Here is a 72,089-nt window from a genome sequence, read left to right as displayed (position 1 = left end):
TAACGTTGAAAAACTTCAGGAACAGTATGATTTATCACATTTTCAGAATAGCATAAAAATCACACTCAAAAACACAGAAAACATATGTTCGCATTCAATATAAATTTATAATAATCACATAAAACTATTCCACTAGGAATAATCTTAGTATGATAAATACCATCTGTAAGGGCCCCTACCTTATGCATGACGGTGAGCATCAGAAGCATTTCTTTTAAAAAATAAAGAGAAACCAATACCCCTGTCCTTTCTCGTCAGCACTGTAGTGGACATCTTAGAAAATGGAGGAAACAAGGAATAGAAAAGAAGAGACAAAGTCATCACCATCTCCTATGACATGTGCACACACACGCACACACAGAAATGTGCACACAGAGGCATATCTCACACAAGCAAATAAAATAAAATGAAAACGCAAATTTTAAAAAAGCTAATAAACCAGGAGCAGACCTTTCTTAGCTTGGCGTTATTGGCAACTGTGTAAGACAGTTAATCAAGGGTAGGATGTGGATGGATACAGTCTGAAGATGCTGTACAGTGTATCTCATGACAATAAGAGAGTTAATCAAGGGTAGGATGTGGATGGATACAGTCTGAAGATGCTGTACAATGTATCTCATGACATCTTCTTCACCCCATGAAGAAACGGGGAAACATACGGTCTGATTCTGTTACATAAAACTGGAAACTGGGCAGATTAAACGCATGTTCAGGGTGGATGCACAGGCTGTGAGACAAATTAAACAAGGAGTATCCACGAAATCAAGATGACGGTAGCTTGATGACGTCACCTTGATTTTCTTTGCTCCTGTTCTGCCCCCCCCCCCATGATTATATATTTAAAGCAGGATCCTGATAGCTGCCCATTTCCTTACCCATAGAAACACCTTGTTTTCTGAGACTGTCCAAAGCTGCTGCCCAGCCCACAGATTATGCTATTTCTGGCGCTCAGGTGCTACCTCTGCCCCTTGTATCCCATGATACTATTATTCCCACTGACATTAGAAAGAGCATCCATCAACCACACCTAAAGAGAGCTTGGTTAGTGAAGCATCTTCCCTCTAGAGAATGCTGAGTCATCAAAGCATTCCCTAACCCCAATTCCCTTTCATCTTTCTTTGCTGAGTTCAATGGACCACTCTGGGCCCTCTAATTCACTTACCATGGGGCATTCTTCTATTCTACTCCTCAAAGAGTTATGTCAACAGTGTACTGGAATTGTCACTGAGAGCCCTTGCCAGGGTAAGCCTCTCATTCAGACATTTGTTATGCCTCTTTTGATCCAGCAGCCCCAGGATTCCCTTCCAGGGATGTGGACCAGAGCTTGCATATTTCCTCTTTCCTTAGCAAGCCTCACACCCACCCCCCATCCCCAGTTGGATTCTCCTAGCATTGATCTCTACCTGGTATCCAGAGAGGAGCTAGGGGAAGCCCCCGAAGAGGGTAAGTGTATAAAGTTGTCAGAGCCAGAGAGATGGCTCAGCGGTTAAGAGCATTGCCTACTCTACCAAAGGTCCTGAGTTCAATTCCCAGCAACCACATGGTGGCTCACAACCATCTGAAATGAGGTCTGGTGCCCTCTTCTGGCCTTCAGGCATACACGCAGAAAGAATATTGTATACATAATAAATAAATAATAAATATTAAAAAAAATACAGTATACTAGGTCGAAGAGATGGCTCCATGGTTAAGAGCACTGACTACTCTTCCACAGTTTCCAGCACCCACATGGCAGCTCACAACTGTTGCAACTCCAGTTTGAGGGGATCTGACGCCCTCTCACAGACATACATGCAGGCAAAACACCTATGAACATAAAATAAAAATAAATAAATCATTAAAAAATACAGTATATAAAAGATGAGGGCACTAAAATTTATTCATTGTTTATTGTTTATCCAGAATTAAAATTTAACAGGATGTTCTACATCATATCTGGCAAATGTATTTGCAGAGCACTGGCTCACTTGACACCTTAGAGCCCTAAAACAATAGACTTGTCCTATTGTCAACAGGAAGTTTGCCTCCTCTGCGGAGCCAGAGGTTGGGGAAATTCAAGATTCTTATCAACGTCTCAGCCCCATCCTTGAGGATGCCTGCTCTCCTACTGCAGGGAACCAGTGTCCTTAGTGTTCATGTTCACACTTGAGTCTTCTGTGATCGTTTCCTCTCTACAGTCAGTGGTCATCACCAACAGTTCTCTAATTCCACGGTCCTACCTTCCAGTCATTTCCCCTCCAACACCTCAAATATACCTTGATTAGACCATGGCTTCTAAACCTATCAACATGGAGTAATCTCCTAGGAGCTGCCACAAGGCTGATACCCAGGTCCTCTTCCATGAAAGGAGATGTATTTAGCCTCAGGTGTGGTTGGGCTTAGGCAGTACCCTGGGCCAGTTGTTCAGAGACTCTCTTTAAAGGGTACTGCACCCATTACAGCATCCCATTACACTTCATTGCAGGTCAATGTCTTAGAGATCCCCTACCGTGGTGTCTTAGTCTGTCACTGCCACTATAACAAAACACCTCAGAACCGGTAACTCGTAAACGGCAGTGACCCATTGCTTGCTGTTCAAGAGACTGGCACATTGCAGGTCTGCTGAAAGCTTGCTCTTTGTCCTAACAAGAATCTTTCTTGCTATGTCCCGACATGGGAGAAGGCAGAAAGACAAGGATCTATGGCACTGCCTTCAACCTCCTTCATAGAGCACCAGGCCTGTCCACCAGGGCATAACACTCATGCTCTGATCACATCTTCCAAACCCCCACCTTTAACAAGAGTTACTATGGATGGTAGGTTTCAACATATGTGTTTTGGGAAAACACATACATTCAAACCAAGACACATTGCATCCAGGTAGCACCAACATCCATCTCAAAAGTAATGACAAAGTCCCACGCATAGCATCTCTTTAGTAGGACTCCACCTGACGTCAGCTTTCTTAGGTAAGCTCTCCTAGAAGCAGAGCTCAAGAGGATGCTATCCGTGTGATGCCTGTGGACTGAGCTAAGGGCAAGGGAGTAAGGGAGGCAGCCATAAGGCAGGGATAAAACTCATCAAGAATGTGATCCTAGCTGGAGACTGGCAGGGGCACCTGACTGTGGGTGGAGCTACAGCACGGCAGTTCTACCAGAGTTAGCCCTACCTTAAGGCAGAAGGGGTGACCTTGTGTACCCCTCCGTTAGTTAATCATTGGCTGAAGTCTGCTCTTAGAGGGGTAATGGAAGCCTGGAGCACAGCTCCTTAACCAGGTCCAGGCTCAGGGAGAGGAGAACACGATAACATTTGAGTGAGCTCCCCACACCCCAGTAATCAAGAGGATGTTATTTTAATGTAATATTTTGAATAAATCAAATCAGTTAAAAAAAACTCATAATGAACACAATCAAATTTTAAAGCTAGACTAAAAGCCTAAGGGAGAAGCTCCCTGTTTGACCAAGGCCAGTTCTCAGAGGGGAAGGAGCTGTGGGTTATCCATGAACACTCAGCCTCTGGGGGACGGCTGCATTGGCCAAGTGAAGTGGACCTGGGCGAGAACCAGTAGCGTTCATTTTAGTACTTTCCCTCAATCCCATCTATCTAAGTTTGGCTTGGTCCCATCTCCCTGGGACTCTTTGGAGACAGCAGGGGAGAACAGCACCCCATCTCATATAATAATATTGAAAATCTCTGCTTCTGGAGACAACAGCTTCTCTTAAGGTGAGCTGCATTGGAGCAAATACAAAAAATGCTCAGAGAAACAGAAGCAGGGGCTCTGGGATCATCTTCCCCAGTTGAGTGACAGGTACCAGTTTCCTAAAAATCTACTCTCCCCTTGAAAACAGTTCCTGATTCCTAAGTCAAACGGCTATCCATAACTCTGTCTTCCTTGAAGAGCAATTCTTTCCAAGCCCCCACCATCACTCAACAGTTACCTGACATTATCTCTATTGTAATCTGCTGGCCTAGCCTGTCACCTGGGTACCCTGTTCCTTTAAGAGACAAGTCAAGTAACATATAAAGGCAGATCTATCAGAATTTCACCTGACATCGCAATAGAAAGAAAAAAAGCCAGAAGGTGCTGGCCAGGTGTTATGCAGACACTAAGAGACCACGGATGCCAGCCGAGACTACCACATCCAGTGAATCTTTCAATCATGATAGATGGAGAAAACAAGATTATTGCACAACAAAACCAGATTTAACCAATACCTATTCATAAATCCAGACCTTCAAAAAGCTCTAGAAGGAAAACTCCAACCCAAGGAAGTTAGCTACACCCACAAAAACATAGGCAATAGATAATCCAGCACCAACAAATCCCAAAGAAGAGAAACCCATACACAATACCACCAACAACAACAAAAACAAAAATAACAGGAACTAGCAATTAATAGTCACTAATATCCATTAACGCCAATGGACTCAATTTGCCTTTAAAAAGATATAGGCTAACAGACTGGATACAAAAACAGAATCCATTCTTCTGCTGCATACAAGAAATGCATCTCAACTACAAAGACAGACATTAACCTCAGAGTAAGGGGATGGGAAAAGATTTGCCAATCTGCTGTAGCTATCCTAATACCTAACAAAATAGACTTCAAACTAAAATTAGTCAAAGGAGATGAAGAAGGACATTTCATATTCATCCCAGGAAAAAGCCATCAAGATGAAGTCTCAATTCTAAACATTTATGCACCAAACAAAAGGGTACCCTCATTTGTAAAAGAAACATTACTAAAGCTTAAATCACACGTCAAGCCTCACATACTGTTCATTCGTGGGAGACTTCAACACACTACTCTCACCACTGGACAGGACTGCCAGACAGAAACCAAACAGAGAAATAAAAGAACTAACAGAAGTTATGACTCAAATGGGATTAATGGACATCTATAGAACATTTCACCCAAACAGAAAAGACTTCTCAGCACCTCATGGATCCTTCTCCAAAATCAACCACATACTTGGTAACAAAACAAACGTCAACAGATACAAAATTGGAATAACCCCCCTGTGTCTTATTGGACTGTCACAGCTTAAAGTTAGAATTCAACAACAACACTAATTGCAGAAAGCCCACAAACTCATGGAAACTGAACAATGCTTATCTGAATCACCATTGGGTCAAGGAAGAAATGAAGAAATTAAAGACTTCCTAAAATTCCATTAAGATGACTATACAGCACACCCAAACTTATAGGACAGAATGAAAGCAGCGCTAAATGCCTGCATAAAGAAGCTGGAAAAAATCTCACAGCAACGAATTAACAGAACACCTGAAAGCCCTAGAACAAAAAAGAAGCAAACTTACCCTAAAGTACTAGAAGACAGAAAATAATCAAATGGAGAGCTGAAATCAACAAAATAGGAACAACAAAAACAATACAAAGAATCAATGAGACAAAAAGTTGGTTCAAGAAAATCAACAAAATAAACAAACCTTTATCCAAACTAACCAAAAGGCAGAGAGTGGATATCCAAATTAACAAAATCAGAAATGAAAAGGGGGACATAACAAGAGACATGGAGGAAATACAGAGAATCATCAGATTATACTTCAAAAACCTGTACTAAAGAAAATTGGAAAACTTAAAAGAATTGGAAAATTTTCTGAATAAGTATCATATACCAAAATTAAATCAAGACCAGATAAGCAAATTAAATAGACCTATAACCACTAAGGAAATAGAAACAGTTCTCAAAAGTCTCCCAACCAAAAAAGCCCAGGGCCAGATGGTTTCATGGCAGAATTCTACCAGATTTTCAAAGAAGAGCTAATACCAATACTCCTCAAATTGTTCCAAACAATTGAAACAGAAGGAACATTGCAAACTCTTTTTACGAGGCTACAATTACCCTGATACCCAAACCACACAAAGGCACAACTAAGAAAGAGAATTATAGATCATTCTCCATCATGAACATTGAGGCAAAAATACCCAATAAAATACTGGCAAACCAAATACAAGACCACATCAGAAAAATTATCCACCACAAACAAGTAGGCTTCATCCCAGAGATGCAGGGATGGTTCAACATATGAAAATCTGTCAACATAATCCACCATATAAACAAACTGAAAGAAAAAAGAACATGATCATATATCTCATTAGATACTGGAAAAACCTTTGACAAAATATAACATCCCTTCATGATAAAGGTCTCGGAAAGAGTAGAAATACAAGAAACATACCTAGGTGCTCTACTGGACCCCGCTCTGCCTGCCACGTTCTTCCTTTTGTCCCCGGCTCATTGGGCTACCAGGCGTCCCTGTTTAGGTGCTGAGGAGCTCCATCTGGACGGGTGACTGTGTGCTATCCAGGGGTGGATTGTCCCGGAAGAGAACACAACCCCCCCCTCCCCCAGCTCCTTCTGCAGGGCTGTCTTTCTTACACACGACCCCCCACCCCCAAGCCTGCGTGATCTGCAAGGTCCTTTGCTCAGGAACAGTTTTCTGCTCCTACACTAAGGCTACCCACCCAGAGAGGGGAGTGCCTGCCTACTGGGCAGGCCTCAAGGACCCCCAAAGGGAGCGCGGGCACCTTCAGCTTGCCCTGCAGGGTCTCCTGTGTTCTAATCGACCCTGCCCTGTCCCCTAAGTTCGCCCATTTGTCCGTGGGTCATTGGATTACCAGGCGTCCATGTTTTGGTGCTGAGGAGTTTCATCTGGACAGGAACGGTTCCTGCTTCTACACTGAGGAGATACACCCAGAGAGTCAGTCACAGCAAAGTCTGGACCAAGACACCAGGCCTCTTCTGACTCCATTTGAAGGAAGAGATGGGAAGGCGCCAATGCAAGAATTCCTCCAACAACCTGAAAGGCAACACAACATCACCAGAATCCAGGGATCCCGAAAGAAAAAGAATTGTACACCCTAATCCAGAAGAATTAGAAGAAATTAACTCAAAAGTGAATTATATGAAAATAATAGAGGACCTTAAACAGGAGGTGAAAAACTGCCATAAACAATTAGAGATTACAAACAAAAAGGTAGAGGAAATGAATAAATCTCTCAAAGATACCCAAGAAAACCAAGAGAAACAAGAAAAAGCAATCAAACAGGTAAGGGAAGCTGTTCAAGACTTGAAGCATGAAATGGAAGTAATAAAGAAAACACAAACCGAGGGAAGGATGGAGATGGAAAATCTGGGTAAACAAACAAGAACTACAGAGACAAGTACTACCAACAGATTACAAGAGATAGAAGAAAGAATGTCAGACACTGAAGATACCATAGAGAAAATAAACACACTGATCAAAGAAAACAGCAAAACCAACAAATTCTCATCACAAAACATTTAGGAAATCTGGGACACAATAAAAAGACCAAACCTAAGAATTATAGAAGTAAGAAGAAGGGGAAGAAGTACAGCTCAATGATCCAGAAAATATATTTAATAAAGTTATAGAAGAAAACTTTCCCAACCTAAAGAAAGTGATTCCTTTGAAGGTTCAAGAAGCATACAGAACACCGAATAGACTGGACCAAAAAAAAAAAAATCTCCTCGCCATATAATAATCAAAACACAAAACATACAGAATAAAGAAAGAATATTAAGAGCTGCAAAGGAAAAAGGCCAAGTTACTTATAAAGGAAAAGCTATTAGACTTAGACCTGACTTCTCTATAGAAACCATGAAAGCCATGGATAGATGTACTGCAGAAACTAAGAGACCATGGATGCAAGCCCAGACTACTATACCCAGCCAAGCTTTCGTTCACTATAAATGGAGAAAACAAAATTTTCCAGGATAAAAACAAATTTAAACAATCTGTAGCCACAAATCCAGCCTTACAGAAAGAAATAGAAGGAAAATCACAACCCAAGGAGTCCAACAATGCCCACAATAACTCAGACATCTAATGACCCTTCACCAGCACAACTCAAAGAAGGGAAACACACAAACTCTACTACCAAAAAAAAAAAAAGAAAGAAAGAAAGAAAGAAAGAAAAGAAAAAATGACCGGAGTTAACAACCACTGGTCATTAATATCACTTAATATCAATGGACTCAACTCACCGATAAAGAGGCACAGGCTAAGAGACTGGATATGAAAACAGGATCCAACATTCTGCTGTTTACAAGAAACACACCTCAACCACAAAGACAGACATCTACTCAGAGTAAAGGGCTGGGAAAAGGTTTATCAAGCAAATGGACCTAAGAAACAAGCAGGTGTGGCCATACTAATTTCTAACAAAGTTGACAGTTGTAGGGAACAGCGGGCTGCGTCCCACCACCCGGCTAGCTTTATACCCGAAATAATTACACGGAAACTGTATTCTTTTAAGCACTGCTTGGCCCATTAGTTCCAGCCTCTTATTGGCTAGCTCTTACATATTGATCTAACCCATTTCTAATAATCTATGTAGCCCATGAGGTGGCTTACCAGGGAAGATCTTAACCTGCGGCTGTGTTGGGTGGGAGAATCATGGCAATTACCTTGACTCAGCTTCTTTCTCCCAGCATTCTGTTCTGTTTACTCCACCCACATAAGGGTTGGCCTATCAAATGGGCCAAGGCAGTTTCTTTATTAATTAATCAATGAAAGCAACAGATTAGAAAGAAATCACTCCCACTTCAAACTAAAATCAATCAGAAGCAATGGAGAGGGACATTTTTTACTCATAACAGGAACAATTCATCAGGACAAAGTCTCAATCCTGAATATCTATGCCCCTAATATAAAAGCACCCACTTACGTAAAAGAAACATTACTAAAACTCAAGGCAGTCATCAAACCACACACATTAATAGTAGGAGATTTCAACACTCATCTCTCACCAATGGACAGCTCAATCAGACAGAAACCTAACAGAGAAATAAGAGGATTAAGGGAGGTAATGAATCAAATGGACTTAACAGACATCTATAGATCATTCCACCCAAATAGGAAAGAATATACCTTCTTCTCTGCAGCTCATGGAACCTTCTCGAAAATTGACCACATACTCAGTAACAAAGCAAACTTACACAGTTACAAAAAAATGTTAGTAACCACCTGTGTCTTATCAGATCACCATAGATTAAAGTTAGAATTCAACAACAATGCTACCCCTAGAAAGCCTAAAAAATCATGGAAACTGGACAGTCAACTACTGGACCACACCTGAATCAAGGAAGAAATAAAGAAAGAAATTAAAGTCTTTCTTGAATTCAATGAAAATAAAGACTCAACATACTCAAACCTATGGGACACTCTGAAAGCAGTCCTAAGAGGAAAGTTCATAGCACTAAGTGCCCACTTAAAGAAAACAGAGAAAGCACACATTGGAGACTTGACTGCCCCCATGAAAGCTCTAGAAAAAAAGAAGCAGACTCACCTAGGAGGAGTAGAAGACTGGAAATAATCAAACTAAGGGCTGAAGTCAACAAAATAGAAACACAGAAAACAATCCAAAGAAACAATGAAACAAAAACCTGGTTCTTGGAGAAAATCAACAAGATTGATAAACCCCTATCCAAACTAATCAAACGGCGGAGAAAGAATACACAGATTAACAAGATCAGAAATGAAAAGGGGGACATAAAGACAGACACAGAGGAAATTCAGAAAATCATTAGATCTTACTACAAAAGCCTATATGCCACAAAATTGGAAAATGTTAAAGAAATGGACACTTTTTTAGATAAGTACCATATACCAAAGTTAGACAGGACCAGGTGAGCAATCTAAATAGAACTGTTAGTCGCGAAGAATTTGAAGTTGTTATAAAAAACCTCCCTACCAAAAAAAGCCCAGGTCCAGACGGTTTCAATGCAGAATTCTACCAGAACTTCCAAGAAGACCTAATACCTATACTCCTTAATGTATTTCACAATATAGAAACAGAAAATTCATTGCCAAATTCCTTTTATGAAGCAACAGTTACCCTGATACCAAAACCACACAAAGATTCAACCAAGAAAGAGAATTACAGGCCAGTCTCACTCATGAACATCGATGCGAAAATCCTCAATTAAATACTGGCAAACCGAATCCAAGAACACATTAGAAAAATTATACATTATGATCAAGTAGGCCTCATCCCAGGGATGCAGGGCTGGTTCAACATACGAAAATCTATCAATGTAATCCATCATATAAATAAACTGAAAGAAAAAACCATATGATCATTTCATTAGATGCTGAAAAAGCATTTGACAAAATTTAACATCACTTTATGATAAAGGTCTTAGAGAGATTAGGGATACAAGGGTCATACCTAAATATAATAAAAGCTATTTATAGCAAGCCGACAGCTAACATCAAATTAAATGGAGAGAAACTCAAAGCCATCCCACTAAAATCAGGAATACGACAAGGATGTCCACTCTCTCCATACCTTTTCAATATAGTGCTTGAAGTTCTAGCAATAGCAATAAGACAACATAAGGGGATCAAAGGGATTCTAATTGGAAAGGAAAAAGTTAAACTTTCATTATTTGCAGATGATATGATAATGTACATGAGCGACTCCAAAAACTCCAGCAAAGAACTCCTCCAGCTGATAAACACCTTTAGTAATGTGGCAGGATACAAGATGAATTCCAAAAAATCAGTTGCCCTCCTATACACAAAGGATAAGGAAGCAGAGAGGGAAATCAGAGAAGCATCATCTTTCATGATAGCCACAAATAGCATAAAATATCTTGGGGTAACTCTAACCAAGGAAGTGAAGGATCTATTTGAGAAGAACTTTAAGTCCTTGAAGAAAGAAATTGAGGAGGATACCAGAAAATGGAAGGATCTCCCTTGCTCTTGGATTGGGAGGATCAACATAGTAAAAATGGCAATTCTACCAAAGGCAATTTATAGATTCAATGCAATCCCCATTGAAATTCTTCACAGAACTTGAGAGGACATTAATCAACTTTCTATGGAAAAACAAAAAACCCAGGATAGCTAAAACAATCTTATACAATAAAGGAACTTCTGGAGGCATTACCATCCCTGACTTCAAACTCTATTACAGAGCTTCAGTATTGAAAACAGCTTGGTATTGGCATAAAAACAGAGATGTCAATCAATGGAATAGAGTAGAAGACCCGGATTTTATCCCACAAACCTATGAACACCTGATTTTTGATAAAGGAGCTAAAAGTATTCAATGGAAGAAAGAAAGCATCTTCAACAAATGGTGCTGGCAGAACTGGTTGTCAACCTGTAGAAGAATGAAAATAGATCCATATCTATCACCATGCACAAAAATCAAGTCCAAATGGATTAAAGACCTCAATATCAGGCTGAACACACTGAACTTGATAGAAAAGAAAGTGGGAACATACTCTACAACATATGGGCACAGGAGATCACTTCCTACGCATATCCCCAGGAGCACAGACATTAAGGACAACATTGAATAAATGGGACCTCCTGAAACTGAGAAGCTTCTGTAAAGCAAAGGACACTGTCACTAAGATAAAAAGGCAACCCACTGACTGGGAGAAGATCTTCACCAACCCTGCAACAGACAAAGGTCTGATCTCCAAAATATATAAAGAACTCAAGAAACTAGACTTTAAAATGCTAATTAACCCAATCAAAAAATGGGGCACTGAACTGAACAGAGAATTCTCAACAGAAGAAATTCAAATGGCCAAAAGACACTTAAGGTCATGCTCATCCTCCTTGGTGATCAACGAAATGCAAATTAAAATAACTTTGAGATACCATGTTACACCTGTCAGAATGGCTAAAATCAAAAACACCAATGATAGCCTTTGCTGGAGAGGTTGTGGAGTAAGGGGCACACTCATCCATTGCTGGTGGGAATGCAAACTTGTGCAACCACTTTGGAAATCAGTGTGGTGATTTCTTAGGAAATTCGGAATCAACCTACCCCAAGATCCAGTAATACCACTCTTGGGAATATACCCAAGAGATGCCCTATCATCTGACAAAACATTTGTTCAACTATGTTCATAGCAGCATTATTTGTAATAGCCAGAACCTGGAAACACCCTAGATGCCCTTCAATGGAAGAATGGATGAAGAAAGTGTGGAATATATACATATTAGAGTACTACTCAGCTGTAAAAAACAATGACTTCGCGAATTTCGCATGCAAATGGATGGAAATAGAAAACACTATCCTGAGTGAGGTATCTCAGACCCAAAAAGATGAACATGGGATGTACTCACTCATAATTGGTTTCTAGCCATAAATAAAGGACATTGAGCATATAATTTGTGACCCTAGAGAAGCTAAATAAGAAGGTGAACCCAAAGAAAAACATATAGTCATCAGCCTGGATATGGGAAGTAGACAAGGTTGCAGGGCAAAACCTGGGAACTTGGGGGTGAAGTGGCATGGGGTTAAGGGAAAATGGGGTGATAAACGTGAGAAGGGGAGAATGGGGGAGCTTGGGGGGATGAGATGGTCGGGATAAAGGAAGGGTGGACACGGGAGCAGAGAAATATATATCCTAATTAAGGGAGCCATCTTAGGGTTGGCAAGAGACTTGACTCTAGAGGGACTCGCAGGTGTCCAGGGAAATGTCCCCAGCTAGTACCTTGAGCAACTGAGAAGAGGGAACCTGAAATGACCCTATCCTTTAGCCATACTGATGAATATCTTGCATATCACCTTAGAACCTTCATTTGGCGACAGATTGAGATAGAGACAGAGACCCAAACTGGAGCACCGGACTGAGCTCTTAAGATCCAAATGAGGAGCAAAAGGAGGGAGAACATGAGCAAGGAAGTCAGGACCACGAGGGGTGCACCCACCTACTGAGACAGTGGGGCTGATCTATTGGGAGCTCACCAAGGCCAGCTTGACTGTGACTGAAAAAGCATGGGATAAAACCGGACTCTCTGAACATGGCGAACAATGAGGGCTGATGAGAAGTCAAGGACAATGGCGCGGGGTTTTGATCCTACTTCATGTTCTGGCTTTGTGGGAGCCTAGCCTGTTTGGATGCTCACCTTCCTGGTCCTGGATAGAAGTGGGAGGACCTTGGACTTCCCACAGGGCAGGGAATCTGGACTGCTCTTCATTCTCTAGAGGGAGGGGGAATGTAGTGGGGGGAGGCGGAGAGGGGTAGGGGAGTGGAGGAGGGGGCGATGTGTGCAAGGAGGGGGAGGGAAATGGGAAATGGCGAGGAGGTGGAAATTTTTTTTGCAACAACTAAAAAAAAAATAAAAAATAAAATAAACAAAAAAAAGAAACATACCTAAACATAATAAAAGCATTATACAGCAAGCCAACAGCCAACATCAAACTAAATGAAGAGAAACTCAAAGTGATTTTACTGAAATGAGAAACAAAACAAGGCTGTCCACTCTCTCCTTATCTATTCAATGTAGTACTTGAAGTTCTAGATAGAGGAGAGAGAGAGAGAGAGAGAGAGAGAGAGAGAGAGAGATATCAAGGGGATACAAATTGGAAAAGAATTAGTCAAACTTTCACTATTTGCTGATGATATGATAGTATACTTAAGTGACTCCTAAAATTCCATCAAGGAACTCCTATTACTGATAAACACTTTCAGTAATGTATCAGGATACAAGGTTAATTAAAAAAAAATCAGTATCCCTCTTATATACAGATGATAAATAGGCTGACAAAAGAATCAGAGAAACATCAATCTTTACAACAGCCACAAATAACATAAAACATCTTGGGGTAACACTAACCAAAAAAGTGAAAGATCTGTATGACAAGATCTTTAGATCTTTGAAAAAAGAAATCAAAGAAGACATCAGAAAATGGAAAGATCTCCCATGCTCATGGATACACAGGATTAACATAGTAAAAACGGCAATTTTACCAAAAGCAATCTACAGATTCAATGCAATCCCCATCAAAATTCCAGCAAAATTATTCACAGACCTCGAAAGAACAATACTCAACTTCATATGGAAAAATAAAAAACCTAGAATAGCCAAAACAATCCTGTACAATAAAGAAACTTCTGGAGGCATCACAATACCTGACTTCAAACTCTACTACAGAGCTACAGTAATGAAAACAGCTTGGTAGTAGTATAAAAACAGACAAGAGGACCAATGGAATTGAATTGAAAACCCAGATATCAACCCACATACTATGAACACCTGATTTTTGACAAAGAAGCTGAAATTATACAATAGAAACACGAAAGCATGTTTAACAAAAGGTACTGGCATAACTGGATATCAACATGTAGAAGAATGCAAATAGACCCATATCTATCACCATCCACAAAACTCAAGTCCAAATGGATCAAAGATCCCAACATAAAACCAACCACACTGAACCTCATAGAAGAGAAAGTGGAAAGTAGCCTTGAATGCACTGGCAAAGAAGATCACTTCCTATATATAACTTCAGTAGCACAGACACTGAGAGCAACAATTAATAAATGGGACTTTCTGAAACTGAGAAGCTTCTGTAAAGCAAAGGACACATTCAGATAGGTAAAATGGCAGCCTATAGAATGGGAAAAGACCTTCACCAACCCCAAATCTGACAGAGGACTCATACAAAGAACTCAAGAAACTAGACATCAAAAGAACAAATGATCCAATAAAAGAAAATGGGTACAGACCTAAACAGAGAACTTTCAACAGAGAAATTCTAGCTAGAATCTCAAATGTTCAAAAACACTTAAGGAAATGCTCAGCATCCTTAGTCATCAGAGAAATGCAAACCAAAACAACTCTGAGATTCCATCTTACACCTGGCACAATGACCAAGATCAAAACAACTGGTGACAACTTATGCTGGAGAGGATGTGGAGTAAGGGGAACACTCCTGCATTGCTGGTGGGAGTGCAAACTTGTACAACCACTCTGGAAATCAGTATGGCAATTTCTCAGACAATTAGGAATCAATCTACCTCAAGACTTAGCAATACCTCTCTTAGGCATATACCCAAAGGATACTTTATCATACCACAAGGACATTTAATCAACTATGTTCATAGCAGCATTATTTGTAGTAGCCAGAATCTAGAAATGACCTAGATGCCCCTTAACCAAAAATGGATAAGGAAAATATGGGACATTTACACAGTGGAGTACTACTCAATGGTAAAAAATAAATAATGACATCTTGAAATTTGCAGGCAAATGAACAGAACTAGAAAAAAAAAGCAATAATAACCAGCCTACAGTCCACAACCCTAGAGAACTTAGACAATAAAGAAAGCCATAAGAAAGAAATACATGGATCTGCCTAGGAAGGAGAAAAGTACAAAATCTCCTGAGTAAATTGGGAGCATGGGGAGCAGGTGTGGAAGTGAAAAGGGGAGGAAGGAAGGGGAGTGGGGAAAATGAGGGAAAACTCCTCATTCTGGGCTGCTTTGCCCATGGGGAGGTGCTTAACCCTACGGCAGCTTGGTATGCCTTGCTTTATAAATATACACTGGAGAGGGCTGGAGAGATGGCTCAGAGGTTAAGAGTACTGCCTGCTCTTCCAGAGGTCAGAGGTCCTGAGTTCAATTCCCAGCAATCACATGGTCTTACAACCATTTGTAATGAGATCTGGTATGCAGGTATGCAGGCAGAACACTGTATTCATAATAAAAAAAAGTCTTTATTATTATTTTATTTTATTACTTCAAAAAATACCAATCCAAATTCCCACTCCCTCCCCTCCTCCCACTCCCCTTCCACTCCCTCCACACACCCTTCCATCCCCCTCCAATCCTAAGAGAGGGCAAGGCACCCTGCCCTGTGGAAAGTTCAAGGCCTTCCCTACTATATCTAGGTTGAACAAGGTATACATCCAAAGAGAATAGGATCCCAAGAAGCCAGTACATGCAGTAGAGACAAATCCCAGTGCCACTATCAGTGGCCCCTCAGTCTGCCCCAACTGTCAACCACATTCAGAAGGACTAGTCTTAAAAATACATATGTACACTGAAGAGCTGCCCTTTTTTAAACAGAAAGGGAAGAAGAGTGGATTGTGTGGGTGGGAACAGAGGAGGTGTTGAGGGAGGGACTTGGAGGAGAGAAGGGAGAAGAAACTGTGGCAGGGATTAAAAAACATAAAGATCTGGCTGTAGGATATTTTCTTAATTAATGATTTAAGAGGGAGGCTCCAGCCCATTGTGAGGCTTCACCCCTGGGCTGATGATCCTGGGTTCTATAAGCAGCCTGAGCAAGTCACGGAGAGCAAGCCAGTAAGCAGTATTTCTCCATGGCTTCTGTTTCTGCCTCCAGGTTCCTGCCCTGCTTAAGTTCCTGTCCTCGCTGCTTTTAATGATGAACTATGAGCTAAATAAACCCTTTCTTCCCCACGTTGCTTGTGGTCATGGTGTTTTATAACAGCAATAGTAACCCTAACTTAGACATCCCCTTACCTCATAACCACTTACAACTCTCTCACTGTGGAACAAGTTGGTACTTCCTCATCTGACTCCAGACAAAAAACACTGCTCCCATGTTCTGCTGCACCCTTAGGTTCCCTTCTGTTCTTAGTTAAAATAAAAATGAAAAGGAAAAATTTTTCTGTATAGCATCAGATTTAGGACGTGGTACTAGCCAGAAAAATGCAGTATCATTGAGCCACACCACAGTCTTCCTTATGTTTTTCTACTGAGATCCTTTATTTCCTTTTGCTTCCCTTACTTGTACAAGCTAGCTTTATGTCAACTTGACACAAGCTTGAATCATTTGGGGAGACCTAATTAGACCTTTCCCCACCAAATTAGCCTGCAGGCAAGTCTGGGGTACAATTTTCTGATTGATGATTGAGGGTCCAGGTCATTGTGGGTGGTGCCTCCCAGAGGCTGGTGGTCCTGGATGCTAGAAGAAAGCAGGCTGAACAAGCCGTGAGGAGCAAGCCAGAAAGCAGCAATCTTCTGTGGCCTCTGCGTCAGTTCCTGTCCTGAGGTTCCTCAGGTGTGGAATGTGTCCTGACAGTTATGAAGTGAAACAAGCCCTTTCCTCCCTAATGCTCTTGGTCGCAGCAAGAGAACCCTCACTAGGACACCTGTTCTTCTTAAATGACTCTAGAAGATTCTAAAGGTCAGTGAAAGCTTTCTTCTTTTTTCACCAAGATGATGCCTATAGAGCTAAGATTTATGTAATATGGCTCAGCGGTTAAGAGCACTGCCTGCTCTTCCAAAGGTCCTGAGTTCAATTCCCAGCAGCCAGCTGGTAGTTCACAACTGTCTTTAATGAGACCTGGTGTCTTCTTAAGGAAGAGACCTCATCAGCTTAGACCATAAAAGCCAATATGGACAAGTTCAGCAGAACTACCATATACTGGCTGCCCATGCATGCTTCACATTGCCAGGGCATAAATTTCATTTCATTTCAATCGTATGAGTCTATGAGCACCACGTGCATGCAGGAGCCCATGGAGGCCAGACGAGGGTATTGGATCCCCAGGAACTGGAGTTAGAGGTGGTTCTGGCTATGTGGGTTCTGGGGACAAATCCAGGTCCACTGCCAGAGCTGTAAGTGTGGTTAATGGCAAGGACACTGCCATTTCTCTAGCTTCCTGCAGAGCTGTTTAGGCATGTAGCATCCAGCTCTGTGCTCAGCACTGCTGCTCATGGCAATGATGGTGATGGTGACAATGATACTCTGCCGTCTCTTAGATTCAAAACAATGTGACTACCATTTCCAATGCTTCCCCCTAAAGATTAAGATTTTCATCTGGCGATGGATGGAGATAGAGACAGAGACCCACACTGGAGCACTGGACTGAGCTCCCAAGGCCCCAATGAGGAGCAGAAGGAGGGAGAACATGAGCAAGGAAGTCAGGACCACGAGGGGTGCACCCACCTACTGAGACAGTGGGGCTGATCTATTGGGAGCTCACCAAGACCAGCTGGACTGTGACTGAAAAAGCATGGGATAAAACCGGACTCTTTGAACATGGCGAACAATGAGGGCTGATGAGAAGCCAAGGACAATGGCACAGGGTTTTGATCCTACTTCATGTTCTGGCTTTGTGGGAGCCTAGCCAGTTTGGATGTTCACCTTCCTAGATATGGATGGAGAAGGGAGGACCTTGGACTTTTCACAGGGCAGGGAACCCTGACTGCCCTTTGGACTGGAGAGGGAGGGGGAGAGGAGTGGCGGGGGAGAAGGGCGGGAGGAGGGGGAGGGAAATGGGAGGCTGGGAGGAGGCAGAAACTTTTTTTTTCTCAATAAAAAATTTAAAAAAAAAGATTAAGATTTTCCTTGTATCTTACGCATATATTTCCTGTTTCATACAAACCATTTTATTATCGGGAAGAGCGAAATTCTCAAGACTCACTGATCTGCCCACTGTTTAATAATGCTTACAACACCCTTTCCCCCTTTTTCCCCCACCAGAGCTCTTTAAGCCCTGGGGACATTCATGCATCTTACTATGCATGGCTGGTTTGGACGAGGGTTATTTTAAACACTAAAGGTGGCATTGCTCCCCTCCCCTTTTCTTGCTAATTTGCTAGCAAGAGTAAGTATAGCCCTTAGACTTAAGAGTCTTGGAGTCCAACAATTACGATGAAAATTGGAGAAAAACATGAGTAGATCCGGACAAAGAGGAGACGTGAAAGAACTCATTTGTTGGAGTTGACTCTCTCCACTTCTTTTGGTAGGATAGATCCGATGTTTTCCCGTCAAAAGGACAGAGCCTGAGTATTCTTGATGAGGTTGGAGGTCCGGAGCCTGGGGCAAGTATTTGAAGTGTGTGCTTAAAGAGTGGCAGGTGGACTGGTTGGAACAGCACGGAACTGGTTTGTGTTCTAGTCAGCCCAGGGCCAGTACCCCGATGTGTTCTAATAATAATGTGTGGGTGTATGTGTAGTTGGCAGGGATCTGAAGAAGCTGGGCCCTATGCCCTGCCCTGCCGTGTGTGTCTGAGGGTCCATTAACTCCTGACGGGTTATCTGATGGCCTGATATTAACACCTGCCCTAGTTCTGGGCTGCATCTGTGATAGACCAAACATTATTTTTCACCTTAGTGACCAAACCAAAGAGCATGGTTTTTTACTCTATGTCCCATTTGCCAGATCCACCTGGGTTATCCGGTTTCTGCTGACACCTCTTCATATCTGTTTTGGTCATGACATCCATCTGGCCCCTTCTCAGGTGGACAAGCTTAAGTACTCAGATCCCTATGGAAGTGCCATGGGGCTTTTCTTAGCTCATTAACAGGAATTCTGTTCCTTTTTAGGCTAATTCTGCCAGCTGCCTAACTGACTCCCCCGGCCCTAAATATGGCTTCCCTCTAGATAATGGTCTGCTAAAATCTTCCCCAACAGTTTCTGCCCTCGGGATACTTCTCCTTTTCCTTCAGCCACGTAGTTACTAAATATAAATTTATGTTCCGTTTAGTAAGAACAGAGCTTCCTGTCACTTTAACAGAAAAGTAGATCCTCTTAGAGGTCAGAGGAAAAAAAATCGACAAATGGAAGATTAAGAGATCCTGGGAAGATGGCCTCCGTCAGTGGGGGCGGGAAAGTGCAGAGTGTGTGGTAAGTTCGTGAGTCATTCCTGGTTGAGGGGCTGAGAGACGGACTTCATGTGAGGCTGATGTGAGAGGGATTATGGGCGTAGTTCTGGCTTTCAGAAGTAAGGCCTGGAGCGTCTGGGCTTTGAGTAACATGAATGAATCCTCACTATGTATGGGCTTCTTCTCGCTTTCACTCTGCTGATGTTCATCCACCACCCTCAACCTCACCCTGCAGAAACAAGGATCTAACTGCTCTTTGGATGAGGCTCTTTCTCTTTTTCTTTTCCTACACACCTCTCCCCTTACTTTCTTTTCTCCCTATTTAAACTATAGTCCTGGCTTTTGTTGTTGGTCCCCAGCAGTCCTGGGGACCAAACCCAGGGTCTTGCACATGCCAGGAAAACACTCTACCACTTAACTACTTGACCACATCAACAGGATTACCTCTGTCTTCATGAGGTAAGCAGGTGTTATTAACTATTTCACAAACAAGAAAGCAGAGCCGGAGAGACCAAGTTCACAGTCAGGTCCACGGCACTGTTGCGTCTGAGGCACACTTCTCGATGCCCGTTTTCCCCGCTCTCCTTGCTAATAGGAAGAGCAGAGCGACAGACATCGTGAGGGTGACAAGGACTTAGTCCTGCTTGTGTCTTTCTCTGCTGTCTGGTGATCACTTTTCTGTTCTAGTCTTGCCTGTTTTGTATATTAGCGGGGCTGTTTGGACACTCTGCACATTGCTTCCATTTCAGACAGAGTGTAGGAACAACTTTTTCTCTCTCTCCATTCGGGTCATTTAGGGACCTCATAAATTCACAGTGTGGAATTGTGGAATCAAAGGCGTATACACAATCAAATCATGAGGAAAGAATCCACAGCTACAAGCAAAAAGTAGAGTCGAGCTGGCAACATGGCTAGGGTAGAGGGGCACTTTCTAAACCAAGATCATGTCTATTTTCAAAGGAGTGTTTTCATAATCGTAGCATAATGCTTTCATCACGAAACACTTGTTTATAAAAACAATCCATTGTGTTTGTGTATATATCTAAATAGGGAAGACATATTCTAGAGTAAGGAATTCAGGGGCTTCCCTTGGAAACCTGAAGCTCTTTTAAATGTTGGCTGATGGAGAGAGTCAAGGATCTAAGCGGAAAAGGATAACATTGAGATAGAGACTAAAACCTCTTAGCACAGATGTTCTGTGGTCCAAGGACATGATGTCAACTATAAGCACTCTTGCCGGTAGTGTGACGTGTAGTAGGGTAGAATTTATTGTGTTTAAACTTTCCCTTAAAAAGGAGAAAAGCAGAGGGATGAGGCAATAACTTGGTTGGTAAGTGAAATGCTTACCATATAAACTGAGGACCTGAGTTTGGATCCCTAGAACCTGCATAGAAAAATGCTAAAATGGTCCTAGCAGCTATGTGCTTATAATCTAAGTGCTGATAAGGTGGTGACGGAAAGTTCCCCGAGGCTCTCTGGACAGACGACTCAGTCAAATGAGTGAACTCCCAGTCCTAGTGAGAGACCCTGTCTACACACACATACACACACACACACACACACCACAAATAAGACTGCAACAAACAGACAAATGGTGAGAAGTATTTCAAAACTAAGAAATAACATAAGTGGTTGGCAACTCAGATAGTATAAGCCAATTAAATCTAGTAGCATCATGGTTTCCTAATAAAATGAGAGGGGAAAATAAGATTGGTAAAACATTAGCTTTAAAGTCATATTGTTGACGACATTAGCTATAAGACCGAAAGCCTAAGAATGTGTCGAGGGACAGCATGGCACTCTGCTCTTACATCTCCTGGAGTGAACAGGTGGACACTGAGGAAACCCACGGAGCCGGAGCCTCTCTTTAAGATCCCTCGCTGTTCTAGCTTTATTTCTGTCATTGTGATAAAATAACCTGAGAGAAAGGAAATTAGGGGAGGAGGGCTACTTTGGCTTACAGTGCTAGGCTGCAGTTCATCGGGGCAGGAAAGAGGCAGAGGCTCCAGTCACCTCACATCACCGTCAAGAACGGAGAGAAACGGATCCATGCACACTTGCTCACTCACTTGTGCTCTGCTCAGTTTCTCCACAGCCCAGGAGCCCCTGCCTAGGGGTCAGTGCTGCCCACAGTGCGCTGGGTCTTCACATATAACTAACTTAAGACAGTCTGCACAGGCTACCCAACGTGGGCAATCTCTTACTCAGACTCTTCCCAAGAGATTCTAGACCACATTAAGGTGATAACTGAAGCTAGCCATTGCACCAACAGTGTGAGAGACTGAAGCTAGCCATTGCACCAACAGTGTGAGAGACTGAAGCTAGCCATTGCACCAACAGTGTGAGAGACTGAAGCTAGCCATTGCACCAACAGTGTGAGAGACTGAAGCTAGCCATTGCACCAACAGTGGGACAGAACTGACAATTGACACAATAGAGATGTAAAACGTTTTGCCATTACTCCATTTTATAGATGAACAAGTTGAGTAATTTATCCAAAGTGATTTAGATTTGAACACAGATCTGTTTGAATAAAGAAATTATATTAACACAGCCATTTCTTTTTTTGTTGTCATGTGCCTTTTTTATTTTATTTATTTATACATTTATTTTAATACACGGAGTCTAATTAATGCTTTCTATATACACATGAGTGGAAATCATCCACTGGAACCTGGAAAATCTACCAATGGCCACCCCCACAAAGAAAAACCCCTTTCTCTCCTCCGGGAACCAGCAATTGCCCATAGCTCTTCAACGAGGGGTGGGGCCTCAGCCCACCCTACTCATACATGCTGGAATGTTGTGCAGGTAACCACACCACAGCTGCTATAAGGTCACATGTGAGGTTGAGTTTTTTCTTAGCCATCTTAGCAAGAACTTCTGTCTTCTTTTGAGTGTCGTATAAAGCCAAATCTGCCCGAATGAAGGGTGTATATGTGCATGCACACACACACACACGAACCCATGCACACACGCACACACAAATTAGGAGGTTGAGTGTGTCAGTGGGAAGGCTTGTAAGAACAGAGTGGCCGGGCTAGTGAGAAAGGAACGAGAGGATGATGTCATTCCTTTGGGCATTTCGGTTAGAGTCCAGTGAGAGAGACAGACCGATTAGTTGTATGGCTCTTGGACCGAGTAGACAAAGGGCCCCTGCTGGAGAAATCCCTTTCTGACCTGGTGGTGAGCAGGAGGGTAGGTTTGGAAGAGGCTTCTGAGGGAGAAGTCAGAGGGTTGGTGTCAAAGATGACTGTTGGCTTTCAAGCTAAGGTTAGGAAACAGGAGGACGCTGCATGGTGAAAGTGACCTCAGCATGGCAGGGGGTGTGGGGAGAGGAAGGGCAGATTTCAACAGACTCACAAGTGCGGGGGTAGCGGGAGTGGTGGGGGACAGCAAAGATATTTCACTTTCCCTGTGACCAAAGCTCCTTTTACTCATCGCCTCGTGCGCCTCTGTAGCCGCAGCTTCTGATTTCTGGAGTGGCCACCTCCAGGAGCTGAGGTTGTGTCGCACAGGATGTGGGATATGCTGTCAACCCAGACAAGCAAAATGCCACCTCGTCTAGAGCTGGAGTAAAGAGAACATGGGAGTGTGTGTACATGGGGTGGGGGACTAAGAAGGAGAGGGTTAACAACAGATACTAAATTACCCTGACATCTCTGGGCTTAGATGTATTCATGAGCAAAATGGGTACACTATCTCAAGACCTGGATCTCAGAGTTGTCTTGAGGACTGGGTACAACCATAATTTAGAAGGTTTGGAAGAACCGAGCACATGACAAACAGGCAATGTTAGCTAGTAGGGTTTCCTGATGGCCTCCTCCAACTCTTCTTTTACTCCCTGCTCCCTCCCATCCTGCCCAGACTTGGAGCACAACAGGTCTAAAGAATTTAATATACAAAGAGAGATGTTTTCACTGAAAGGTGTATTTCAATGAGACTTCAGATAACTGTGTTTGGGGACTGTCTACAGTACCCGTGTCCCCCTGATGAGAAAACCAGACATAGCCCTGCCTCCCCTCCCCCTACCCCACATAATCCAGACACTTTTTCCTGTTACGGAATATTGTTGGCTTTTTTTCACATTATTTTTGTGTGGCATACATTTTTTTATATTATTATTTTAAAATCAGGGTGTTTTCAGGAAACCTTTTTTCGCATGAAGTTTTTGCTGAACATGCACATAGGGTCATCGTTTAAAAATTTCTCAGTATGAAAAGTTACAAGGCAAAAACTAAGTGTTGTTTCCTTATTCTGAGGTTCCCTACTGAGACTCAGAAGTCAATCTTACTCAGTTTTTAAAGATGTCTCATTATGGAGAGATACGTTTAAGCAAACACAGGCCTCATCTCTTGTACAATGTGTAGAGAAGAAAGGAAAAGAGGATTGGGGAGGAGTCTGAGCACGAGAAGCAGATGTTAACTAGTGTTCAGACGTCAACCCAGCAGACACATGGCTATCTGATGGAGGATTAATCCTGTCCAGACGAGGTCTGCAGGACCAGCGACTCTAAAAGCTGTTGCTCGCTTTTGCTGAAGCGGCTTGGTGTCTCCCCAATACCTGCACTGTAGTGTGTAATCTCATGTGATGTGCATGTGTAATCCCTTGTTTGCTTCTCAATCTTATGGGCACAGATATCTGTGGGTGGTCAGGCAGATGACTCTTCATTCAGCTATATAGTTCTGGTATATAGAATGTATACTGGGACTTGCTTCATAACTGGATCTATTTGTCCCACAAGGACTGGGGACATTTAAAAGCCCGCCTTCTCCTTTGGTGCTTACTGGATGGCTCTCCCTACCCCATGAGACCCCCAATGAGAGAATTTAGCCATGTAGCCATAAACCTTGGTTCCCGCAGCCATATCTCCATTATGTTCCCTGAGAAACATTAGAAGCCACCTTCCTGCAACTATCTTCCATTTGGCAGGACATGCAGTCAGGAAAGGAGTCTTTCATATAGATCACATTGGGACCTTCAGAGATAAAGGGATGTTCAAGCTCGGGGAACTGCCTTTGTTTTGTGTGTGTATATAAACAGAAAACTTTACAGAACAGGAGGAGACCAGCAGAAGAATAAAGAAACTGATGCAGAAAAGTACATAGTGGAGAGATCATTTTCGCCCTCAAGATCCTTCTAAGTTCTGTGCTTGCTGTGAGTCTTTTTCTGAACCCTGATGGGACATTGAGGCTGGTACTCAGAGGTCCCTGATACAGGGCTTTTAGTCACAGAGAGGTGAACGGTAAGTAGGAACATTAGCCCATAATGCTACTACTGATGTGAAAGTTTTTAAAAAAAAGTAAACATGAATAAAAGCCAGAAAACTTTATTGGAATCTACTCTGTGCAGAACATGTTAGTAACCAGTCAGTCCTAAGAGCCTGCACAGGCAGGGGCAAGACGTATGGATGGAAGCATTACGAGCATGAGTCTCTCACCAGCAGAACAGTCTACAGCCCTCCACGGCCCTTTATGGAAAACATGAAGAACAGATTGTGTTGCTTGGACTCCCCAAAGTTCTCCTTAAATTTGGATGGTGATTACTCCGTGGCTTATCAACACACCAAGTCCTACCACTTTTCTACGAGGCTATTTCTCTCCCGTACACAGTTTTCCTGTCATTGTCTTCAGCATCAGTTGCTCTTAGTCCTTATTTGAAAGGCCCACACATGCTTACTGAGACATCTGCAGACTAGGGTACCCTCGGGGTGTTGTGCTTTCTGCTTTTCCTAATTCCATTCAAACCGTGACTTGAAAGAGTCCTAGTCTTCCTCCCTCATCTCATCACAGTGATTGCTCTTCTCCCGAACTCTGTCTCCAGTTGGATGAAGCATGGGGATCATCAAAAGACTGTTCACCACCAAGGCAATTTCTGTCCACACCCATTGCGACATACCATCCATCTCTGGCTTCTGGACTTGTCCAAGGGCTGGAGAGATCATCAATCCTTCTATGAGCATTGTCGGTTGGACTCTACTGATTTCCTCTTGTTTTGGGTGTTTTGCTGTCTCGGCCTTGCACAGCTGTCCCCAGACCATCACCGCCAGCATCCCATCTTTCTCAAGAGGGACTCGGGGCATACAGTACATCTTGCTTTCTTCAGTGCTGCCTGCAGAAGCTTGTTAATTGCTGGCTGATTGGGTGGATTCTCCCAATATCAGCAGCAACCCCGACAGGAGAGGTCCCTGGATCCATGGATGGTTCCATTGCTGGTTTTCTCGATCTCCCAGCATTGTGAATTCTGTGCTGTTACCTGTGCGCTGCTTTGGTCATCGTATTTATTACTGATCTGGACAGAGGGATGAGTGTTCTTTATAAGTGGCTGGTCTTTTTCTAAAGCAAAGTAATTATGCTACTATTGTAGACACGCTTTTCTATTTTAACATACTAACATGAACACATCAAACAACGTCATCAAATACACCATTCCTATTCTTACTGAAGAGGTAGTTTTGTTCTCATCCAAGGATACAGGATGAAGTGGGCTATCACTTTAGAATTCAAGACAGAGAAAAGCCAGTATTCCGACAAGAGGTTCCATATAGAAAGGCACTATGCAAAGTTAGGAGAGGAATCTGATCTGCAGTGGGAGACATTGATCCAAAAAGTCATTCCCCAGCACGGAGCCATTTCAGTGCACTGGGCCTGAGTGTGAACCAAGTCAAACAAAGCAAGACATAATTAGTGTCTGCTCCTGGCACAGGAAACAGAGCTGGAATGACGGGGAACTTTTTCACCCAGAGGGAGTCTCAAATCTCCGCCTTCCCTAATAACCATAGTCTCTCGTTTTCTGGAAAATCAAAGAGGTTGTCCAAAAACTTGGAAAGGAAAAGGGATAAAGTATGGACACTATGATGAATTGTGTTCTTTAATCAAGTGTAGTTCTCAGGTCATCAGAGGATCGTTTTGGATTTTGAACAATGCTGGGCTTCTACTTCAGGTACACAGATCTCTATTCTGGAAAAACAAAACAGAAAGACAAGGGACTGAGTGAGATTTCACAGTAGGACCATTTTCTTTTGGTAGATTTCAAACATAAGATGTATGAAGGCAACCATTGTAACGTCAACCAATAGAAACAAAGCATTGAAACGGAGGACGAGAAAGCAGAAGGAAAGAAAGCCAGGCTACATTGTCACCCAAGTACCCATCTTTCACCCAGCCTGGGTCCTCACCCTGCTGTGGTGCTGACCCTTGATCCCTTCCTTCTGCATGCCCTTCCAGAACATTTCAGAACCAAGTCTTAGAGGGTCAGTAGCATCTCAGTGACCTTGGCTCTCCATCCAGAAGTCCTGGAGTGAGTCTTGCTGCTAATACCTGATAAGTTCTGAGCTCCATGTGGCCTCTGCATCCTGAGTTTACTATAATTGTCTCTTCAACCAGGCTCTTTCATAGGGAGCTTCGATCCCGTGGCCAGGCAATCAAGGCCTTGGCATTCTTGAGCTCCCAGCTTCTCGCTGGGGATGAAGGATAGACAACCCAACTGTGTCACCAGAGGACTGGTCATCAGAAACTTCAGGTATGCCTGACACTGTGCTGGATGCTAGGGTCAGAAATAAAACAGTCCCATCAGCCACTGTGACATCTACCTTCTAGAGTTCAGTTAATAGTGTTTCCTAAGGTAATCTCAGATAAATAAGCAAGGAGCCACATGCTACTATAGCAGGTGGACACGATTAAGTTTAGGGAAAGGTTTTGAAGAAAGTGCTAATGGGGGGAAAGAGCTGAAGGATGAGGGAGAAGAAGTGGTAGAAGAAGCCAAGTGATGGGTACAGCAGGTATAAAGGCACTGAAACTAAAGGGAACATGCTACCACTGCCTGCTTCATTAATTCATTCATTCTGTATAGGCAAGGGGCTCACTAGTTTGGTCACTGTTAGATGCTGAAGCTGCCAAGGTGAATGAGATATGTATGGGCTATCTGCCACATCACAGCCATGGGCTTTGCTTAGTCCTTGACCTTGACTGTCTCAGCATGACCTTGACTGACTCAGGAGGGCGTGACCTTGACTGACTCTACACGTCCTCAGGGCACTGGGCATTAGAGGCTACCTTTCACTCTCCATTCTGATTTCTGAAAGAGATCAAAAAACAGTTTCAGAAGCTGTATCCTCACAGACGTGGAAAGAGGAGACAGGAAGAGGCTTCAAAATCCTGGCTCTCAGAGAGAAATTATGACTGGGGGCTGGAAAGGCCTTCCTGGCATCTCCAAGATAAAAGCCTTTTTTAGATGACTGTGTCTTAGGTTCTAATGTTGGACACAATCCCACCCCCATCTAGCGTTATCCTCACTGAAATGGAGGGGCATGGGGGTAACACATTCGTTTTTGCCAGTCTTTTAATGACCAGAAAAGAGTTTCCAAAATTTGAAATCTAAGTAGGTTTAGAAGTTAGGTGACGTATTCAGAGCCGACAATGCTGATACCTACATGGGTTAGCCAGATGGTGCTGCCAAATCATACAGATGTATGGTTGCATGGACAGGCTAAAGTAGGAAACCTCCAGACAGCCAGGTCTCCAAAGGCCCGGTTGCTCCCTGAATGGACTTACTGCTGATGAAATTTGGTGTTCAAATTCCTTCAGATTCATGGATGGTTTGTTGGTACTACTGTCCCACTAAGAGACTCTTGTCTTCTGGGCATCCACGGAAAACACAGGGACCATTCACCAGTACCCTGATGGTTTTGTGACTCAGTCTGTACTAGAGTCTTCCTGAACACTTCCCGAAACTTCTCCTTTACGTATGTGCATATTTAAAAATGGCCATCTCTGCATGGAAGTATATCCATGGACAAGATTTAAACGTTTTTAGCAGAAAGATTGATAAGTGTCTTTTTTTTTTTGAGATAGGGCTCTTATTATGTAGCCCAGGTTGTCTCAAGCTCAATCCTCCTGCTTCCCCTTCCTGAGTGCTAGTATAAGGCTTTATCACCATGCCTACATCCACTAATCTACCTTTTCAAAACCGTTTTGCCCGCTGTGGATTATCTGCATTCTTACATATTTCTATGGAGCCAGCCTGTGAATTTTACTGATGAATCTTCCCAGGCATTTGATTGAGATTGCTTTGATCCATTGCTCAATTTGGAGAAAATAGCATGAACAACATTTTGTCTTCAAATCCTTGGACACAGTGCATGTTTCCATTTATTTACGTCTACAGTTTCTGTTCATAGTAAATTAGAGTTTTAGGACTTGCATTTGTCTTGTTGAATATATTGTCAACAACGCCTTATTATTATGTGATGATCCTAGAAACTGTACTTAAACATTTATTCAGTATTTGTTTATTGTTGTATATAGAATATAATTGACCTCAATTGTTTTTGACCTCCCACTGCAAGACTTTGTTACTCTTACTTATTAGTTCTAATAGCCTTTTAATAGTTTTAAAGGCTTTCTACAGACACAATCATGTTATCTGCCTCAAAGATGGAGTTTTTTGTCCTTCCTTTCCAATCTGTAAGCCTTTCTCTTCTCACACTGGCTAGGACTCCTGGCAAAATGCTGAACAAAACCCGTAACCATGGGCATCTTTGCCTTCCTCCCAGTCTTAGGGGAAAAGCAATTTGCCCTTTATCACTATGATGTGATCAAAACGATTTGGTAGATTTCCTTTGTGGTTTTCAGATATTCCCCTTGAATTCCTAGTTCATAAAAAATTTTCTTTCTCTTTTAAAATTATGAATGGGTGTTAATTAATTTTGTCAAACGCTTTTTTCATATCCATTGCTGTGACCACATGGGTTTTCTTTTAGTCTGTTTGTTAATGACTATCACTTCTGGGGCTTTGAATGTTCAACTCTCCTCTTTCCTAGACTATGTTCTACTCTATCACAGTGTAATATATTCGTAATATATTACTAGACTTTAATTTCTTATTTTGTTAAGATTTTTGTAATCAGTGTTCATATGAGATTCTTTTAGGATTCCTTTCTTGATCTGTTTTCCTAGTTTGGGGTAACAGGAATCTCCCTGCCTTCTCAGAGCTTGCTCACTGACTACAGATAGTGAACTGTGAATAATCACATGCTGTTCTAAGTAACAGTTGTATCTTTCTGTTGCTGATGCCCAAGGTCTTGAAACAATTGTTTCGCTCTCATTTTGTCTGGTTTCCAGTTGTCTGTGGCAGGAAGCAATTCATGAAGCAGTTGGGAGGAAGCAGAAGTCATTTTTTTTTTTTTCTGTACAATCTGAAGAGAGCTTAGACAGGCTCCTCTTATTTCCTCACATCTGTAATCTTCGCTTGCTGAGATGCATGTCGGGTACAATGTTGAGTCTGGTCTTTGCAGGTAGAGACAGCTCCTCCTTTGGGTATTTGAGAACAAGCCTATTCTCAGGTTAAGCATTCTTGGTTTATTTGATGCCCTGGTTTCAACGTGGCATCACCCCTAAAGGTCATTCGCTTGGAAGCACAATCTGGGGATAAGGGCAAGTAGGTAACCTTGTTGGAGGGAATTGGGAGAATTAGAAAGTACCTTGGGAGTGAGTTGGGTCTCAGCGATTGGCACTGGATACATAGGCTGTTATGAAGCCTGTTCCTTTCTCTGGTCTTTCTTTTGCACACAAGTGCACCCACACACGCTGCTCTTACGTTGTTCCCACCACACTACGCAATCTGCAGGTCATGGTGCCGCATGATGTGGCTGCCTGATCTTGGGCTTTTCCTCTCCAAACCATAAACCATGACAACAGTTTCCTCTGAGGCATCAGCCTTTGGTATCTTGTTAGAGCAATGCAAAGGAACCGAAGCATTTGACCTGTTTCTTATTAGGGCTTCCAGATACTCTCTAAATCTAATTAGATTTTATTATTGCTCAAAGTTTTCAAAAAAAAAAACCATAGTGTTTTATAGCTGGGTATAGTAACCCAGATAAATATAGAACATGAAATAATCAAATGATCTTTTTATACCCATGACAAAGTCAGCACAATTACAAGAAAGCCCCTGCTTTAAAAGCGAAAGCCGACGATCAGGAGACACAATGTGTGACCCGTACTTTTGGAATGGATGGTAACTTCAGTATTTTGAAATGGAAACAGGATGAGATCACAAACTTTCAGTTTTTAAATGCTGTGGAGGTTCCTGTTTAAGTGCTGATGAAAAACGAATCACTTGGGAAAAGGCACTTGTCCTTTGAGAAATTATAACTCCTTAGGTTTGGTCACACTCGCCTTTAGTCTCAGACTCAAGAGAAATTATAACTCCTTAGGTTTGGTCACACATGCCTTTAGTCTCAGACTCAAGAGGTAGATCTCTAAGTCCAGCGTAGTAAGGCCTGAATTAAAGAGAACTTGTCTAAAAAAAAAATTGTGGCTATGTGAACCAAGATACTTCTCCCTTAGTTGTAGACACTTCTCACTTAGCTGTAGGGAGGCATACTGTAAAAGCTGTTGGCATTGTGAGCACTATTATGAACATTCTTTAAGTCAAACAAATCCTCAAATAGACAAACTGAGATGGTAACTTCAGAAAGGATGAAAACAATAATACAGAATTATACATTCTCCTGCCTTTTCTTTCTTATTAATCCGGGAGACAAGCAGGGTAGAAATCACTGTAGTAGACTTGGTAATTCCTTTCTATTAATTTAAGCGACCTAAATAGGATAAATATACATATATAACTGAGACACAATTAGCAAACACTGGACAGGACTTTCAATGTCCAGTTAGTTACTTTGAAGGCTGTCTCCTCTGAGAAGTAGATCAGTGTCATATGTAAAGGAAATCCATTTGGGGATCTATTCTTATTGCCAATGAGGATGGTCATGACTGCTCCAGCATCTGTTGGCAGAATTCTGTCCTTTGAGACTGTAAACGGAACTCCTCAGTTCTTAGCTGACTGGCTATCAAGTAAGGACCATTTCTAGCCTCTGGAAGTGATCCAAATTCCTTGGTTCATGCCCTTCTTTTCCCAAGTTCAAAGCCAATAATGATGGACTGAGATTTTCCCAAACCTCCTATGCCTCCTCCTTCTCCTAGCATAGCTCTCTAAGCTACGTGAGTAAATTTCTGCAGCTCATGTGACTTTTTGCCACATAAGATAACATATGGAGGTTCTCGATTGGTGACTCAGCAGTTAAGAGCACTTGATGCTTTTGCAGAGGTCCCTGATTCAGTTCCCAAAACTCACATGGCACCTTTCAGCTACCTGTAACCCTAGTTCCAGGGGATCTCTTCTGGCTTTTAAGAGAATGAGGCAGATATGCAGAACGCATATATACATGCAAGCAAAAATGTTCATACTTATAAAATAAAAATAAATATTTTGTAAGATAATATAAAATTTTAAGTATAAAAAGTAAGTTTGGAAAAGGGTAGCAATTTCCTTATCATAATCAAGAGCAGAAGAATTCATAAAGCCAGGTCAGTTACTACAGAACTCAAGTTCATGAGCATCACATATCCGCATGGTTTGATTTTCCACGGTATGTCTCCCTTCTGGAGATGTCAAGGAGCCTTTCTTTGACCAAACTCATTGTCCTGTATAACAGACGACACAACTTTTTGCTATCAATACTTTTGTCACATTCTTTTGGTGCTACCCTCTCCTGTCCTCTGCCTTTGATGACATAGTTCAGTGTGATCATCTTACACACACATTTAGCTTCTTTACATCCTCTTCCAACTCCTGTCTTACATGTACATATAACATCCTTGACTTCCTTATCTAGTCGCAAATATTTCTGGTTGCCTTATGGAGAAAACATGTTTTTTTTTTCTTTTTACTTTTTTACTCCATACGTCCTTTGTTTTGACTGCAAGTTGGTTATTCCACTGTGAAAATAGACTTAGGAAACAGATCATTCCACTCTAGAGATTGTTTCTATGTCTATGACTAACTCTCTCTAAGTGCTATTAGAGATTGAGCCTTTGAGGAAAGGCTGTTTGATGGAGGAAGGTCATTGGCTAATAAAGGAACTGCCTTGGCCCATTTTATTGGTTAGAAGGTAGGTGGGAGGAGTAGACAGAACAGAACCCTGGGAGGAAGAGGAAGTGAGCTCAGACTCAACAGCTCTCCTCTCGGGAGCAGACGCCTGAGAGAGACACCATGCCCCGCTCCCGGGCAGACACACGACCCAGGATGGACTAGGCTAGAATCTTCCCCGTAAGACCGGTTCTCACAGATTATTAGAGATGGGTTAATCGGGATATCAGAATTAGCCAGTAAGGGCTAGAGCTTAAAGGGCCAAGCAGTGTTTAAATGAATACAGTTTGTGTGTGATTATTTCGGGCATAAGCTAGCCGAGCAGGCGGCCGGGGTGCTGGGAACGCAGCCCCGCTGCCCCTATTACTACAGCTGCTCACGAAGCAAACACCTAAATAAAATCAGAAGTGATACAGATCCAAACAGATGTTACACCATAGCAAGGAAGCAAGGGGAAAAACAAGGTAACATGACTCTTCTAAAAGACCATGACTTCTTAACTTGTGAACACAAAGACATCCAATGGCTGGGCATATAATTGAAAAGTCTCCTTCTGAAATGATTAGTGAGCTCAAAGAAAGCATAAACAAATAAACAATGATGCAATGGAATCAACCCAGGTTGTGAAGGAGAAAGTCAACAGCATATATGAGAAATTCAGCAAGCAAACAGATTTTGAAGAAAAAATGAATACAAATGCTGGAAATGAAAATCCAATAAATTAAATAAAAAAAATCCTAGAATATAAAAAGCCATATAATAAACAAGGTAGATAAGTCATAAGGAATGGCACCAGAGCTGGGGAGACAGCTCGGTGTGCAAAGTGTTTGCTGTGCAAGCACCAGGGCCTGAGTTCAAATTTCTACAAGCCGTGTAAAGCACAGATGTGCAGCAGGAGCATCTGAAGCCCTGATGCTTCTGTGGGGTGATGTGAGCTGGAGACAGGAGCATCCCCAGAGGCTCATGGACCAGCTAACCTAGAGTGCATGGTGGCAAAGCAACAAAGAGTCACTGTCTTGCAGGGTTGTGGTGGTGCACATCCTTAATCTCAGTACTTGGGAGGCAGAGGCAAGGAGATCTCTGTGAGTTTGAGGTCATCCTAGTCTACATATTGAGTTCAATTGGCAATAGCAAAAAACAAACCAAACAACAATAAGCCTAGGAATAAGTCTAACTCAGAGGGTGAAACAAGGAGTTTAAAGAATTGAAGACAAATAGATATATTTTATTATACTTAAGATATTAAAAGGAGGAAAGATTTTCTATGCTTAGAGGTGACCAAAAAATTGTGATGAAAAATTGATATATTACCAAAAGCACTATACAGATTCAATTCAGTCTCACTAAAATTCCAATGATATTCTACATACAAATAGAAAAAAAATCATCAAATTGATATAGAAGCAAAAAAGACCCCCAATAGCTGAACCATACTACAATGTCTGATCTCAAATTATACTATCTAAGCCACAGTTACAGAAACAGCATGATGCAGGCACGACCTGCATATATAGGCATATAGACCAATGGGATAGAAAAGAGGACCGAGAAATTAGCCCTGGAGATGCAGCTATAGGCATCTAAAATTTTTACAAAGGTGCCAAAAACATATATTAGAGAAAAAGAGAATAAATGGTGCCCGGAGAGCTAGATATCCACAGAGAGATGACCACGACTAGATCTCTGCTTTTCACCTTGTAAAGAAAATCTACTGACAATGGGTGAAGGCCTTAATTAAGACAGATACTTTGGAGGAAAATGTAGGGCAAATACTCAAGATAAGGGCCAGACAAGGACTTTTTAAAAAGGACCCTTTAGCTCAGGAAATGATAGTCTAGCTTGAGAAGTGGAAACCCACAGAACGAAAAGACTGCTGGACAGCGAAGCAGACAGCAGAGTGAGGAGACAGCCTACTTAATGGGAGAAAATTGTGCCAACTGCACATGTAACAGAAAATTCATACCTAAAATACACAAAGAACCCCGTTATTTTCCTCCAGGAACACAGGCTTCACAGCCACATGAACCAGGGAGGGAGCCCTGGCTTCCGCTGAACATTGCAAACACCTCCACTGAAAGAGAAAGATGACCAGAACAACAACAACAACAAAAAAAAAAGCCAACAAACAAAAAAGAAAAAGGGGGTGAGGGGAGAAAAGGAAGGAGGTGTAAACCAATAAATGACTTCAAATTTGTTAAGTCCTGGTGCAGAATAAAAAGCAACCCCAAAAAACAAGGGAATACATCTCATGCACGAATGGCTAATCCCCCACATAAATATGCCTTTAATGAAAACAGCCTGAAAGAACTTCCAATAATTCTAGCCATGTTCAGACACCTCACAGAGGAGAAACAAGCCCCCAAAGCTGAATGAAATAAAGAAATTAGGAGCACCCTAAACAGTCCAGGCTCTTGCTGTTGCGCATAGCTGCTCATCAGCACTGCATGAGTGAAGACTCTGTTGCTGACAACACCACATACTTGGGTTGCAAGACACTGAGACAACAATCTTGAACTGCCCAGGAAACTTTCTCCCTGACAAATAGCCTTCATAGTGGCTACTGGAAGGTGCTGGGGGAGAAACGTCATCAATGGTCTTGTCTAGTGCTGCTTCCTACACGCTTTCCAGACCAAATATGCCCACTAGTAAACACTGTGGCAAGACTCTTTTGGTCTTGATTGGATTTGAGGTCTGCTCTGCAGGGGGAAATGCATACTTAGGGCTGTAAACAGGGTGAAGGGGGTCACGGGGCCTAGGGGAAAGTCTACTGATGTTGTTCTTTTAAACGGTTCCATTATCAAACTGCCTTCTAAATAGTTATATTTCTATCCACAGATTTATGCTGCTCCCAACTTTGGCTAGGGAAGTTTCTTATTGCAGTGGGTGGTGGTTAAGGCAGAGGCACATTGTTGTTTAAAGTGCTGAGAATAGGTGACTTTGAATGTCAAGCAATCAATGAGACATCTACATTTAACCCCCCAAGCTCAGGGGACTTCACAGAAGATGGGACAGAAAGAATGTAAGAGCCAGAGGATGGGAAGCAGGGCTGTGAGATGCTGTCCTCTGGACACAACATGGCTTTCCAGTATGAGCTCACAGCAGCTGTGGTGATCAAACCAGTCAAAATTTCCATCATCAACGGGGAAGGGGCTTGTGAGGCTCCACCCCGACTTGGAAGTTATTGGCAGCTGATGGCTTGAAGGGAGAGTTACTTACTTTTAGGAGTGTGGCAGTGGACATTGTCTGTGCACCAGTGGATGACCCCATGCCTATGTGTATGTGGGCACCTCTAATTGGACTCAGTGGGTTAATAAGTGAATAAATTATATAAGGACAGACTTTGAAGGAGAAGAATGGGAAGAGTTCTAGGAAAACTGAGTTAGGAAGTAAGGAATGGATAAGATCAAGAAATATTGTCTTTTGTGCACATAGGAGATTTTCAAAAAAAAATAAAAATTTAAAAATATAATATAAAAGAAACCCTCAACGAACTCTATTAATAAAGCACACACACACACACACACACACACACACACACAATACAACATCCTTAGTCATTAAGGAAATATAATTCAAAATGACAATGAGATTCCATGGCACCTCAGTTAAGAATGGTTGTCATCAGGAAAACAAATGACAGAAAGAATGCAAGGGAAAAGGTTTATACACTGAAAACGCAAATTAGCGTGGCCACTGCCATGGAAGTTCTCAAAAGACTGAAAATAGAACTCCCATGTGACACATTTGTACTGTTCTGGTGTGTATAACCAAATAATTCTAAGTCTGCACACCACAAAGATATTGGCACACAAACCACATTTATTATGCCACTATTCACAGTAGTCAAAATATAGAACCATCAACAGAAAAAAGAGCAAAAAAGCATTAGTTATATACATGCATAAATATATATGTACTATAAAGTTTTATTAAACCATTGTTAAGAACAAAATGATGTCATTTTAAAGGAAATGACACCATCATGTTAAACAAAACAAGCCAGACTCAGAAAAAGCAACTATAATATGTTTTCTCTCATGTGTAATCTACCAGTCATCTATCTCCTGAAAAGAGGAAGATTGTCAGAAAGAAAGAGGGTCATTGGTGTGAGGTGGGGGCAAGAAATGACAATGGGGAGTTGAATGTATGCAAAGTACAGGTTATACACGTGCGAGCATCACAATGAAACCCACTGTTTCATAGTCTCATTTTAAAACACTTTTTTCAGTATTGGAGACTGGCTTGGCTTATATATGCTATGTAACAGTGCACGGCCGAGCTACCACCTCATCTTGTATGTTCATTACAAACAAACTGTAACTGGTTATCTTCAGACAGGACAGAGACACTCGTCACCTTTCTAAGAGATGCCAGGCCGTTCCTGCTTCCTCTTGTATCTATTTCTCAGACAGACTAGCACAAGTATGAAGATGATCAGACCAGTGATGACAGCTGCAATCCAGGATTTCCTTTCGTCTTGATTGGATTCTGACCTTGGAAGAACTAGAAATGACCACAAGTTTTCAGTCAGTAAGAAACTCCTTCCTTCCTTCCTTCCTTCCTTCCTTCCTTCCTTCCTTTCCACCATTTCTTTGAGTTTTAGGGTCTTAGGAAACTGAAATTAACAACAGGAGGCTTAGAAAGTCCCTTGGTAGTGGTCCCTCCATCCACCATCATCTTGAAGTCAGTCTCTAGATCACCTCTCATTTGGGCAAATTGAACAACCTTCTCATGGGCAGCTACTTCAAAGTGTTTGATTATTATTTCCACTGAGGTGGCCCGGGGATTCATCAGCCTGCCTTTTGGCATGCCTCCTGAGTTAGAAAGTCTTTGAAATTTCCTCATTCTCTGGAAAATCAGATCCCTGAAGGCCAGGAATTACTTCCTAGAATAGGAAGGCCTAACTTCAGTCCGGGAAGTTGATGGAAGGTTGAGTGGGTCACGTTATAGACATTTACAGAAACAGTTCTTTTGTTTAATCCTAAATTCTAGGAAAACTGAGGAAGATCTCCCATAGTTTAGCTGCAATTTGTAGGCACTCATTCTGTTCCTAGAATAATGAAATGAAGAATTATTGGCACCATGGATCATATTTAATACCTTCTGAGTGTGTCCCCGTTTGTCTCACTCAAACCTGTATGGAATTTCCAAAAAAGGAGGATTATGCTTCTTATTGGAAGACTTCCACCTTTTGATACTCAGATTCAGCGGCTAACCTATCTCTGAGTAAAGCATAGGTTGAGGACCCTTTTGCTGAGGTAGCCCAAGCAGAAGCGTTTCTGAAGGTGGTACCTGGGGAAGTTCTATACAGTTGCCAAGTAGAGGTGAGCCATGATGAGTGCATGGTGCTGATCCATCCCTGCTCATTTGTGGACAAGTGGGGTGGGGGGGTATGATGTTAGTGTCCACACAAAAGTGCTGAGCTTCAGGCACTACTTAGGTCATCTATACTGCAGTAGAAGCAAATGGGACAACTAGGTGGCCCTTTCAGTGACTGAGACATCTGAGTAAAAGGAAATCAGTTACCAGGAAAGGCAGTGTGGGTTTAGTTGTAAACCTGGCTGTGGGCACTAGTCACGGGGATGCTTCTAGGAGTATGTCCATAGGCCAAGCTACTGAGGGAGGCACAAGGAGAAAGGAGGAGGCAAAGCCAGGGAATGCAGAAAGAGATGGATGGAGGGATGGCGCCACAAGGGGCAAATCAGAGGGCTGGAGAAGGGACTGTAGAAACAAAAGGCAGATCACTGAGGGATGGGATCAGGCTCAAAATAAACAATGATGGGGGTCAAGTGGGTACAAGGTGCCTTCATTCCAGAAGGAATGGTTGCTTCTCATAAGTGGGGTACAGGCATAGATTAGTTCTCAACAGGACAAAGCTGGGACTGAGTTTCTACCTTTTTTTTTTTGTTGTTGTTATTGTTCCATCAGCATGGAAGCCAGAAACATACCAAGAAGATGCTACAAACTCTCCTTCACTAAATCTGTCTTAAAAATACTTCCTGCTTCTTATTGGATACAACTGATTCACTGTGGTCCTCTCATCACTGTGGTCCTCTCATCAGCGGAGAACACTTGCTGCCTCATGATATTTCTGTGCAGAAACTCACTGCAAATCGGAGCGTCTTTTATTTAGAACCCCGTCCCCTTTTCCATCGATTTACAGAGCCCAGTAATCCATTTTGCAGTGTGGTAAGGCTCTAGTGCCTTCAGAAGGCTTATCTGACTTCCAGAGATCTTGCCTGCCTCCGAAGGCTCTCCGAGCTGATCATCAGCTTGTTTTAAATTTAGGCAATTGTTTTTACAAACTATAATTTAGACTTGAATTTCATCTTTAAAAATTCAGTTTATCATGTATGTATGCCATTGAGTTCTTATTTTCTTGGAAGAATCTTAAGAACTAGAAGGTATCTTCCATCTTTGTATTTCCAGTCTTATACTGGACAACACCTAGAATGATTCCATATGCACAGTAAGTACTGTTGGGAAGCAGGTTTAACATAGTATGTATGTGTGTGTGTGCGTGCGCGCATGTGTGTGTGCATGTGTGTGTGCACATGTGTGCGCATGTGTGTGTGCGCGCATGTGTGTATATGTGTGTGCGTATGTGTGTGTGCGCATGCGTGTATGCGCATGTGTGTGTGCGCATGTGTGTGTGCATTTTATTCAATCGAAGGCTTCTTGTTAGGGGATATCTTCTATTTTCTGACTACAATATCTCATTCAAGAATAACTTCAAAGTCTGGGTCATTTTCAGGGCTAAGCCCAGATTCATAGACTCTTGGGCCGAGGATCATGCAGGGGTAGCAGAAGCCTTCTATTTGAGTCCTTTCTAGTGGCCTGCCGGAAGGTTTTCCTGCAAGCGGTGAACATTGAGAGGTTGGGCTAAAATGTTTTCCACCTAACTCCCCATGAAATAAGACGTCTTGGGAAGCAGCTTTACCTATATCTTGGGGTGTGGAGGAAGTCGTCATTGACTCGGTTTCCAGAACACACACGGCGGTCACACTCCACACATCGTCAGGGAATGGGATGGAGAGGTTAATGGAAACGCTGAACAGTTCTGTGACGTTGTCTTGTGATATCAGCATCTCATCACTGTACTCGTTAGTTGAATTAGTCGAATTAATGATCCAAACATACATCTTTGTAGGTTTTGGAAAACCTTGTTTAGATGAACAGGTCAAATTTATGCCAGAATTCCTGTCTTTATACTGAACCTCGATTTTAGGTTCACTGAAGTTAGCTGGAGGCAGAATAGAGATGGAAACAGTCAGTCTAAATGCAGATGTATTTACAAAGGAACGGCAAATAACTAACAGCAAATTCCTTAATTGGGGCTCACCTGGTGCTCTCAAGGCGTGGGCTTCAGCCTACAGTGATGGCTACCTGATAAGCCTACATTTGTCTTTCAAGAAACCCACTTAACTCCTTATCCCAGTCAAGAGAGTACTCTCTGAGAGACAGGCTAGCTAAAATGATCTCGCCAAGGTCTCTAGTGAAGCCCTATTAAAGGAAGTGGAGTCTGAGTGGCAGTCCGCTCAGACTACGGGGCCTCTATTGCCATGGGGAAGCATCTCAACTTTCCAACCAGGGAAGGAACTGAGATTCCACCAGGAACTCACAGAGTTTACGGTCCTTGCATGCCTTGGGTCCCATCTTTAAGAACCTAAGAATAAGAAGTGGGGCCTTTGTGTTTACAAACTCAGACTATTGGTTTTTGACGTGATTGCTGTGGTATCATCATCATGAGTTATAACAGCGGTTCTCAACCTGTAGGATGTGAACCCCCTTTGGGGACTGCATATCTGAAATCCTGCACATCAGACACTTATATTATGATTTACAACAGTAGAAAAACCACAGTTATCAAGCAGCAAATAATTTTATGGTTGGAGGTCACCACATCATGAGGAACTGTATTAAAAGGTCACAGCATTAGGAAGATTGAGAACTACTGTTCTATAAGAATTCATCCATCTGGGGCAAATTCAATCCACTCTCACCTTTGCTTTCTCTTGTGTACTTTGGGCTGAAGTGAAATGGGACATAGATCTTGGACCTGAAAACTGTGCCTTTAGCCAGCCAAATCCTTGTTGTTCTCATTTAGGGTGTTTGCAGATTCTACACACTAATTGGATAATTCAGTATGGGACTGGAGAGATGGCTCAGCTGTTAGAGGCTAGACTCATAACCAAAAAGTTAATGCACTGTATTGGTTCTAAAATGGAAGTCATTAGCATGCCATCTTCTTTGCATTTTGCAATATTGATAAGCTCCTTGCACATCCTGCCAAGGCTTGCTGAGGGTTACCAGATTCTGTCTAGCATCATCAACAATACCTTTGCAGTCATGGATTAAGTTGTAGCAGTAATACACATTATAACAAATAGACAGCTGGTTTTCAGAGCTTGTCTGTGCCCCACCTAAAACACCCTGTCTCCCCAAAGGTGACTACTATACACTGACCTAGCACTTAGTTAACTGAAACCCCATAGAAACACAACTTAGGTCCACACAGAAGCCGGCCCTTCAATGTTTGCAGTGGCTCGATCTGTAACGGCTTCAAACTGGAAACTGCTCAGTGTCTTTCAGTGACTGGATGGTAAACGGCATAACATAATTCACCAATTAAAAAAAAGTGCTCCCAAATTTCTGAAACCCTCAGGTGAAACACAAAACATCTGAATAAAGGAAGTCAGTCTTAAAGGTTAAATACACATGTTCAGCTCCGGGTGTATGGTAGTCTCAACACGACAAAACTCTACGACCCAAACAAAAGCTATGGATGAAGAGAATGGCTCCAAAAGGAACTTCCTGAAGGAATTTTTCAGCGGGTGGAAGTGTCCTGAATCTGATCTACTGTGGTGGTTACAAACATCTCTACAGAATCTACAAAAATAAAACAATATTACGCACTCAAATGATAGATTCGTTTCCCTGTATCTAGTTCCAAAGTCTGTAGTGAGATGCAGGCAATCCTAAGCCTGGTGAAACAGAGAAGCTGACTTGTTGGTTTGTGGGTTCTCTTCAGTTTTCCTTCTGTCTGCTGGGCAGACATAACTCAAATAATCTATGGAAAGTTGAAGGGAAAGCCCACATCAGTTGGCTGCCACCCTTGGTAGGAGTTAAAGACCACAGTCTGTGTGCATGCGTGTGTGTGCACATGCATGTGTGCATGTGTGTGTGTGCATGCATGCATGTGTGTGCTTTATACACATGTGGTGGTGGACATCAGACATCTTTCCTCAATCATTCTCCCTCTTTCTTATGTTGTAAGACAGTCTTCCACGGAACCTGACGCTCATGGATCCTATTAGGTTGGCCGTCCTAGCAGAACCAGGGAGCCTTTTGTCTTGGCACTCCATTCCCTACCTCCAAGTGTTGAGGTTAGAGGCATGTGCCACTGTGCTTGGCCTTTTCCATGAATTCTGGGAATCCAGACTCAGGTTGTCATGCTTGTACGACAGGCATCTTATAGACCAAGTCATCCCTCAGCCCCCAGATCGGGTTTTGTGGGTGAGAAAATCTCAGACTAAAGGAGAAAGTGGATGCAATGGCCACAGCATCCACTGTTTTCCTCTGGCTGTGTCGCTTTTATTTTTTCTAGAGAGAATCCTCACTGATCCCCAAGAAGCAAACCATCAAAGAGAAAGGGCTTTCTGCTTCCCACTCTCGGACCCCACCTTCTCTAAGATGGACTTCCTAGAAATGGCTCTCTTCTGCCCTTGACCCGTCAGATCCCTGGTCTCAGTGTTTCTCTGCTCATTTATAGTCTCAGCGAGCAGACCAACCATCTGAACACAATATTGACACATACCGACCACTGACAGTTCCGTATATGTCTGCTGGAGGATGACTAATCCTTTGGGTGTCTTTTTTTGTATAAAGCAATCATACAAGCCCATGTCTTTGATCTGAACATTGTGGAGTCCTAGAGTCCAGTTTTCTCCATCAAAGCTTGTGCGGTTCAGGTACTTGGCATTCACGTTATCAAGCTTTTCTCTGCCAAAATAGTGCTCATACAGAACAGACTTTTTCTGGTCCTGCCAAAATACTATCCGCTCACTCAGGCTCATATTCTGGGCCTTTGTAGGATGGCATGGCAGGTATGCAGTACTATTGAAATAAGCTTGCTTCTTCATGGCAACGGCATCTAAAATAGAGAAACTGAGAATTAGGGAAGGAGAAACAAGAAGGAAGAAATTCCATTCTCCCCATGCAGCATCCAGCCTCCAGCTTTCCTGCCAGCGATGGTACTGGACAGATGGATGTTAGCATCTAGAACTGGGCATCCATGCTGAGCATCTGGGTTCGACCCTTGCTCTCGTTCCACTGGTCCCGTGTGCAGACTGTGGCCTTTGTGAGTCCTAGTTCTCTCTCCTGATTAAGGAGGCGGTCTGAAGTAAAGTCTAGGATTCTCTCTGGCACTATCACTCTATGGATTTCTAAACCAGAATATTGACCGTGACCACTGTGGTTGTCACAGGCTTCCATAGCTGCTAAGCCATCCCCCTAAACCATCCCTGTCCCATGCCATTCTCCTACTCTTTGGTTTGCTACTGTAATATATACACACATAAAGATATAAATATAGATATAGATATAGTGACTCTTGAGAGGTTGTGGTGGTCAGAGCACTTAAAGTCGTGAGTAGAATGTCGGGAGTGAACTCTAAGCGGGAAGATGAGGAGGTGTGTCACATGGGAGAAACCCCTGAGAAACCGACTTGCTACTCCCAGGCAGCATTGCCTATGGAAACTTTTATAACCTAAACGGAACATGCTGGAAAAGTTCAGAGAAAGGACATGCTGGCATCAGCCAGCTTGTAGGACGCTTTTCTGGGCTGCAGAGCTACTTGGGACTCAGCAAGGAAAAAGCAAACAGAGGAAGCTGAGAGGCGAAGGGTGAGGCGAGGGTGCTGTTATTGGTCCCCGTGAACTTGGGAGCTGCCACGGGGAGCAGACTGGAGAAGATTCTGCATAAAGACATAAAGAGCCATTCATCTTTCAGGATTCCAGGCAGGGATGAGCGGGATCCCATTCGAGTGTCGGTGATACAGGGCAAGTTAAATTGACCTGATCCGTGGGCCTCCCTATATAAAACATAAATAGACAGGTAGCACTTGGCAAAACTGAACTGCCTGCAGACCACCGTGAGAACCTAGGATCAAGAGGTTGCGAGAGGTCTCAGGGGATGCTCCAGGCACCAGTGACATAAACATGCATGTATGGGTTGGAGGAAGAGGGGAATCCCTGAGTTCCCACAGCAGTGAAACTGGGCCCTGAGGACAGTTTACTCCATCCGCCCTTCTGTTACACCTTTGTTAATTTCTCAAGCACGAGGCAAGAGTGCCACCTACTGTAAATGTTCATAGTGCTGCGAGGGTTGGTGTGGGCAGAACCCATTCTGGTGTGGGTCTACTCTGTCATGTGGTTCCGGGCAGATGATAGAGAAACCAAGCAGGCAGCTGAAACGTCAACCAGCTATAGGGTGGGGTGGCATTATTGTTCAGCTATCAACCGCATTTTCTCCAGCTGGAAGTGAATTCACACTGAGTTTCTTATATCTTCCTTACACACAGGCTTTCTTTTCCTCTATGAAGACTCCTTCCTTCCTTCCTTCCTTCCTTCCTTTTTCAAGACAGTGTTTCCCTGTGTAGTCCCAGATGTCCTGGAACTAGCTCTACAGACCAGGCTGGCCTTGAACTCAGAGATCTGTCTGCCTGTGCCTCCCAACATGCGGGATTAAAAGCATGCAGGATTAAAAAGCAGTCAGGATTGAAAGCGTGTTCTGCCGCCACCGCCCGGCCCCAACTTTGCTTTCTATGTGCCCTCTCTACGAACAGACAAGTGCGACTTCTCCGACACAGTCCTCTTCTCCAGAAGATAACTGAGACTTCCTCCTCACCTCTGTTTCCTCTTTACTTACAAATACAAAGTGGACCAAAGACATTGACCTCATCTGGGGGCTGGTCAGAAACTTAGACTCTCTGGTTCCACCCAGGATCTGAATCAGAGTCTGCGTTCTTACCAAAAACTCCTATTTGGGAAATGGAGGAAATCAGAGATGCAGACCTGAACACACTCATTTCCACCCTCTCCAAACCCCTTCTCCTCCCCGTGGGGTAGAATCGTTCTGTAGCCTCAGTGGAACTGAAAGTAATTCACTGTCTACATGCTTGAGCTCACCACCAGACTCTGGTTTTCTTGATGTCACTCTGAACCAGGAAGAAACATCTTCTTAACTGTGACCAAATGGGGAAGATTTGACACCAGGTCTGTTTTTCCCCAGTGGCTTCAGGCCTCCCCTGCTGTGGTCCCCAGAGCTTGAAGGGGCCACTAAGTCAGTGAACTCCCTGGGATTCCATTGGTGGAAATCACTGACAATCCCTCCCTCCTCTACCACTTGGGCAACAGAAATGGTTTGGATTTACTTGTGACCTATTGCTATGATGATGTCAGGAGCAAGGCACATAGGGATTCAGCCATATACTCCCCCAACCAGGAAATAGAGACTGCGAATACTAAAGGAAACCATCTGAATGCCACACGGAGCTCATGGTCTGAGAACTCTGAGTCTATGACCCCACCAGAACGACAGCGTTCCCTGATCGTTACCCCAGACTCAGGTCGTGTTTTAAACATCTCTTCCTCCTGTCATGACAGTTATTACGCTCAAGGTCTTTTTTCTAAAGCTTTTCTAGGCTTGCTGGAAGCCCTGTTCCATTGTACTAGACTCCACTATTGATGAATCTCTTCAATAAATATACCCTTAAATGTTCTTTCCATGAAATCTGGATCTACGCAAAGGACTCCATGTGGCCCCCAGATGCTGCTGGCTCCATCAACAGGGACTTTGAGCAGCCCCTCTCCACTTAGAGGATCTATACTATCTAACCCATCTCACTGATTGTGAGCCATTAATTATTGGGTACTACCTCTCCATTCAAGGAGGATTTTGTCATTATATTCAAGGCTGTTCTTTCTAACCAAGTTTCAACATAACTGCCAAGATGATCTACCAGTTTGCCCGTCAACCATGAGTCTACCGACGACCGTGTACCAAAGTTGCAAAGCCCTTCACCCACAGACAAGTTCAGAAGCCTTCCGTCTACCATGACATGATCCCGAGCAGTGTCACCTGAGGCTCAGCTCCTCAGACCTCGGTCTCAACACATTCATCTCCACCCAAAACCTGATTCCTCCAGGCTTCACTAGCGGCCTCTTATCTATTCCTTTCATCGAGGCGTTAGCTTTCTTAGACCTCAGCCTTGACTCCACACTGCATTATTTCCCCAGAAGAATGCTTTGAGACGAGAGAACTCTTATTTGGTTTTGAATAATGGCTCTTGAATCCTTGAGCCATACTAAATGTGACCGAGAAACCGGATTAGTTTTGCAGTGCTGGAGAGAGAAATTGAATTTTTTTCATTTCATTTTAATTAATTCAAGATTAACAAGTCACATATGGCTAGTTGTGATGATACTGAAGAGCACAGAAATAATTCAGCTTTTTAGCCATTTCTCACCAGTCAGGCCAGTAAATAGGCCTTGTTACCTTAGAAGAACTCACACTGAAAAAACGGCTTTGGATCTATAGATCTGATCTTATACTGGGTGGACGAGCCCCACTAGAGGAAATAATTCCATTGAACAGACAGGTAACGTTTGAAATTTGGGATGTTCTATCTCTCTGAATGCGGCTCGTCTCAAACTGGTCCCGCTTCTCCTGCTTTTCATTTCAGTTAGATTCCCCTAGTGAGCAGAAACACCTCCTCTCCCCACCCCACTGCTCAAGCCCATCTCTCATGAAGCGTTCCCGATATAAGATGTTAGCAGCCCCCACCAGTGCATCCCTGTCCTCTCTCTTCCTGTCCTTTCCCGATCTGACCAGTCCACCAAAAGTCGCTCAGTTTTGGCGTCCAGCCTAACTGGAATGAACTTCCTCAGGCTGACGCCCTGGCTCGTGTGGCTGTTCTCACGCCTGGATTTATTCTGGATGACCATTGATTCAAATGCTAACAGATTGATCCAATCTGTTATCAATTCAATAACCTAGTGCAGTTATCAATTCAATGACCTATCTGCAGTGCACAGCTTTCCCTGGAGTTCTGGACACCATACCCAGTGGCCTGCTGGACACTTTCATTTAGAAAGCAGGGGATGCTCTCTTCTTCCTCTTAAATCTTCCTCCCCGTCTCTAAGAGTGGTTCTCCTACTCAATGCCATTCTACCCGTCATCATCAGATTATCTGCAGGAAATGCCCAGGAGACACACACACACACACACACACACACACACACACGCTGCATGGGAGATCAGAGGTACAACAGCCAAGGGTGGTGGGTGACTATGAAGCAAAAACAAGGGCTGTTAGAAAAGGAATCTTGATTTACCTGGAGGCCTTAGGGGCATTGTCTTTTATGTTTCCCTTTACAAGCAAGGAAGGTCCATGCAAGAAGGGTTACAAGTGTTTTCATTTCCACGGCTAGAAAAATCAAAACAGGGTCACCTACACTAACATCCCACGCCGCCAAACCCAAACCACCTTGCTACCTGACTTTCCAAGAGATTTGGAGAATGGGATATCCAAACTTCTCAGACTAGTTTATCAGCACAACAGGGAGGCTCCCTTAATGCATGCACCATACATCTTACATGAAACAATCTGTTATCACCCAGGGCATTAGTTTTCTTCTGTTCTCTCTCCGTCTTGCAAGAAAATGTCATTGCAATGGCCAACCCCGTTTTCAGTTTCTGGTTTTTTTGTTTTTTTGTTTTTTTCCAGCCTTTCTCCATGAAACCAACCTCTTTTGCTTAGCCCTTAGGGATGCCTATTCTATTTCACGGAATGGAGTGATTGTTAGGAATATTTCCTAACACAAACTCCCTGCCGACACAAAATTTCCAATCAAGCCAAATCAAAACAAGCCAAATTAAGAAATATCCAGGTTTAATGGGAGATCTGCCCTCTCAGGTGGCCCCGAGGGGAAACCGGGAAACAGGGAAAACACTACCCCTGGGAGGAAGAAAGGAAGACCACGTGTTCTTATTTTGGGGGATCACCTAAATACCCTGGGGAGTGGTCCTGACCCCACGCCCACGGAGGGATCAGCACCTGGTCTGCTGAGATTTGGAGTCCAGACCAGGCCTGGAGGCTGGGATAGATGCGAGGGGCAGGGGCCTACGCTCTCAAATGGACAGTGATGTGTCATGCTAGAATGAGAAAATAAAGCCTATTAAGATCTTTAAATTATCCACAAAGAACCTCACTGCCTGCCATCTTGGAGTCCTGAGATCCTTCATAAATCACTCTCAGGAAGTTCAGAGCAGGTACCAGGTGACTACACACTCAGTTCTAGCTAGCAGAATACTATTAGGCAGCAGGGGAGAAAAACAAACAAACAGACCTTGAATCAGGACCATGCAGCATTCCAGGAGCTGCAAACTTGATGGAACCAACAGAGAGGGGAACTTTAACACAGACTCCCAGCAGTACTTGGGAAATTGGAAAGGACCACATGGGGTAAGACCCACTTTGAAGGGATGACAGAGGTGTGACTAGAATCTGAGATTCCACAGGTGAAGCCTCTCCAATGGACTGGACAAGCATCTATGATCCAATCAGCCAGTGGAAGACCTAGACAGGAGAACCCAACACAGAAGAGCTGCAAGGAGTGAGGCAGGCTTCTGCGAGTTGGGGAAGGCATACGGACAGACTCCATACTGAATCCCCACTCTCGGGCCACATCATACCTAAGTCTCCACCGGGATCCTCACCTCCTACATCCTCTTTTCCCTCCCTGGTATCCAATGCCTATTTAGCAGGCCAGTGTGGTTTTTGTTCTTGCCCTGCATCGCTTGTCCTTTCCTCCTTAGTCCTTTCTTTTTAAATTTCCTCTCCTAAAGAGCATAGGTTGGCCATGGTTTCAAAGGGCTCTGTGTCTCAGCCTCCTGAGAGATGGGATCATTTTACATTATCTGATAGCATACATTTCTCCCTCTCTACAGTCGACAATTAACAAAAATTCCCTCAATTCTCTGCCCATTTTTGTTCCTAGAATCCCTCCTTTCCCCTACTTTCTACAAACCCAGTTCATGAGCCTTATTGTTTTGTCCTTTTATTTTCCTTTCTATTCATACCCACAGTACACAATCTATTAAAAACACACACACATACACAAAAGATCTTTAAATTAGTGTGAAGTCGGCCTTTGATGCCGCAAACATGTTTGAAACCAACGGCGCCAAATCCCAGGTCATATTTAAAAAACAGAATTAAGATTCCCTTTCTCAAAAAGAAAAACCACAGTCTCAAGGTCTTGTTTGTTCCCAGGAAGCCCACTCACCAGGGAGCCTTACTCTTTCTTACCAATTTCCATTCTTAATCCTCAACAACCCTCCTCCTGTCTGACAGCTCATTCATTCTCTCTGGGATCCACTAAAAACATGTTTTTATGAATGACTAACTGGGGTAAGACACTGAGGACTGAGTAAAATAGGTGCATTTGAAAAGGTCCTGAGGCAGTGACTGAGCAAAGTGACTCTTTGGGTACAATAGGTGTGAACTGTTAGTTCACTCCAGGTACCTATTTCAGTGCCCAGTCAGCAGTGACGGGAAGTAGGAGTCCAAAGCAAACAAACACACAGATGCTACTTCATCCAACCATCCAGGCCAGAACCTGCACAAACCTGGAGGAAGACAGTGTTCTTTTCCACAGAGCACTGGATCAGAGTGTGAGACTGTTTTTGTGTACATCTTTAAGCGAAGAAAGACTCGACCACTCCAGGTTTGCTGTTGAATCAAATGTCGTTCAGAAACGAGAACAGAAATGAGAACCCTAGAACCTGGAAAATTCTTGTGGGTGGCTTTGAACTTAATAACACATTCTAGGTCCATTTAATGCTGTTCCTATGCACACAAATGTGGGTCATTCACTGGGGCATAGATACCAATGTCCCCATCCAAGGAATAGTGACTCTCTCAGTAGCCATCAACTGCTATTAGCTCTTCAGCTAGGGGTAGGGATGAGCTCTTCCCTGATCCTTGATGAAACTTTTAACTGATGTGGGATGCCCTTCTGTATATGTGTTGCTTTTATTGGTTGATGAATAAAGCTGTTTCGGCCAACAACTTAGCAGAGTAAAACCATGCAGGAAATCCAAACAGAGATATATAGAGTAGGAAGAATCAAGGAGATGCCAGCTGGATGCCGAGGAAACAAGACATTTAGAAAATGAGATGTAGAAAATGAGGTAACTCTACTGCCACGTGACAATACATAGGCTAGTAGAAGAAGGTGAATTTAAGATGTAAGAGCTAGCTAGAAATATGCCTGAGCCATTGGCCAAGCAGTGTTGTAATTAATATAGTTTCTGTGTGATTGTTTGGGTCTAGGTGACTGGGAAACAAAAGCACAATCTCTGTTTACATTTAATTCTCTTGATCTTGTGGTGGCCTTGTGCAGATATGCACGGTCTCTGTGAATTCACAGAGACCTCTGTGTAGTGGTCATGTCATGTCCAGAGGCCAGCCTTTCACAGTTCTCCTCCCCATCCTCTGGCTCTTACACCCCTCCCATCCCTCCTCTCTCTGGTGATGCTCGCTGAGCCTTGGGGATTAGGGTGGTCCACACAGCTGTCCCATGTATGCATAGTCAAAGTTGAGAGGAAGATGGGAGGTATTTTAGAGGGGGCTGAGGGCTTGGAGAGAAGGAGTGGGGTGGATATGACCAAGGCACATTGTATGCATGTTTGCAATATTCAGAAAACAAATTAAAGAAGTATACTTATAAATGATTAAGCTAGCTAAGAAATGAAAGGTTGAAAAATGGATGGCGACTCTTTGCTTTATCCTTACTTTTAGCGGTGAGTGAAGAACTGGCAAGTTCATGCTCTGGTGGCTGATGCTGTTTTCCTACCCTCTTTAAATCTGTTCTTCCCCAGCATCTTCACACACATCCCCTCACCACCATGAAACCCAATCAGTTATTGTGCAAGAGTTTTTCTTTCTTCTTATAGTTTCAAAGTTATCACCTCCCTTTTGAGGAGCTAGGAGTTTCCACACAGTTTCAAAGCGGGTCAGAAGAAAAATAACACCTGCCTTTGGTTTTGATGGGTTTCTCAACTTTACTTGCTTGTTTTCAAAGGGCAGAGCCAGAAAGTCTGGGGACAGCGAAGGTGTCTCGGTTAAACTGCCACTGAATATTTGTCTCCAGGGCATTTCTCTTCGGGGGGCCACAAAAGCTAGGCTGGCCACTGTGGCAGGCAGGGCTAACCTCAGCCTTAAGGACATCTGAGGTGTGGTTTAAGATAAGAGGAGGATGTGAAGGAGGTAGTGTGTGAGCAAGAAAGGACGAAACTGAAGCAATATCATCCACCAAAGCTATTAGAGTCACAAGGAAAACCAAAACCAAAAAAAAAAAAAAAAAAACAGAGCCTGCTGCTCATTGCCTTGGGAGCTTGAGAGCGGGAATCAGGAGAAGTAGCCTGCTGTCACACATCAGTGACATTCAACCTGCACTGCTGGGTATGAATTTGGGCTCTCTCATTAGGAGCTGTGTTGATCTTGAGTCAATTACTCAAACTTCTCTGTACTTTAGGGGCCTTGTCTTAAAATGGGGAATAATGACAAGAGCTAATGCAGCAAGTTCTTGGGATTTTTAAATGAATTGCTCTTCATAAAGTGCTCAGAACAGTCAGCACCCACAGTTTATAAAGTGCACACACACACACACACACACACACATACATACACACAGAGACACATATACAGATACATACACACAGAGAGATACATACACAGACACACACACACATATACACACACAGAGATGCATACACACAGAGACACATTCAGACATGCACACATACACACATGCAGATATGAACACCTGTGCCCATACACATGTATACACATGCACAACCTATCTTTTTCTCCCCCCTCTGTGATACGTGTGTGTGTGTGTGTGTGTGCCCATTGCCTTTCCACCTCCCCAGAAGCTGAGACCCCAGGTCACTGGCCCTGGCAGGAGACAGCTACTGTTCTCCTACATTGCTGATGAATAGGTGAGCATATAGATATCAGGCAGGTGGCCTCAGAAAGCTATGGTGCTAAGCAGAAACCACAAATCACAAAAGGCCCGTCTCTACCCGCTGAGATGTGAGGGAATATCTGTTCACAAAACCCAGCTCCTCCTCGCCCAGCCAGAACTGGGTACAGTGGCCAAGGGTCTGTTATATGACAATTATGAAAGAGGTGGCTTTGTGGCTGAGCTGGCTAGTCAGGGGCCAGATGGTCAGGAGTGGCCTGAGGATGCTTCAGGCACACCGCCAGCTCGGGTACCCTGGCCTGTCACCAAGACTGAGGAGGCTTCTCTGAGAACTGAGGTGGAGGAAAATGAGTGACAGGAAGGGTGGGTCAACAGCACTGAGTTGCAGGATAAATGCATCCCAGAGAAGAGCTGAGTCCTGGGAGGCCTTACAAAGCTAAACTTTGGGGCCTCTTAAGAAAAAGATCACACAATTCAAATGCAAAAATGTCACCCGGCAGGAGGAGACTGTGATGGGGAGGGGGAGGGTGGCCATTGTTTGTGGGGGAGGGAAAGGTAATCTTAATTAACTGTGGTTATCTTATTCATTTCTTCCAAGTCACAGGACTTGTGTAATGTAGCACTAGGGCCATTCTGGGGGTCTTAATAGGCTTACAAAGGAGGGGATCTGTGCAAGGCAGAACCCCGAAGCATGCTTCACAGTGCATTTGCCTGCATGGTTAACTGGGGGCCCAGAGTCACATAGCATGACCAGTATGAACTCAGGCACAGGCTAAGGGAGAAGGGTGTGAGCAGGAAGCGGTACATCAAGAAGCTTTATAACGCTCACCAGCTGTTTCCCAGGGCCCTGCGAATCCTGGAAATGGGGACAGAAAGACCAAAGTCTGTACAGGTGGAGCCAAATCAAAGGCTTCGCTGCAGTGGCCTTCCGTAGGCCCCCAGAAGCCCTGGATGGGGCATTCTGCCTTGTGCAGTGTCCAGATTCTGGGGTTTGATGGAAGGGCAGAGATTCGCCCAGTCTGGAGACACCAGTCCTGACCCTTCCTTGGTCTCTAGGAAAGTTATTTGCTATGGAGTCTTAGGCAACTCGAGTCAGTGCTGAGCAAACCCCACCAACTCTCAGGCCTGGGATTGCAGTGGTCCGACTTACTGGGAGACAGCAGAAGGCCTCCGGGACTTTACCCAGGAAAAAGGTTCTTACCTGAGAGCACGAAAACGGTCACAAAGAGGAGTCCCAATACCATGGTGCTAGAGTTAAAAAGAAAAGATACAGCTTAGTTAGAAAGTGAGACAGAGAACATCCGTTCACCAAAGCACGACCTAGAGATGGCGTTTGGAATGCCTGCTGCCCGGGGTGTGGCAGAATCAATGCTGAACACTCACGGCAGCCGGTTTTACCCTTAGCTCCACACACAGGCCTTATTACCCAGCCTCCTCTGCGGTTGGGGCTGGCCATGCAACTGGGCCCTGACCAGAACTGCGGGCAGAAAAGCTAGCTGACTCTTCCAAACGTAGTAACAGAGGCCTCCTCCCACATCCACCTCCTTCTTCCCTCCTCTCTCATCTTCCTTCCCAGATTCAGGAAATTCCGAGGGCAGATAAGATGGCCAAGTTTCACAAAGGCAGAGACCTGGTTTCCAGAACGAAGTCGTAAAATAGTGCTCTCTGGCCCTCCCCACCCTCCCCACAACTGATCTGGACTGAGTGGCATCAGCAAGAAGCACTTGATGTGCGATAAGGCTGTGGGACAAACTGCCTTAGAGCATAGTTCCTCCCTTTCCTCTAACAGTGCAGGGTGGGGGAGCGGGGCGCGGAGGGGGGGGGATGCGAAGGAGCACAGACATTTAAGTAAAATCAAAGTTCCTTTGGTGTTCCTGGGGTTTTCAAACTTTAGTGTGCATAAACGTCGCCCGGAGAGCTCGTGAAACGCGTTCCTGCACTGTGCACTGAGAATCTGACAGGCAGTTGAGGTAAAGCCTAAGTTTAACAATTCCCAGGGCCACACTTTGAGAATTACTCCGTGGTCCATCCGCTTCATCCATAAGATAATCCGAGGAAAGTGTCACACGTGGCCTTATAACATCCAGCCCCCCCTTTTCTCCCTGCTTCTCTGCTCACCCACTCCCCATAGACCAAGATGACTGCGGGGCTTACAGGAAACACAGGATAAGGGCCGACATTAGAAAATGGTGGGAAAACAAGCTAGTTACAGCAGTTTGAAGCAGATCCCAAGACAAAGCCAATGCTAAATGCGTACTATGAAAATATGCCACCTTCCTGCTGCCTGCAAGATGTAACAGTCTCAGCTCCAGCACCACCTCTGCCTGCACGCTGTCATGTTTCCGGACTCGATAATCGACTGAAACTCTGAAACTGTTGAAGTCAGTCCCCTCCCTCTCAATTAAATGTCTACCTTATAAGAGTTACCAGGGTCATGGTGTCTCTTAACAGCAATAAAATCTCAAACAAAGGCAGAAGTTTAAAAAAAGAAAGGAAAATATGCCACCTTGTATTGGGTGGCGCACGAGCAGGTGGATTAATACCTGGCTTTGTGCATAAAAGGAAACTGGTAAATAGGGAAGAAATGCTATTATTTACTCGATGGCAGAAATTTCTTCCTTGGAGAGTGGATTGTCTAAAGCCATTCTCCATCTTTCAGACTGTGTATGTAGCCTTCCTTCTGCTCTTAAGGTGCTTATCACAGAATAGTGGGCTAAAATGTGTTTTGGGGGTGTGTGCATGCGTGTCTGTGTGTCTTGTATCTGTCTGTATGTGCATGTTTTAATCCCTGTAGATTGTAATTTTTTAATTAAGAACTTTTAGAGATTTTTCTTGCACACAGCACAATAATTTTAAAGTAGAGGTGATTCTTGGGCACAATAATACATGAATTTAATCCCAGCACATGGGAGGCAGAGGTAGACATCCACATATCTCAGTAATTCCTAGGCCAGGCTGGCCCATACAGTTTTAGGCTAGCAAGGGTCCATAGTGAGAGCTTGGTGTGTTTGTTTGTTTGTTTGTGTTAAAGTAAAGGTGATGTATTTTGTTAATTTTCTTGTTGTCACAACAAAACATCTGACAAAAAAGCTCAGAGTTTTGGGATCCAGTCCAGGGTAGCAGGGAAGACATGGGGTTGGTATCTGGAGGCACCTGGTCACATGGGCCCCTCAGCCAGGAAGCAGAGAGAGGCTGGAGCTCAGTTAGCCTTTTCCTCTCTATTCAGTCTGAGAGCCCAGTCCGCGGAGTGGCGCAGTCCACACTTAGGATGGGTTGCCCTACTTTAATTAACCCAGTCTAGAAACTCACTTACAGACACACTCAGACATGTCTCCTAGGCGACCCTCGATTCTGCCAAGTGGGCAGCCGTTATTAGCTATCCCAGTGATAAAGAGTGGGAAGCAAGTCTCTCTCAGCTCTGGTCCCTGGCCATCGAACTTCCTTCCAAAGATTGCCTGGAATGATCATTGTCGCCTCTTGCAGTTTCTTGCCTTCACTTAGAGTCATTTTAGACAAAGAGCCAAGCAAAAAAAAAACACAAAAACATACAAAAAATAAAAGAACAACAAAATAATAACACAGATCCATATGCATTACGAGATTGGGGATAATTTTATAGCCATATTTTTAGCTCCCTCATATTAATAGTTGCATGTTATTCCGCTCTAGTCTGTTTGCTACCAATAGTCATTTGACAGGTATTTCAGTTGTTCCCAATGCTCTGTTGTAATGAAAAACCCGAACAGTCCCCGACCTGCAGAAACTGGTTGTTTCTGAGAAGGAGAATTGCTTGACCAAGAGCTAAAGAGAATGCCATTTTAGCTTCCACGGATATAGACCTGCTGCCCCTCCCCACCCCCCGCTTATGCGGAGGGATAATAATAATAATAATAATAATAATAATAATAAATAATAATAATAATAAACAGGAGACTGCTTATTCTCAAACACTTTATTTCTTCGTTTCCTAATTTGTGATCTGTACCATCCACAGGCTAAAATGACACATGATTATAAATTTTTGGCAGTGCTGGGAATTGAACCCAGGGGCTGTGTGCATGCCAGGCAAGTGTTCCGTTAACCTAGCTCCTCGGGCCTCTCACTGAAATTTTTTAAAAATTGCATTTAGATGTGGTAAAACTGTTTACTGCACTGATCTTTTTCAACTGTGCAGTGGCATGGAATAGATACACGTTGTGGAATCACCAACGCCTTTATCTCCTGAAGTCTTTTTGTTTTGCAAGATAGAAACTCTGGACTCAGTAAACAGTGGTTGTCCCTTCTTCCCTTCTGTCGTCCTCTCCGATATCACCTTCTGTTGTCATGGATCCGGCTTCTTTAGAAGTGAGTGGGAATCTTACAGTATGACTTAGCTCAGTGCCATAGAGACCCCTCCATCAGGAATCATCCGTATTATTGCTCACACTGCATCTGGCTTATTATCAGCTCCTCTGCAGGTGGCTGCTTGAATCACGTTCACCTTCTGAGACCCGCGAAGAGCACAGCTCTGACCGTGGACACACACGTTTCTTCCCAGTTTTCTGCTTTCGCTTCTTTAGACTTAACACCCAGAAGTGGAAGAGGAGGTCATATGGAAATTCTATTTTAAACTCTCTGAGGAACCACCGTGCAGCAGCACTCATTCACATTCCCACCAAGGGCACCCAGGGGCTGACTTCTCCACCTCTTTGCCAACACTCTTCTGATATGCTTTTCAAAGTCTAAGCCATCCTGTTGAGGTGAGGTGGTTTCCACTGTCATTTCAAAACTAATTTTTCTCATGAATCTGAGCATCCTATCAAATGATTAAGACGTTCCTATTTCTTATTCCATGTGCTCATCATATTTATTATTATTATTATTATTATTATTATTATTATTATTATTATCTCTGGCTTTCTCTTGCTGAACTGTAAGAGCTTTTCACATATAGAAAACTATCAGTGGCTAAAATAGTAGATGTTCGATATATGAACCAAATGTCTGGTGCCCAAGAGCTTTCTCCATCTTTCCTTCCTCCTTGTAATGGACTTTAGGGGGTTTATTAATATTATTAATTAATTAATTAATTTCATTTATTTTACATCCCAACCACAGTTTCCCATTTCTCCTCTACTGCCTTCTGCCCCTCCTCCATCTACTCCACCTCTGTTTCTGTTCAGAAAGGGGCAGGCCTCCCATGGGTCTCAGCAAAACACAGAACATCAAGTTGAGGTAGGAACTGCTCCTCCCTTGGTAGTAAGGGTGGGCTGAGCAACCTAGTGTGGGCAATAGGTTTAGCATTGTCTGCTGAACTCAGCTGACATGGTCTTAGGGCAAAGCCTGGGAACCTGGTCCCAACTTTTCACACTAAGTCACTCACATCATCCTATTTACCATGGATCTGAAGGCTGGGGCCTCTTTCCGTCTGAATTCCTACCTACAGGAGACTGTTTTAAGACCAGAAAAAATCAGTACATTTAACCTAAACAAAGAACTTTTCCCCGCCCGACATAACAAACAAACAGGGACACAAAGTCAAATTATGCTTTGTTATAAACTTAACAGACTAGTTTAACTCAAATAATCATATAAAACTAGAATGGCAGTGGCACTCAATTTGTGGGTTGCAATCTATTTGAGCGTGAAATAACTCTATCACAGGGGTCACCTAAGACCACTGCAAATGTCAGATATCTATGATCCATAACAGTAGAAAAATTACAGCTAAGAAGTAGCAATGGAAATAACTTTAGTGTTGGGTGTTACTACAACATGAGAAACTGTATGAAATGGTCCCAGCATTTGGAAGGTTGGGAACATCTGTATTAATGGCTTTGGGGAATCTTGAACAAATGGATTCCTATAACTTAGTGGGTGGGACGAAGCCCTGCCCCTGCCCAGGAAGTCCAGGTTGATACAAATCTCTCCCTTTGGAAGCCTTGTGTTTCCCTGAGCCGAAGCAACAGCCTCCTGCTCTTCCTTGCATTGATTGGTACCAGTTTTGTTGAGTGTATTTTGCTTTTTGCAGGGTGAAGATGTGAGACAGGGTCTTGCTCTATAGCTCAGGTTTGCCTCAAACTCAGGATCCTTCAAGTACTGGGATTATAGACTTGCATAACCACGCCCAGCTGGCTTTATTTCTGAAACTACCTACAAAAAGCCCACTGTGCTTCAGCAAAAGGCCTTCAGGGGCTTGAGGACAGCAATCTTCTCCCTTCACACACCCTGGCCTGCCAGGCAGTCATGGTTCTTTAGGAAAGCACCCCTAATGCTCATGTGGAGACTTCACACCAGCCTGACAAACCCTGGAAGACACCTCCAGTGTCCATTCCTAAAATGCGGATACAACCCTCCTTTAGGAAAGGTGTGTGTGTGTGCATGCATGTGTGTGCATGTGTGTGAGAGCGTGTGTGAACACGTGGTGTGTGTGTGCACACATGCGTGTGTATGAAGGTTAGGAAACCATTCCTTCACTCTTGTTGGCTTAGAAGAGCAGAAATGTCACTTCCCCAGAAATGAACTGCCCCCAGCTTCAAACACAGTTAAGACTTTTGCCAGGTGGCTCAAGAAATGGAAAATATCAGAGGGAGCGTTCAGCAGAGGCAGTGGGAAAGGAAAGAACCTAAGAATTTATGGGGGATCCGCTGACAGATTTCTGTCACTAGAAGCAGAATAAGGCCTGAGAGGTGGGTGAGCTAGTGAAGAACCTAAAAAGGAATAGGGTTCACATAAGAAGAGTTACATTCTAGAAACCAGAGCGCCCTACCATTTCCACTGACTCTGTGTGCTGGGCCTTCCACAGAGCATGATCAAGAATGGTCGGACGAATGACGGATTGCCCTGTTGATTTTCACGGCAAGGTGAGATGGTTCATCCCCGTAAGACAGATGAAGAACCAGTTTCAGCAGGTGAAGATATGTTTCAAGGCCATGTACCTGCTAACAGCAGAATTGAGATTTAAACCAATCTAAGTCTTCTGACCTTTCTTTAACACAGTGTGGCCCCTGTAAAAGTGCCAGCAAGATTCAGTAGTGCATGGTTAAAAAAAAAAGATTCTGAATCTGGTGGGGCAAAGGGGGGCACCACACTCCCAGAACATACCCTAAAACCACTATGAGACCCTTGGGGATCCCCTGGGATGGGATGGGATGGAGTTAAATCATCTGCTTGCATCAGGGGGTCTTGTCCTCATAGGCCACTCATTTCATAGATTCTGCTTGAGCAACCCCTCTGGGCCAGGCTGTGAGCACAGGCACACTGCAGAGATTCTGGGGAAAAGGAAGCAGGAAACAGGAAAGGGATCTGCTCAGTTCTGAAGGAGTAAATGAGATCTAGTTGAGGCAGAAGACAGGAGATAAGGTGACCCTAAGAACCACATTCCTCTGAAAGGGGAAATTCTGAAAATTTTCCCTGTGAGAAATTGGGAGGACAGCAATGGAAAAGTCTTCATCTCGAATACAGAGATAATTGGGGTACCAGGGAAATGCTGCTAAGTTGGCTCTTGTCTCAGCAAGGCTGTTCATTCACACAGTCCTCTGGGCAAATGTTTATGGAATAACTTCGGCATTAAAGTCCTTGTAAAAGTTTCAGGAGATATTAAGATCATAGGCCTGGGTCCCTCATATAACATTGAAACAGAAGGCAGAGTATCTGCAAATAACTCAAGTTAAAAAACATGACAGGGAGTGGCAGCATTCAGCTTCCTCTAGGGTATATAGTATTCTTGCTCCCAGCTAAACAGCAGGTGCCACCACTGGAGGAAGGAGCAAGTCTGACAGCTCGAGCGTGCTAGGGCCCAGCCACTGCTCTATGCCCATGTATGTCTATGGACAGAGATCCTGAGGGATGTCCATTGCTGGAGCCTTTGTCTGCCTCTAGCATGACACAATATACCGAGTGCTTCAGAGAGTCCCCAAAGCTGAAGCCACAAGCTTACTGCAGTTAGCATTATCTTTGAGGCTCTGCGAAGAACAGGGTGAGGTTATTTCTTTTGATAGGAAGTTTCTGAACCATGGAGAATAGACATTGCTGGAGTCGTGTGCTTCCATCCTCATTGCTGGAGTCCTGTGCTTTCATCCTTACCAAGGCCCTGACATAGACATGTTTAGGAGCGGTATGGAATCACCGCCATCAAGATCAAACACTCGTGTGTTTCAACAAATATTCATTGAGTCACACATGGTGGTAAGTGCTGAGGGCAGAACAGTGAGCAAAGTCAGAAATGGCTTTCCTTCGTGCTGTTTGGTGAAGAAACAAAATAATTGTCAAACATAAACAAATGCAAAACTTTCACTCTGAAAAGTGCAACAGAAGAGAGGTTTCTGATGCTTGAAATACTTTCCACAAAACTCGTCTACACTGAGATTTGAAGGATGATATGGTAGACTCAACGTGGCCACCTGTCCTCTGGTGTCCTCTCCCGAAGATGTGGCGTCTAATGACTTCTGACTCTAAGACTGGCCCATAGAATGCAGCATTTAAAAAAAAAAAAATGTGCTCGGGATTCTGAAACTAGTGTCAGGAAAAGCCTTGAAACTCCTACATGTCCTTTTTAGAATGTATTTTCTAAGCATCTGAGCCCACCATGTAAAATGGTCCATTATCCAGACACCGCAGTGGCAGAGAGCCCACGTGTGAGTTTGGGTCAACAGTCCTAGCAGAGTGCAGCCTTCCAAAATGTCATCAGCTTACTTCTGTCAGATAAGTGGAGGATGGGAGACTCCTCCCCACTGTCCTAACTCCTGACCCACATAACTATGTGAGTAAAATAGTCACTGTTGTCTGCCATGCCTCTGGGGAAAGTTCCTAAGGTACTTGTAAAGAAAACAGATCAGAGGTGCTAACCAGGGGAAAGGTTGGGAGGCGTGGGAAGCGGGGAAAGGATTCTGAACAAAAGCAGCATCACTTAAAAGCACGGAAGCAGCGAGAACCCTGAGAAAAGACTAGAGAAGCCAGTAGGTGGTGGCACATGTCTTTAATCCCAGCACTCGGGAGGCAGAGGCAGGCGGATCTCTGTGAGTTTGAGGCAGCCTGGTCTACAAAGCTAGTTGCAGGACAGGCTCCAAAGCTAAAGAGAAACCCTGTCTCGAAACACAAAACCAGCAGCAAATAACAAAAGATTAGAGAATGTCGGTGTGGTTGAAGCACAGGCAGGTGGGAGACAAGGCTCAAGAGTCCAGCATGGGGTCTTGAAGGTTGTAGTGGCCAATGGGTGCCAGCAGTGATGGATTACTTTGACCTCGGTCTTGCCCCAACTTGAGGTGCCATGCTTTGTGGCAGCCCATGGGAGGCCTGCCCTTTTCTGAATGGAGATAGAGGAGGAGGGATAGGGAGGGGAATAGATGGGAAAAGGGAGGGGGTTGGAGGGAGGGAAACTGGTTGGTGTGTAAAATAAATGAAAAAAAAGTTATTTAAATAAAATTAAAAAGTAATAAGAGTTCAGCATGGGCCAGAATACAGTCACTTCACAGGTCACTTAGAGATCTATCTTTTGTCCTTACAGACATGTCCACCCCCAAAAAATTATAGCAGAGTGACATAAACAAAATTTTACATCAAAAAAAGGTTTTTTTTTTGTATAATAAATGGATGATAGAGGAGTCAGAGAGATGCAAGAAGCCTACTAAGTTGGCCGCTGCAATTGTTTATGTGGAAATGATAGCAATTTGGTCTTGGGTGGTTTAAAAAAAAGGAGAGAGAGAGAGAAGTGGGTTGATCAAGAAATAGTTGACTACAGTAAATTGGATATATTGATGGGTTAGGATGGGAGATGAGAAAGGATTAATTGATTCATTGATTTCATTCATTCACTCACTCAACAGTCAACTCATTCATAGCCAGCCCATATCTCTCTGGGCGTCCTACTTTGCCTTCTATTGCTGTGATAGAAAAAAGCAAGCAACTTGGGGAGGAAAGGGTTTATTTGGTGTGCATGTCACAATCGCACCCCTCGGGGAGGGAAGTAGGGGCAGAAACAGGAACCCAAAGCCAAAGCCTAAAGGAGAGCACACGGGAAGGTACTGCTTCCTGCTCGCTCCTCACACTCACACACTTCCCAGCGCAGGCCCCCATTGTTGGCCGCCTCCCACGTCAATCATTAGTCAACAAACTCACCTGCAGGCCCACTTGATGGACTTATTTTCTCAACCGAGGGAACCTCTTCCCAGATGTCCTACCTTGTGTCAAGTTGACAAAACACAGCACTCTGGGCACTAAAGGACTGGCTCTCTCTCTCTCTCTCTCTCTCTCTCTCTCTCTCTCTCATTTAGTTTTATTTTCACATATTTACTAAAAGTGAAAATAAAAGCAATAGAAATCATGACTCTTTTGAAATATGCAAATGACATAAAATTAACCAAAATTTCATCAACTGAATATTCATGAAATCCAAGAAGAGACACCCAAATGCAATGTGCTATCAGGGTTAGCATAAAGACCTAAACCAGAGGTTTAAGATAACAGCTGTGTAAGTAGAACAGCAGGCACTAGAGAAATACCTTATGCAAACAAACTATACAATATCAGCACAATAGACTACAGAAATCAGCACTAATTAGGTCCTTTTCGTTGGATGGCCATGGCACTCAGGGCCTCAGGCACGCTTGTCACGTGTCCCACCACTGAGCCACACCCTGAACCAAATGAATTCTGTCTTAACTAGCATTGGAGCAATGTCATCTGTGATAATCAGACCACATCGCTGTGGCATCTTGTGCAGCGAGGTCAGGGCTGCGCTTGAGTGACACCTGCAGAAGTTGGGCTTACCAAGTGAAAGGGCAGGCGATTCACCAGGGGAGAGTGCACTGATGCAAATGAGGACCAAGTCAAAGACCTGGTTAGTGAACCCAAAGAAGAGAAGGCTGCAGGTTGGTGACCGCCAAGGGCCGATAGTGAGGGGCCTCCAGCAGGAAGGCAGGTGCTGACAGCTCTTGAAGGACAAGCAGTTCCAACAGCCGGAAGTTACAGGAAGCCAGATTTCAGTGCCAGGGCATGAGGACATGTTAATTGACACAATCAGAGTCAGGACTTTCTTCTGAGGTGTGTGCGCTCTATCACCAAAGCAGCTCAAGCTAATGATATGGAAGAAACTTCAAGGGGATTCTTGAATTGCTGTGTGCTTGAGCTCTGTAGCTTTAAAATCCACAGCCAAGATGTTCATCATATCTCCAGGAAAAAGAAAATAGAAGATGACCCCTGGCATCCCATCAATGAGGGGTGGAGCTGACCCCTCATTCTGACACTTATGCAGGTTGTGGACTGAGCCACAGCATAGTTCACGAGTTCCTCCTTTATCATCAACAACTGTTAATTTTCAAGAACTTGACCGGGTTGCCACCTGCTATGTCTTTGAAGGGCTCTGCAAGCTTCCACTAACTCTTTCCAAGACACTGTATGGAGCAGTCTTCACACAGGGCAGCCTACACATACGCCTAATATAAACCAAAGAACCATTGTCAACTGCCAGCAAGCTACTCTTACATGCTGATGGCTTCACCTGGCTAAACACCACACCTGCAGTCTTGATGCATGCAGGTACCTGAGTTCAATGTATTTGTTTTTATTTGCATAATACTTTGAGTTTTTTTCCCCCTCAAATTGCTGTTTCTACAGTGCTGGGCATGGTTCCCAGGCCTTGTACAGCATCTTAACATTGAGCTACACTCTTAGTTCAGTCTTATACTTTTAATTAATATAATGGCTATATATATTTTCGAGGCACAATGTGGTATTTTAAAACATTTAAACAATAAACAATGATCATCAGATCAGGGTAAATAGTGTAAATATCACCTCAAATCATCATTTCTTTGTCTTGGGAGCATTTGCCTCTAATACACTATTGCTTTGACAAGCTTCTGAGAAACAAACAAATAAAATCACTTGAATTGTACAAAGTTATTGTTTTCTATTTATGTATTCAGGTGTTTTGACTGCAGGTAAGTCTGTGCAACACATGTGCAGTGCCTTCAAAGGCCAGAAGAGGGCGTCAGATTCCCTGAAATTGTAGTTGGAAGGCAGTTGTGAGCCATGTTGGTGCTGGGAATACAACCAGGGTCCTCTAGAAGAGCAGACAGTGTATTTAACCTCAGAGACCCTGATCAACCCTTTCAGCCCTTAGAAATGGCCTTAGCTTTTAAGGACGTTTGGAAATGGAAGAATGACCATATTCTTTACAGAAAATTGTTTTGTTTTGTTTTAAAGCTGTCTAGACTCAGGGAGAGACTGGACAAATAACGGGAAATTAGTTTCTGTGAATAGTGCAGGAGAGTTTAACAAGGCTGGGAAGTCAGATAAGGGATTCATATCTGATTAAAGAGGAAATTGCAAGTTTGGGATTAATAGATCAGAAAGGAAGAACAGAAGGAAGGAAGGAAGGAAGGAAGGAAGGAAGGAAGGAAGGGAAGGACAGCAAAAAAAAAAACAATTTAAAAAATGCACGAAAGCTTAAAGGAAATAGCCTCTCAGTGACCTGGGCAAAGCGGGATGCTGTCAGAGTGACTGGGATTAAAAGGCTCACAGACCTGAATGAAGAGATTAACAGTGCAAGAACTCTGGGCATGAGAGGGAGGGGCTGAGTGCACAGGATGCTCACCAGCAACTCAAATGCTCCCTGGGGTCCAGAGGGCACCCACCTGAGAGTCAGACACAATCGACGATGGCTACTGTCACTCAGCCTGAGCTCCATATCCTCTCATCTCCCTCCCCAGTCACGTCTCCTAGCTCCGACAGCATCATCTATTCATGTATCTGTGCATCCCTATCCCCTTGGAGCAAATCACGTTTGGCCTCTCATTTGTAGAGAACTGTCTCATCTAGCTTTCCTTTTTCCTTTTTTTAGCTGTCCTTTTCTTCACTCACTCAGAAGCAGAGTATGTCTGCCCACTAAGAACGTTACCAGATTCACAAACAACAAAAAGATGTTTTGACTCGCCTCTGATATAGTTAAACTACTAAAATGTAGGTTGCTTCCCCCTCCCTTGCCCAGAAGGCACATGACAATATCATTTAGTTTTTCCTGTCCCCCCAACAGTAAGTTTTGGTATAAGACAGATGCCTAGGTCTCTTAGCTGTATCTGTACTCAGGCTTCTCTGAGACAGGGATCATCCCCCTTGCAAAGTATTAATGGATTGTCAAAGCCAGTTTTCCCTTTTTACCAAAAAGTGCCAAGGGGAACTCACGCCACAGTTACTTCCCTAGGTCTCTTCCAGCCACTCAAGAGCTTCGCCTGCCAGGAATAAGAGCCACAAGACTCACCCTATGCAGCTGCCCATCCTAGGGCCCAGGGGAGCCCCTTTCTCTTTGTCTTGGAACAAAAACCACGGTCAGATAGAAAAACCAATATTGTCAGGGCACAATCTATGGGACAGCCCCTCTCCCCCATGCTATGCACCATGATATTCCAGCGCACTCCGGTCCTTGGGATTCCCTATTACTCATTCCTTAGGGCAAGGCAGTTTCTGAAAGCCCCTACACGACACAAGCGCCATGTGGAAGAGAAAAAGAGAATCTGCATTTAGCTGCCAGGAATTAAGTTCAAGCTAATCTATCTAATTGAGACGTGGAAGTCAGAAGGGAATTGCATGGTTTGTAAGACAAGAAATGGAAGGACACTTAGCATGGTTCAGGGCTCCAGACCTTGGCAGGAGGTACAATGTCCGGAAAGCACACTTTGCCTCCTTCTACTCATGTTCAAAATGGCGTCTATTTCCCAGGCTGATTCTAAGAGTGCCTACCATATCATTCAGAAAGAACTTTCCACAGGCGAGCAGAGAGGAGGCCGAGGGTCCAGTAAAAGGTGGTGTGTCTGAGCTGTGGCACTATTCTTCCTCCCTCTGTCTCTAATATCAAACCTGCCTGGCTCGGAAAGATGGGTGGCCAACACCTGCCCGAGTTCTGGAGGACTTCCCGGGAGTTTCCCCCTCTCCTGCTGGCCCGTGTCAGATATGTTTCCATGGTCCTCCTGTGGGTTCTCAGCTGCAGTCCCCTGCAATCTCAGAGACTCCCCGCCTCCGACTCCCACTTCCACCTCGTTTTGAAACACGGCCTCGAACTTTTGATTTTTCTCCTGAAGAAGCCGGTGTGCTTCAGTAGCCTGGCTTTCAGGATTGTTCCCTCTCCCCGTCCACAGCAGATCCATAAAATCAAACTCTCCTCTCCACCCAGGGATGATAAAATACCCGAAGCGCTAGACGTGGCTTCAGTGAGCAGACACACAACCATTTCCTTGTCACCTAATGGTGGTGTCCCTGTGATTAATATCACCTTCCTGCTAGAAGCTTCAGCAATATAACTTCCTCTGATACTCCCCATAACTAGGACATATTATGAAGCCAGCGAGCATATGTTAAATGCACAAATGAACTGATATTCAAAACAGATTTCATTTAAGTCTCTATGAATCACATCCACAGTGTGTACAACAGCAGACTCGATACAGAACCACCTCCCGAGCACAGACAGATACTCATTTTAGTCCTGAGATGAGAGTTTGATCTAAGAGACCGGGCGACTCCTCTCAATCATTATAGCTTGAGGAGTGGGAAGTTCCCTTAGCCAAAAGCTGTCTTTCACCTGCCTCTCCAGAAGCTTACACTGCTATTAAAGGAAGCAATATTTTAAGCCTATTTGCAAATAAATGCAAATGTGTAGACAGCATGAGGAACACATCAAACCGCTGCCCGGACCCCTTTTCGACCGAAGAGTAGCTTTTTTTTTGGCTCCCAAATGAGCTAATGGTCTCTAACGCTGAGATGAGGCAGTTAGATGGGAAGGAAGAAGGGAGAGGATTTCTGGGCCTGTCAGAGTAAAGTCAAATCGTGCTCAGAGGCCACTGCAGAGAGACTGTGGGAATTTCCTCCTGCCTCATTGCCCCGGTATTGGAGCTCAGGGAGAGCCAGTGCTCTACAGCAGAGCAGCTGGGAACCCCCAGCACCCCCAAACCAAGAGCAGCTGCCAGCTATTCGGTAAGTGGTACCTTCCCTTTCCTGCCTGTCCTGTCTCTTGGCTCATGACAGCGGATAACTGGATGGAGGAGACTCATTTCTGTAACGGCCCACATCTGATGTGGACAGTCAGAAACTCAAGCGTGATTGCCTAAGGTTGAAGCACATACCCTCTCCCCTCTCTCACCCATCTCCTCTCCAGCTGACTGCCCACCTCTGCACATCTGCCCCAGCTGTAGCTTCTGTCTCCCGTGCTCACCAGGCTGCACATGTCTTGAGGACATACATGTCACCAGTGCCTCTCCACCGCGGCTCTCAGGGACCACACACACAAGCACAGCAGCATTCCCGAGGACTATAGGAGCTTGAAAAAAAAGGTAGAAGCTTAAAAGAAAAAAAAAAAAGTAGAAGAAAAAAAAAGTAAAAGGAGCCTTGTCAGCTCCCCAGGCTGCCAGGACTCCGTGTTCGGAGAGAAATAAGCAGAGGACTGAGGAAGAGCTCAGGTAGAGAAAAGGGAAGTGACTAGAGAGAGCGACACCACAGACAGGGGCTGTGTCTGTGCTTGGTTCCAGATAACTTCTGCTGGCAGGTGGGCATTTCCACTGACGAGAATGACTACAAGCGTTGCCCTTGGAGAGCCAGCAAGTGTAAAGCCCTGAGGAAAACCCCAAAGACAGCCCCTTTCACAAACACAACAGACACCTTCCCAATGTGCCGCGAGTCCCAGGAGTAAAATCTGTGAAGCCCGCGGCTGACAACTCCGGTCCGTGCAGTCTCACTCCCAACCAGAGCGCAGAGGAGCGCTTCTCGTAGGACCTCTCCACAGATCCTTCTAGAAGCCGGTTTCCACACACCACTCTCGCTGCTAGATTAGCCGAATCTCATCTTGTGTGACTCCGGAACGTTTCTATTGCTTCTGTCCACCATGCCTGGCCCCTCCCCCGCCAAGCGCTTGGATCAGAGGGGTTGGATGGGACACTATGTGCCTCGGACGTGAACCTGGGACAGAGGAAGTTCCATAGAACGAGCCTCACCAGCTTTCTTAGAGACTAGCGGTGACCCCTGCAGGACTGCAGAAACAGTCAAAGTCCTTCCTTGTCTAATGGCTGAGGGACATAAATCAGGGAAGAAGTGTGGGTTTGGGGTGGGCAGTCCCCCATCAAATCCTGGCTTGCCGCCTGGACTCCAGACAGGTCGTTGGCTGTCCTGGAGTCAGACTTCTGGCTGCACCCCTAGGAAAATAAATTTCCTTGCTGCTTGGTCATGAGAAACAAATGAGGTTTGGTGGTAAAACTTGCAGGTGACTCACCTGGCTTGGAGTAGACCACAAAGTTAACTCGTTTTTATTATTACTTTCTCATTTCCGTCTGAACCTTTCCCAGTTTTTACTCTGAACTTTCCACAGAGACCATCTTTCTGTTAATAGAGCTCCTGATGGGTCTTCCCAGACAGATCTGAAAACCCAGCTACCTTCAGTCCAGGACTGCTCACAGCCAGCTCAGTCCAGGACTGCTCACACTCAGCTTCTGCTGGGGCCTGGCTCATCACTTCCCTACAACGACTCTATATACTTATCTTAGAAACATCCTTTATTGGATGGGCTCTACTGGGATTGGAAAGGGGGGGTGCCCTCTGGATTTTACAGTCGTAAGTTCCATTGATTTGAAAAGGTCCATGTGGTTTCTTTATTGGAGCACATAAAAATTACCCACTTATCACAGTTCAGGGGAATTCTTTAATATTTCACTTAATTTTCAAGTGTTCTTCTTTACCATAAACTCACCAATCAAAATACAAGATGCGGGCTGGAGAACCGGCTTAGCAGTCAAGGGCACTTACTGCTCTATTGGAGGACTGGGGTCTGAACTCCATCACTCATATTAGGCAGCTCACAAGTGCCTGCAACACCACCTCCAATGGATCTGACATTTCACAAACATGTGCGCGTGCACACACACACATATACACAAACAAATAAATATATTTCTTCGTTATATAATATACACACACACACACAAGGTAGGTTACACTGAATACACTGTTATCAAAATTTCTTTTCCTGGGGCTCAAATCCAGGACCTTGCACAGTCTAGGTGAGCACTTGTCCACTGAGTTTCATTACCAGCTCCATCAAAATATTTTGAATATCAAACTTTTGCCATTGTAGCTCTTCATACAACTTACCATGAGGTGTGTTTTTCTTTTAACTTATTTTAAGAGCATTTATTTTCAATCTTTTTATTATTATTAATTTTTTAGAAAGCAGTATCATTTATTAAAAACAAAAAAAATGAATAAAAATAACACACTACACTGGGTTTGGGAATTCCCGAGACCCAGGTTGACATCCTGGCTGTGCTGCTAATATGTGTTCTCACTGGAGTTTTAACCTTCCTTGCTGTTCTCACAGATGTAATGCTGTGTTAAATATGCTTGCCTTGAGGATTAAACTGGATGGCATACACATGGTGCTCAACACAGATGCTGGTTTAGGGCGGGGTCTCGTTCTCTTTTAAGACGTTGTCCCATTGTTTCCCTCCTTCCACATCTCTTATCTGCATGCACAGTTCCTCCTAGGACCAGCTTCTTCCTGTGGGGGTGTTACAGGGACTAGAGGGACATGCTTGAGTGAGAAGGTGGGCGGCTGCAGAGGGACACGGTAGAATCGTAGGATCCTCTCGCTCTAAGAGGTGGGGTCGTGAGGCTATGAGGGACCCTAGAGACAGCTCCAGTCTGCCAAGTCAGGATCTTCCTATGTCACCTCTATGGACGCATGTCTAGCCTTTGCTTGCTTACTTGCCATAACTAGAAGACGTGACACCTGTTAAGAAAGCTGGATGAAAATGTCATTTTGATAACAATCCCAACACTACTGCTCCTCAGCCCTGGCTCCATAAGGGCCATGTAAATGCTTGTCCTTGTCCTACTTTGTAGACTATATCATTTGACTGCTTTAGATTAGCTGAAAACATATACAAAATTCCTCAGTAGTTCCTCCTCTTAGCCAGTAACTGGAACTCTGGCTCAGCCACTCTCCATGGGTTATGTGGTCTTTAGGACCCCAATCACCAGCATCTTTCCATCAGCACCCTCTTCCAGAAAGAACAGCATACATTCTAGCAGAGTGGACTCATCAGTGCAGAGTGGCAAGATCCCTGATCAGTCAAAGCTCATGTTTATCTGAACACAGTGACGGCGGCTGCCTTAACATGACTTTCTTTGAATGCGTTGGGTCAATTTCTGCCCCCTCATCCCTCTTGCCTATGTGTCAGTGTTTAGGGCCAGCTCTCAGCCAATCAGAAGTCTTCTCTGGCTCCCATCCCTGTCATCAGTGGCAAGGGTGAAAAGGGCGGCACAGAGATCATGGCTAACCATGCAGAACACTGACAGAAGGCTGGGCTGGATGATCAGTTCCTTGCGTTTGGTGAGGAAGAAGTTGCTGGAACCTTGGGAAGCTGCTTTCTGCCTGATTACTCCACCTCCTCATTCCCAGATATTCTCAGATAAAGTCAAGGCTACAAGGAAAAGCAGTGGCGGAGAGGAACCAGAGATGGCATTAGGCAGGTACAGGGAACATGCCTTCCAGAGGTCCTCACCCAATCGTCGCCCAAGAGATTGGCCTCTAGGGAGTATCTACTTGAGACCTAGTCTGTATGACAGAGCCAGAAACCTGAAAACATTTAGAACTTCCAAACAAATATTTAGGTCCGTTTTCCCATTTTAGCCATGTTTGCTAAGTGACCTGCCATGGCCTGTGATGGAAGACAGTCTAAAAGGATTATTGATGGTGGTAGAAATGGTTTCAATACAGAACAGAGTCGTTCCCATAAATACTTATAATAGCGGTATTTATTGCAGTGTTTATTATTGTTTGTTTGCCGAGCATCCTTGATACAGAGATGGGTGCTGAGGCAAGGGGACATGAGCGATGAACACACATGGGATAGGTGATTCTTGTAGGTGGATCTGCATTGCTACCATCTTTCCTCCGTTTAACTGCAAGGGAAAGAGAAGACAAGGGAAAGGTGTGTGGGCCATAGGGGCAGTGATCATCCTAGTACATGGGCCATAGGGGCAGTGAGCACACAAATACCCATCCCTTTATGCTCCCATGGTGATGACTTCCTGAGAGGTGGGTGACTCATACCTAGAGAGGCAATAGCTCCAGCTCAGGGCTGCAGTCTCAGCAGATATCATCACCCTCAGCATGGAGAGGGTGGGGAGCTGCCAGACTCATCAGACCACGGTGGGCTATGCGAGCACAGGTTCTCACATCCCCATAGCAACCAGCACAAACTAGGAGGCAAGGCCCTTCCTCAGAAACCAAGTAAACTTCTTGAATTTTTTTTTCAGTGAGAAGTTGAGACAAAAGAAAAGAAAAGAAAAGAAAAAGAACAAAAGAGAAAAGAACCCCTGGGGTGAACAGTAGAGTGGAATCTGCTGCCCAAGGAACAAAGTGCTGGTTCAGAGGTGGGTTTACACTGAATTAAAAGAAACCAAGGAACTGGGCGTCTATACTTTGGAGACAGGAGGATATCAACTTCAAGGCCTGTCTGGGCTACAGAGTGAGTTCAAGACCAGCATGGGCAACTTAGTGAGACTGTCTCAAACTAAAAAGTGAAAATAGAGTAAGTAAAGCTGAGGGTGTAGTGTAGTGATGAAGTGCGTGCACAGAACGTGCAAAACCATGGGTTCAATCCCAATAACACACACACACACACACACACACACACACAGTTGCCCAGAATGTGAAAAACCCTGGGTTCAATCCCAATAACACACACACACACACACACACACACACACACACACTTGCCCAGAATGTGAAAAACCCTGGGTTTAATCCCAATAACACACACACACACACACACACACACACTTGCTCAGAATGTGAAAAACCCTGGGTTCAATCCCGGTAAGTAACACACACATACTTAGGAAATGTCTGCTTCATGTATACTCATATTCCTGTACAGAGTTCAAACTCTATACAAAATGTTACCTATGCAAGAGCAATAAAATGTGTCTGTGGACAGAATTCCTGAACTGTTCTTTTTTTCCCCAAGAATAAAAAGATTTATTTATTTTTATTTTATATGGTAGTGTTTTGCCTCAATGTACGTCTGTGTACCATGTGTTCTGCCTACAGAAGCCAGAAAACTGTGTAGAAACGATCCCCTGAGACTGGAGTTAAAGATGGTTGTGAGCCACCACGTGGGTGCTGGAAATTGAATCCAGGACCTCTGGAAGAGCAGCTGGTGTTCTTAACTGTCAAGCTGTCTCTCTGGCCCCTTCTGAATTCTTCTCAATTGCAAATCAAGGCAGCTCAGAGCTGAGTTGTTCTCTAACTCTCTTCCCCACTACCCAAGCTAATAAAGCAGGGTGGCTGTCACCATCCCAGGACCTAACTCTGCTCTTTCAATGAAACTCTGATGAGTCAACCTCCTATCCTCTGGGACAACATGCAAAACATTCGTAGCGGATTTTCCTCTCCCTGCTACTGTGCCTGTACACACGGAAGCCTTTCTCCTTAAAGCATAAGCGTGCACCATTGAGAGGGGAAAGAAAGCACAAGTCTCAGAGTGGGAAGAAAATATTCACCAAACACTTATATGATGAAGAGGCTCTGAGCAAAAGACACAAAGAACATCTAAAATATCATGACAAGAAAACAAACTACCCAATGTCAAAATGGGCAAAAGTTCTGACACTGTACCTAGCCAAAGAAGGTATAGAGGTGGTGAATGTGAAAAGAAGGCCAGCCCACCCCATTACAGAACCGTAAGTCAGAATGACGACAGTGTAAAAGCCATAGACTACCAA

At 43.8% G+C, this 72,089-nt stretch overlaps 1 protein-coding gene across 1 annotated transcript; it reads right to left on the bottom strand.

The window, feature by feature from the left end:
• Positions 1-36,183: 36,183 nt before the first annotated feature.
• Cd86 (CD86 molecule) lies at positions 36,184-52,585 on the bottom strand. The gene is made up of 6 exons (XM_041673484.1): positions 52,543-52,585; positions 46,188-46,324; positions 44,197-44,328; positions 42,107-42,545; positions 39,230-39,532; positions 36,184-36,792 (listed from the first exon to the last, which is right to left on the bottom strand). The coding sequence occupies exons 1-6, from the start codon at positions 52,583-52,585 to the stop codon at positions 36,650-36,652; spliced, it is 1,197 nt and encodes a 398-aa protein (XP_041529418.1). The 3' UTR covers positions 36,184-36,649.
• Positions 52,586-72,089: the final 19,504 nt, after the last annotated feature.

This window comes from Microtus oregoni, unplaced genomic scaffold (assembly GCF_018167655.1).
Source record: "Microtus oregoni isolate MIOR12 unplaced genomic scaffold, Mior012 000023F_ref0000262, whole genome shotgun sequence".
NCBI lineage: Eukaryota > Metazoa > Chordata > Mammalia > Rodentia > Cricetidae > Microtus > Microtus oregoni.
Note: the sequence above shows the minus strand (reverse complement) of the source record. Positions and strands in the feature narration are given on the sequence as shown.

Excerpts from the sequence above, each read along its gene's own strand:
- Cd86 (XM_041673484.1), bottom strand. The coding sequence starts at position 52,585 with ATGGTATTGGGACTCCTCTTTGTGACCGTTTTCGTGCTCTCAG. Across the intron at positions 42,546-44,196 it reads TAAGTAAAGAGGAAACAGAG|TACCATCGCTGGCAGGAAAG; the intron begins GTGAGGAGGAAG and ends CCATCTGTCCAG. Across the intron at positions 36,793-39,229 it reads CTCCACACCCCAAGATATAG|TTCTTCCAAGGTCAGAATCC; the intron begins GTAAAGCTGCTT and ends GGTCATTTCTAG.